The following is a 72,089-nucleotide window of genomic DNA, read 5'->3' as shown; positions in this document are numbered from 1 at the left end:
ATGAGGTTCATGCATTTTGGCATGAGTTTGCACACAGTTTTGGACATTAAGTAAAGTTCTCAGCCAGAGGGACACAAAAAAGGTAGGCAAAGTTAGATGTTCATCTAATCTTGGCATGCGATAACAATAAATGCTGCTAAAAGATGAGCCGAGGGTGAAGGTGTACCTAATGTTGTGACCGGATGAATCTATATAATGTTTATGAAGTTTATTTTCGACAGTGTCTACAAAAATTGCAGTGACGACTTCAAGATACTGTATATTTTCAAAGAGTGTACATTTTCAATAGATAGATTATGACAATTTAGGAGAGGTTTGGGGCGTGGTTTCATTTGCAGTCTGGGAACGCCTCCAGAATCGAAAATCTTGCAGACACACTCAAAAAATGGGCTATAAAAGTGACTGTGTAGCAAAAATGTACACTAAAGCATATCCAATCCATATTATCCAGACCACAAGAAAGTGGTTAAAATGTAGATTAAAATCATCATAGATGTCCTTTGAATTGAATATGCGGACATAGTTTCGGTACAGCTGCTGCAATAGCGCTCACATGTGGCAATTATCAGTAGAACGTTTTTTTTCATTGTATTATTGTACAATTGTTAAAAGTGCAATTTCAATGGAGATAAAAAAAAGAATTAAGGTTATGGCAAGTAGGAACAATTACTAAATTTAGGCTATAAACATTTGACAACCAAACAATTACACAAGGTGACTTGGTAAAGAATCTGGGTATTATCTTCGACCCAACTCTCCCATTTGAGTCACACATTAAGAGTGTTGCTAAAACAGCCTTCTTTCATCTCCGTAATATCGCTAAAATGTGTTCCATTTTGTCCACCAGCGACGCTGAGATCATTATTCATGCGTTCGTTACGTCTCGTCTCGATCACTGTAACATATTATCTGCAGGTCTCCCTATGTTTAGCATTAAAAGATTACAGTTGGTACAAAATGCGGCTGCTAGAGTTTTGACAAGAACAAGAAAGTTTGATCATATTACGCCTATACTGTATATACCTTTATATACATATATACCTATACTGGCTCACCTGCACTGGCTTCCTGTGCACTTAAGATGCGACTTTAAGGTTTTACTACTTACGTATAAAATACTAAAGGGTCTAGCTCCATCCTATCTTGCTGATTGTACTGTATCATATGTCCCGGAAAGAAACCTTTGTTTTATAAACTCCGGCTTATTAGTGATTCCCAGAGCCCAAAAAAAGTCTGCGGGCTATAGAGCGTTTTCTATTCGGGCTCCAGTACTATGGAATGCCCTCCCGGTAACAGTTAGAGATGCTACCTCAGTAGAAGCATTTAAGTCCCATCTCATTTGTATACTTTAGCCTTTAAATAGACCCCCTATAACAGGGGTGTCCAAAGTGCGGCCCGGGGGCCATTTGTGGCCCGCAGGTAATTTTTTAACGGCCCCACAGCACATTTTAAAAATACGATTGAAAAAAATGAAAAACATGATAAGTGGTATAAAAGAGCAAACAGGTGAAATGTAACAAGAAAATGTCGCAATGTTTACTCTAATAACACAAAGCGAGTTTCTTTCTTTAAAAAATAATAATGAATCAAAATCAATGTTATTATGAATTATTGACCTATTCAAGGCTCCAATTCGATCACATTTGGGGAAAATGTTGCATATTTTGTTTTTGCCATATAAAAAACTGAGCTGTTTTTTTAAAGGGCCTAAAACGAACAAACGAAAAACATAAACAATAAAACGTATAATTGACGGATAGATCTGGAGTTGATCTCGAGATTATTGTGTTAAAAGTAAACAGTAAAAAAAAAAAAAGAATTTATTTTTTAACACTATAATTATTTGGATCCCCAATAATTTTAGTGTGATTTGTTTTTAAGTGTCATTGCTCAAAAAATAATAATGAATTAAAATCAATGTTGTTATGAATTATTGACCTTTTTAAGGCTCCAATCATTATATAATCTCAAATATTCCACTTAAAAATTTTATTGTGTGAAAATATTGCATATTTTGTATTTTTTCCATAAAAAAACAGGGTTTTCTTTGACAACAAGAGCATACAACTTAAATCTTTAAAACCGTTATATTGACAGATAGACCTAATGTTGATCTAGAGATTTAAAACTTGAATAATAACACAAATAATAATACTGAATAATGACACCATTTTTTATATTTTTTTTACCAAAACCCTTTGGGGTCCCCGGGATCAAGCCTGAGTGGAGGCCTAAATGTATATTTTTTTATGCATATATTGTATTGGTTTTTAAAATAAAAAATAATTTAATAATGGCCCCCGCTTGCTTTGATTTTTCAGAATGCGGCCCTCAGTGGAAAAAGTTTGGACACCCCTGCCCTATAAGATCAGTTGATCTGCCGTCTCTTTTTCTGCTCTGTCCCCCTTTCCTGCGTGAAGAGTTTATTAAGTGACCACAGATGGCGCGCTAGCTGTTCAAAGTCAGGACCCGGGGTGGACCACTCATCTGTACATCAGTTGGGGACGTCTCTGCCCTGCTGACTTGTCCCCACTCAAGATGATCCCCTGCTGGCCCCACTATGGACTGAACTCTCACACTATTAACTAGATCCACTCGACGTCCATTGCACCGGTCGCCCAGGGGTGGGGGTCCCCACATCTGCGGTCCTCTCCAAGGTTTCTCATTGTATCCCATTGATTGATTGATTGAAAGTGTTTTATCCGATTACTCGATTAGTGGAACAAACTAACTGATAGATTACTGGATTACTAAATAATTGATAGCTGAAGGCCTTTTGATGATTCATGTACGCAGTGACACCAACCTACTGTATACCGTACAAATACCGCAAATTTAAATTTTGAGTGTAGAAGTGTGTGTGATAATGTCACAGACTGCATGAAAATGGGTGACCAAGATTAGGAACATGTCCTAAACTCCACTGATGGACCACCTACTCACCACTGTCTTCTGCGTGACCTGCATACGGTCAACATTTGTCATTTCCATTAAGTGACTCCTTCCAATGCGCTGACCCCACGTTTCTTTGATATCTGATCTCCATCCACACAAAGTGCGTTGTGGTCTCCTTCTGTGTTTGTCTATAAATAACACAGGTGGAAACATGTGGGCGAGCCATGTGTATGTCAGATGGTTCCACTTGTGCGCGCCATCACTGAAAACAGATGTTGATGCGAAGTGTATCTTCGTATTAGGATGTACTACAATCACAGCAGTATAGCCATGCTAACCATATCAGAGTTTATTGTTGTATGGAACAAAAACATCAGTCAATGGGAACCATTCAGCCACCGTTCTTAAGAACAAATTTTTGTTTTTAGACCCACTTACGAAGTTTTTAAGGAGATTTTTGTATTCGCCAATGTTTTCTTAGCTGGGATTTGTTCATAGGTAAGAAGAAAATCTACAAGTGCTACAGAGCACTCTTAGGGTGGCCTATTTGTTCTTAAGTGTGACAAGTTCCCTTACTTCTACTGTCTAATGTTGAATTAATATCATAGATAGATAGATAGATAGATAGATAGATAGATAGATAGATAGATAGATAGATAGATAGATAGATAGATAGATAGATAGATAGATAGATAGATAGATAGATAGATAGATAGATAGATAGATAGATAGATAGATAGATAGATAGATAGATAGATGGATGGATGGATGGATGGATGGATGGATGGATGGATGGATGGATGGATGGATGGATGGATGGATGGATGGATGGATGGATGGATGGATGGATGGATGGATGGATGGATGGATGGATGGATGGATGGATGGATGGATGGATGGATGGATGGATGGATGGATGGAGGGAGGGAGGGAGGGAGGGAGGGAGGGAGGGAGGGAGGGAGGGAGGGAGGGATGGATGGATGGATGGATGGATGGATGGATGGATGGATGGATGGATGGATGGATGGATGGATGGATGGATGGATGGATGGATGGATGGATGGATGGATGGATGGATGGATGGATGGATGGATGGATGGATGGATGGATGGATGGATGGATGGATGGATGGATGGATGGATGGATAGATAGATAGATAGATAGATAGATAGATAGATAGATAGATAGATAGATAGATAGATAGATAGATAGATAGATAGATAGATAGATAGATAGATAGATAGATAGATAGATAGATAAGACAGATAGACAGACAGACAGACATATAGCAAAATTAGCAATATATAGACATTTCAAAATACCGTGTGCGTGCAGGCACGCACACACACACAGACACACACACACACACACACACACACACACACACACACACACACACACACACACACACACGCACGCACGCACGCACACACACACTGCAAGATGGCAAGATGCCGCAGATCGTGCCCTGGGGAGGGAGAGCATGTTTCACGACCATGTACAAAGTGACGAATATTTATTTGAACGCTTTAAGCTACCTCAGCAGTCCCCCCTTTCTTAAACTTACGTTTTGACATTATGTATTTCCCCCGCGGGATAATACGAATTTCTCCTCTGTAATCTGTTTGTGTTTTCTCCGTGTGTCTGATGTTCGGCTTTTCCGCCGGAATTGTGCCCTTATATGGGGAATTAAGGGCGTTTACCTATGCAAATTACGGAATTAAGGGTGTTTAAATATGCATATTGGGGAAATAAGGGCGTGTTTATATGCAAATTATGATAACTAACTATTTGGCATTCAGCAAATTAAGAACAGCAGGTGGGAACAATTTGGTCGTTTAAGAACACGTCATTAATTTGAATAGACTCCTCTTAGGAAATCACTTAGGAAGAAAGATAAGAGGAAAAGTTAGGAACTTATTGCTGTATGGGGCCCAATGTTCTTAGAAACACTCTTCTATTACCTATTGTTGTTTCAGCAGAAGTACCAAGAGGTTTGCACCTGCAGGAGGAGTGAGCAAGACCTCTGTGTGCCAGGGTCATGACCTCAACTCCTTGCCAGAAGGATCTCTTTAAGACAACGCCAGCAGTGGACATCCCGTGCATGTGGGTGGTGTTTAAAGAAAAGTTATGTGTGAGTGCACCAAGGCCAGCAGATTTGCTGTTGATGAGCCAGACGTCCAGCCCATTACGGCCTCAAAGCCCATAAGAAATTTACATCCCAAAGACAGTGTCCATTCTGATGGGCCTGTGCAGGTTTTACATACTTGAATTCCTCCCGAACAGTGGAAGACGTGTGAGAGCCAATTCAGCTTTAATTTGCCAGCGCTGAATAGCTCGGCAGAGGGAGATGTTCTTTAAAACGCCGCCATGTAACCTGGTGTTTTCAACTCCCACTTCTTTTTTCCCCCTCTCTCCCTCCCAGCCCTTTCTTGGCCTCCTTCACGTTGGCTTTTGGCAGAGGAATTAAACCTGTCAATTTTAAAGCGCCCCTCAATCGCCCGTCGCCGTGGGACCGTCAGAGTGGGAGGGGCCAACAGCATCTGTCCGCCTCTTGTGTCTTTCCACCAACAATCTCGGAGGTGAATTAAACTGTCACGTTCAAATGAAGACTTCTCGTGACACAAACTGACATCCTGCCAAACTTTTCATTGGTGATCATGTGTACTTTTTTTTGTTGTCACAATCACATTTTACAGTAAAGCTTTATCAAATTTGCCTGGCTTGCAAACGGTGCTTCAGTCAGTCAGCTCTTGGCGCCAAACATTTGGACTGGGGAGCATAAGTTTTCTGATTCAAGACCCAGATAGAGAAGATTTACTATGGACTTCATGCCCGGTCAAAGTGCCCTTGAGCAAGACATCAAAGAATTCTTGGATGCAAAACTATTTATGCAGTGCCGTCATTCTGCATTTGTTTGTTAATGTGTGGTTTTCCGCTTTCCCCTTAAAGGCCTACTGAAAGCCACTACTACCGACCACGCAGTCTGATAGTTTATATATCAATGACGAAATCTTAATATTGCAACACATGCCAATACGGCCGGGTTAACTTATAAAGTGCAATTTCCCGCTAAACTTCCGGTTGAAAACGTCTATGTATGATGACGTATGCGCGTGACGTCAATGGTTGAAACGGAAGTATTCGGACCCCATTGGATCCAATACAAATAGCTCTGTTTTGATCGCAAAATTCCACAGTATTCTGGACATCTGTGTTGGTGAATCTTTTGCAATTTGTTTAATGAACAATGAAGACCGCAAAGAAGAAAGCTGTAGGTGGGATCGGTGTATTAGCGACGGACTACAGCAACACAACCAGGAGGACTTTGAGATGGATAGCAGACGCGCTATCCGATGCTAGCCGCCAACCGCATCTATGATCGGGTGAAGTCCTTCTTCGCTCCGTCGATCGCTGGAACGCAGGTGAGCACGGGTGTTGATGAGCAGATGAGGGCTGGCATAGGTGGAGCGCTAATGTTTTTATCATAGCTTTGATGAGGTCCCGTAGCTAAGTTAGCTTCAATGGCGTCGTTAGCAACAGCATTGTTAAGCTTCGCCAGGCTGGAAAGCATTAACCGTGTAGTTACAGGTCCATGGTTTAATAGTATTGTTGATTTTATGTATATCCTTCCAGTCAGGGGTTTATTTCTTTTGTTTCTATCTGCAGTTAAGCCCGATGCTATCTTGTTAGCTCCGTAGCTAAAGTGCTTCGCCGATGTATTGTTGTGGAGATAAAAGTCACTGTGAATGTCCATTTCGCGTTCTCGACTCTCATTTTCTTTTTTCTTTTTTTTTTTTTTCTTTTTTTTTTTTATGTCCTGCCCAGCTTCTCGGGCAAATCATATAGTAGATGTAGATGCCCATATCGGCTGTTCAGATTTACTTTACAAAAGAGAAGTGTAGGATACTTCTCTTGTTGCCTTATTTGTATTTTGACTTTATTAAATGTATTTATATTATCATTTGGTGCAGCCGGGCCAGAGCAGGAGGGGATAGAAAGAGAAAAAAAGGAAGACAGAGGGGGGAATTGTGGGGACAAGAGGGGGATTAGACAGAGACAAAAACAACAGCAAACACAACAACAACAACAACAACAACAGAGCAACATCAGCAAATACGACATGTACAAATATGATGGTAAAAGTAATAGCAAATAAGCAGTTAGCGAAAATAAAAAATAATACAGAAATGACAATGAGCATTATTACACTAAAAATTGAGCAATATGAATACCAATAGAAATAGTGCTATTGATAATAAACAATACCAATACTTTACCTTTATTATCAACAATACAATTGTTCAAATGCAACAATACATATACGTAATGATAACTTGAGATACGAAAGAATGCAGAAAAATGGAGGGGAAGAAAGAGAAGCAACCTACACTAACCTTGTAGATTGTTATAGTAACAATGGGTTAAGCTTTGTCAGTGTGCCATGTGTTATACCCAGTTTACCCTAGGGCAACAACGTTAATATATGTTTGATGAAACGTGATTATGTGCATGAGTGTATGTGTGCATATGTACTTGTATATGTACAGTATGTGTATATGTGTGCTTGTACAGTGAATGTATATGTACAGTATGTGTATATGTGTGTTTGTACAGTGAATGTATATGTACAGTATGTGTATATGTGTGTTTGTACAGTGAATGTATATGTACAGTATGTGTATGTGTGTGTTTGTACAGTGAATGTATATGTATAGAATGTGTATGTGTGTGTTTGTACAGTGAATGTATATGTACAGTATGTGTATACAGTATGTGTGTTTGTACAGTGAATGTATATGTACAGTATGTGTATATGTGTGTTTGTACAGTGAATGTATATGTACAGTATATGTATGTGTGTGTTTGTACAGTGAATGTATATGTACAGTATGTGTATGTGTGTGTTTGTACAGTGAGTGTACTCTCATTTTCAAGAGGATATAGTATCCGAGGTGGTTTAAAATACAAATCCGTGATCCACAATAGAAAAAGTAGAGAGTGTGGAATCCAATGAGCCCTTGTACCTAAGTTACGGTCAGAGCGAAAAAAGATACGTCCTGCACTGCACTCTAATCCTTCACTCTCACGATCCTCATCCACGAATCTTTCATCCTCGCTCAAATTAATGGGGTAATCGTCGCTTTCTCGGTCCGAATCGCTCTCGCTGCTGGTGTAAACAATGGGGAAATGTGAGGAGCCTTTCAACCTGTGACGTCACGCTACTTCCGGTACAGGCAAGGCTTTTTTTTATCAGCGACCAAAAGTTGCGAACTTTATCGTCGATGTTCTCTACTAAATCCTTTCAGCAAAAATATGGCAATATCGCGAAATGATCAAGTATGACACATAGAATGGATCTGCTATTCCGTTTAAATAAAAACGTGTCATTTCAGTAGGCCTTTAAACCCTGTAGGCTACTACAGCGAGTCAACCCAAGAATGGGTTTGGCTCAGTTTGTACGCCTTTCCTGACACAAATACGGCCGGAAATCGATTAGTTACAAATTGTCTTAGTTTTTTTTACTTTTTCATACAGACTGGGAACCTAATCAATTAAAGGTGTGTGTATTAAAACATGTGCAAACTTGATAGCGGACGCAAAGGTGATGTACTACGATTGCGTCTCTTAAAGTACCAGTAGCATGTAAAAACAAATTGCCTCTATATTGAAGCTATTATCATATACAGATGTGGTCAAAAGTTTACGTACACTTGTAAAGAACATAATGTCATGGCTGTCTTGAGTTTCCAATCATTTCTACAACTCTTATTTTATTGTGATAGAGTGATTCGAGCACATATTTGTTTTGTCACAAAAAACATTCATGAAGTTTGGTTCTTTTATGAATTTATTATGGGTCTACTGAAAATGTGACCAAATCTGCTGGGTCAAAAGTATACATATTTTTGTTTCATCTGACATCACATGAACAAAGATAAGACCTTCTGGAAGAAAATTCTGTTGTCAGATGAAACCAAAATTGAGCTGTTTGGCCACAATACCCAGCAATATGTTTGGAGGAGAAAAGGTGAGGCCTTTAATCCCAGGAACACCACACCTACCGTCAAGCATGGTGGTGGTAGTATTATGCTCTGGGCCTGTTTTGCTGCCAATGGATCTGGTGCTTTATAGAGAGTAAATGGGACAATGAAAAAGGAGGATTACCTCCAAATTCTTCAGGACAACCTAAAATCAACAGCCCGGAGGTTGGCTCTTGGGCGCAGTTGGGTGTTCCAACAGGACAATGACCACAAACACACGTCAAAAGTGGTAAAGGAATGGCTAAATCAGGCTAGAATGAAGGTTTTAGAATGGCCTTCTCAAAGTCCTGACTTAAACGTGTGGACAATGCTTAAGTAACAAGTCCATGTCAGAAAACCAACAAATTTAGCTGAACTGCACCCATTTTTTCAAGAGGAGTGCTCAAAAATTCAAGCAGAAGCTTGTGGATGGCTACCAAAAGCGCCTTATTGCAGTGAAACTTGCCAAGGGACATGTAACCAAATATTAACATTGCTGTATGTATACTTTTGACCCAGCAGATTTGGTCATATTTTCAGTTGACCCAAAATAAATTCATAAAAGAACCAAACTTCATGAATGTTTTTTGTAACAATCAAGTATGTGCTCCAATCACTATCACAAAAAAATAAGAGATGTCGAACTTATTGGAAACTCAAGACAGCCATGACATTATGTTCTTTACAAGTGTATATAAACTTTTGACCACGACTGTATCTGCTGCTAATAGTCCGATGCGGCTTACACATGTAAACATATTTATTTATTCTCAAAATGGTGGGTGCGGCTTTAATACCGGTGTGCCAAATAACCTGGAAAATACAGTAGATGGTGTAGGTGTGTCTAACTAAAGTTGTGAGTAGTGACTGTTTTATATCTCTGATAGGCTTTTAACAAAGCACACATTCACTTGGCGTACATTGTGCATCTCATCCAATTAGAGAACAAGTTCTGATGACGATTCCCCGGTCTGGTATGGCCTCCTGTGAGAAAAGAACAGTGAGCTCCTTGCCTGAACAGACGCAGTCTCACACCCTTGAACGTGCCACCAAAAAAGCCGACAAGCGCGCCAGACAACCCTCTCTTTTCTCAGCATCCTCCAACGTATACAGTAAACACATGTCCTGCCCTTTACAGGTCCCGAAACCATGGCGACGAGGTCAAATGCGAACCGTGCTCTTGACAAATATATGAAAAACAGACTGGATTCAATGCGCTCGTCAAGCCGAGTACGAGGAGGGGAGAGGAGGACGGCCATTTTTGCTTTTGTTCCGAAAAGCATCCATTGAGTTTCGTTTGGTGGGATGCCAGATCCTCTCCTCTACAGGCAGGCACCATCTAAACTGGATTAGCCATTGAGAGGCCTTCGCTACCATAAGCGACAAGCCAGGAAAGCCTAAGACTATAAACACTTTCAGGATGTTTTACCTGAAGTTGAAATTGTTATTGAGATGGAAATGTCTTTATCATCCACTCTGATGGCTTTCATGGCTTTTAAACTGCATGTGATGTCCAACGTCTCCATCTGCCCCACATATTGCCTCTATTGTAGTAGAAATAATGAACTTATAGTAAGTATACTATAGTGATTCTTAGGCCTAGTCTACATTTAGCTGGATAACTCCTTAACTCTTGTGTGGTGTTCGGGTCTGTGGGACCTGTTTTCATTTTTTATTAAAAGAAAAATTATACAATTATTAAATTTTTCAAACTGAGACTCACTAACTTTGGCTCATTTTCTGTGAAGAACATACATCAGGAAACATATTTAATGACCACACACCATACACCCCCCCTACACATTTCTATTACATATAAGATGTCTGGGTCCACTGGACTCCAGGCTAATAGAAGTGTGGAAATTGATGTTCTGTGTACCACATCCACCCACCCACCCACCCACCCACACACACACACACACACACACACACACACACACACACACACACACACACACACACACACACACACACACACACACACACACACACACACAGCAGGCCTAGACAGGAGGAGGACAGAGTGTAGGTACACAGAACATCAGAGGGTCAAATGTGCGAGAAAATGAGAGCAGACAGTGTTGACAAACAATGTTGCAACCTTGTGTGGGAACTGTAGGTGCAGAAACACAAAAGAAGAATCCCTGTGGGATGCAGAAACTGGCAGAGAAATTTTCCGTGCAACGTTCATATTGTTGTTACTCAGCCAGCGTTTGTGGCTCTGATGGACCCGTTGCATTTTTGGGCTTTTAATGCCTCACAATCAAACACTTTTATGGTAAAATACTGAACAGATGTTTACCTTATCCCAATAAACAGATGTTTACCTTATCCCAATAAACATCTGTTCAGTATTTTAACATAAAAGTGTTTGATTGTGAGGCATTAAAAGCCACAAAATGCAACGGGTCCATCAGACCCACAAACGCTGGCTGAGTAACAACAATATGAACAATACACAAGGGTTAAACAAATAATTATTTAGCCTAAACCTCGTGTCAGTCACACTAAACCATCATTTAAGGTTGCCCTCCTTGGATAATTTTTACACGGCTAAGTACGCCGTGTATTTCTGGAATCTCCGGCTCTTAGCTTTGTATGGATTCATTGATCGTTTACAAACTGAGTTCGGAGAGGAAGCGACGCCAGAAAGACAGCGCCCCACACAGGAAGTGACGTCAGAAAGAATGTGCCATAGCCAGGTTCATAACAGACGCTTGTGGAAATCACACATGAATACCTCAAAAAGAAGGAAACGGGCGATTGCAGCTATTTCAGATACAACACATCTCAGGCGGCAACATAGCAATGTTGAGGGACGGTTTTGGAGAAGCCCTGTAATTATTTTTGTTTACTTTCACACGTCCATTAAAGATATGATTCATGTATGATGGCTCAGGTGTGATTCACTACAATAGTCTAACAGCTGCTGATGGTGTGAGGCAAGCAAGGTTTACTGTTAAAAGAAATGTGGCAGTAGTCTACATTGAAACACAGGGTAAGGATACACTTCCAGGTCAGAGGTGACTATGACGCGCGCATTTTTTTTCACGCATGCTTAATAGGTCACGTTGCACCGGCGGACGGAGGGGGGAAGGGGGTCTTAAACGGTGGCATTGTGTGTGTGTGTGGACAAGGATAAGGTTAGGTGGAATATAGCCTGGATAACCTTAGCCGGCTTAGTGTAGAAGGGGCCTTAGGGCGTATTATTATTATTATTATTACTTTAAATATTTCCTGTCCAACCACTCAGGCAAATCATATTGTTGATGTAGATGCCCATATCTGTTGTACAGATTTACTTCACAAAAGAGAAATAAATGTGTAGCTCTATTTATATGTATATATTTAATCAACTTTGATTGATTGAATTGAATTTATATATTTCTCTGGTCAAATTGACTCACGCAAAATTGGGCAGGCCAAGTGAGAGGACTGTAATTTGCAACAAACATTTTAATGATTTTGACTCAGAAAAAGAAGTGTTTCGGTCGGAGTTTGGATGGAAAAAACGTATAAGACTCAAGCCAAATACAATCTTGAAAATCAGGGGCACCCTCACGGGATGAAAGCCTGAATTAAAACCTGTGGAAAAACGGACAACGATGCCCGTATCTGATTTACTTCACAAAAGAGAAGTGTGTGATATTTCTCTTGTTTTCCTATTTAATAATATATATATATATATATATATACAGTATATACACTACCGTTCAAAAGTTTGGGGTCACCCAAACAATTTTGTGGAATAGCCTTCAGTTCTAAGAACAAGAATAGACTGTCGAGTTTCAGATGAGCATTTAATTGACCCCACAAATGTGATGCTCCAGAAACTCAATCTGCTCAAAGGAAGGTCAGTTTTGTAGCTTCTGTAACGAGCTAAACTGTTTTCAGATGTGTGAACATGATTGCACAAGGGTTTTCTAATCATCAATTAGCCTTCTGAGCCAATGAGCAAACACATTGTACCATTAGAACACTGGAGTGATAGTTGCTGGAATTGGGCCTCTATACACCTATGTAGATATTGCACCAAAAACCAGACATTTGCAGCTAGAATAGTCATTTACCACATTAGCAATGTATAGAGTGTATTTCTTTAAAGTTAAGACTAGTTTAAAGTTATCTTCATTGAAAATAAGGACATTTCAATGTGACCCCAAACTTTTGAACGGTAGTGTATACATGTGTATAATAATAATATGATTATATAACAAATATAACGGCATTCTATTTGTATATGACTTTATTAAATGGATAGTGGCCTAGTGGTTAGAGTGTCCGCCCTGAGATCGGTAGGTTGTGAGTTCAAACCCCGGCCGAGTCATACCAAAGACTATAAAAATGGGACCCATTACCTCCCTGCTTGGCACTCAGCATCAAGGGTTGGAATTGGGGGTTAAATCATCAAAAATGATTCCCGGGCGCGGCCACCGCTGCTGCCCACTGCTCCCCTCACCTCCCAGGGGGTGAACAAGGGGATGGGTCAAATGCAGAGGACAAATTTCACCATACCTAGTGTGTGTGTGACAATCATTGGTACTTTAACTTTAACTATAGTATGTTGGTATGGCGCAGCCAGACCGCAGCAGGGGGGATAGAAAGAAGAAGAAAAAAGACAGGGAAATTTGCTGGGACAACAGGGGCATAAGACATAGAGAGATAACAACAACAACAACAACGACAACAGAACTACATCAGCAAATAGAATATATACAAATATGATACCAAAAATAATAAAGAAGAAGCAGTTTGTGAAGTAAATAGTAATAACACAGAAATGACATTGAACATTATTGCACTTCAAATGGAACAACACAAATACCAATAGAAATAACAATATTGATATTGAATAATAATAATAATGACCTCTATTATCAGCAGTACAATCACTTCAAATGCAACAATTAATGCGGTATATGTAATGAATACATGAATTACAAACAAAAGCAGATAAAGATGGGGCAAAATAAAGAGGAGCAGACTATATTAACCTTTTACATCGTTAAAGTAAAACTAGGTTAAGGGCGTATTATAACACTCTGCCATTTGTACCATGCTAGACTTGGGCACCGTTCTCCCTCCCTCTCCTGGCCCCTGCTGGGCTGCACTCACTCTGAGCATTCGCGCCTTGTCCTGCTTACTTGTCCTGCTTACTTGTCCTGCTTACTTGTCCTGTCACTTCATTTCCCTGACTTTGAGGATTACTTCCAGCCTTATTTCAAGACGCTCAGTTTGCACTGCCGAAGAGAGGAGCGTTCACATTAATTAAATGCCTTTGTCTTTATTCAGACACAAATATTAGTGCGTTAGTTTTGACTTTAGGCCCTTTTCTACAGCATGAAAGTTTGCAGGAACCTTCTGAATTCACCCTTTTGAGATTGCGATAAAGATGATTTATGTATTTAATATTTGTTTACTTACTATGGTATATGATTTATTTATTCACTGTTCTGTTACAGAGAACAAGGAAATTGGATAAAATTGCTATGGTATGAAAAGGGGTAGGATTAAATAAGCTCTGCTTCTTCCTACTTCTTTTCGAAACAACTGGAAATATGTGATGCATTACATTGTATCGTATGCGTGTTACAAATAAACTGAAAATGAACTGAATTGAACCCTGATAAATGAAATACCCACCTGCGTTTCCACCAAAAACTACCCAGGTAAATAAAGTTCTACCAGAAACTAATTTGGCCTGAAGTCACCGGGTGCAACTTTTAAGAAGGATGATTGTTTGAACACAGTGGGCCTTGTTTCTTAAACTTCTTATTTGAAATGTAATCCAACATTACAGTATACAGCAGACCTGGGCAAATTAAGGCCCGGGGGCCACATGCGGCCCGTTAAGCTTTTCAATCTGGCCCGCCGGACATTCCCAAATAATTTTTGTAGATCTTTAAGATGGAAAGTGTAGCTGCCATTATGATGCGCAGTGATGTTTTCTAATGACCGTAAGTCTTCAACTATACAAAGTATTTCAATGGTTGGAATCTGCGCTTTGGGATGATATACCAGTTATTATGGTAATCTAATTAGTTACAATGGTAATCTAATTAGTTACTATGGTCATCTAATTAGTTGCTATGGTAATCTACGTCACAGCAGCTCAGACGAGGCACCAAGCAGTGTGGGCGGGAAGTGTTTCCACACGCGGAAGGAGATTTTCACAACAAAGTTCTAAAGTTTAGTGATATATCAGATGTATCAGATTGTAGGTGGGTTTATTTTGTACCCTTCGCATTCATATTGCACTGTTAGTTGCATTTTTGTTGCGTTTCACTTGATTGTAAAACATGTCGATTCATATGTTGTCAATATTCAGTGTTTTATCGTTCATAGAAAAATTTTAAATTCCATTACGTTTTTTAAGGCGTAAAAACTTTACGCCTTAAAGGTGTTGTCATGTTTTTTGCATTCAATCAGACATTATTGTGAGGTTTTGTATTAATGTTCCTAAAAATAGATATACCGGCCCAAAGACACATTTTTTTTCTCTAAATGTGGCCCCCGAGTCAAAATAATTGCCCAGGCCTGGTATACGGTAACACCTTGTTTATTTCTTATTTCTCGTGTATTTCTATGACAAAGGAGAGGAAAGAAATCGCTTAGAACTTTTGAGTTGCAGGAACTTTTGTGTGTTGAAAAAATGCTGATTGGTGGAACAGTCATGCAGGTTTTTTTTTACCGAGCCGTAATATTTAAAGTAGTTTGCAGTTTAATGTTTTTGATTGATTTTTACAACTTTCATTTTGATACGAGAAGTGGACGGACTCTTTCAGACGTATTTATAAGTGAATACGCAGTATTCAGAAGGACTTCGAAGCAATGGGAATCGACAATCGTGTGGTTAGACGATAAAATGTGAAATAAAGCCGGTACTAAACGAGTGGAATGTGGGTAAATCATACCAACTAATTACTACTAATTTTATCACGTGCTGTAACAGTAGTCAGCAAGACGCCATTTGTGTTACTAGCTTCAACCCAAGCCTATAATATACCTACTCAGTGGCCTAGTGGTTAGAGTGTCCGCCCTGAGATCGGTAGGTCGTGAGTCCAAACCCCGGCCGAGTCATACCAAACACTATAAAAATGGGACCCATTACCTCCCTGCTTGGCACTCAGCATCAAGGGTTGGAATTGGGGTTTAAATCACCAAAAATGATTGCCGGGCGCGGCCACCGCTGCTGCCCACTGCTCCCCTCACCTCCCAGGGGGTGATCAAGGGTGATGGGTCAAATGCAGAGAATAATTTTGCCACACCTAGTGTGTGTGTGACTATCATTGGTACTTCAACTTTAACTTTATAAATCCCTTAAAAAAAGAAAACACCTCCATTAAGGTAATACATGATATATGTAATGTAGAAACGGGCACAATTATATTAACATTTAATATTTACATATTTTGTTCGTATTAATTTCAAAAACGCATCGCAACATTTGCTTTTTTTAATTCTTCATCACTGATTATTACTCACTGCAGACTTCATAAGAGCCAACAAACCTAATAAAACATCACTTACTGTGCAATGTCTGCTGTCATTAGGATGCAGACTGCTAGGATGTTCATATATTCCCATTTAAATTAAAAATATCTCATAATCCTCGCGAAGAAAAGGTGAGGGTGAGAGGGGGACAAGCGTCTTTTCGTGTCCTCCCCGCCAGTTTCGGGTCCTAAATGGCTGTTAAAGTGTACCAACTTGTCAGAATACCTACTTAGACGTCTCATGTCCAGGTGAGAGGCATGATTTATGACTTGGAATAAACGTACAGGGAACAAGGAAGCTAGAAAGCCGAAGACCAGTCGATGATGTAAACATAGGGAAATGATTACGTCGCCGCTATAAATAGTTTGTCTGTGTTAGCGCTTGTAATAACAATATCACTAATACTTGATTGATATTCATGTCACGAAATGTAAACGGATGATGTATTGTTGTTGCTTTTTGCAGTAATATTTTGATATTTTGCAATTATTTATTGGATTTTATGGGCAAAATAAAGGAGCTCCCATTGGCAAGCAAACTTTTATTTACTTTTATTTACAAGTTAGAATGCATTAAAAAAAAATCCATCCGACGTCATGTCTTTCATGATGATTGTGAACAATAGGCAAAATTCCAAAAATCCCATAATAGAGTAATATTTGTGAAAATTAAAATTATTTTGTATCACACCTTATCTACCAGTGATTGTTTCCTTCATTAAAGAAATCAAAAGATAATAACAAGCCAAACTTTTAAGAAGTGGCTCTCTTCAAAGAGCAATAAATCCCACCTCTACATTTTCTTCCGTCCTGCTTAAGACGATGTAAAGATTCTGCACAGAATATTTCACTCATAAGTGGAAAATATATCAAAGTGTTTTTTTTCTCCACCGCAGTAAGCTAATTTTTTTTTGTGTGTGTGTGTGTGTTCTTGTATTTCTACCCTTCTTGAGACATCAACAAGGAAAAGTACCTTCCATATGAGGACCGGTGAACAAGTTAGGACATAAATCATGGTCCCAATACGGAAAAGCATTGCATCTAATAGAGAATGTCTCATTTGCACCCCTGGTGGTGAACTCTATCAAAATTAGGGTGGTCCCAAAAAGGAGGGATTTTTCAAATTGACTGTGTGTCGGTTTTAAAAGTGCTCCCCCTCTGGTCAACATATGTAATTACAAGTGTGTGCAAGAAATTGAAATGCGCGACCTTTGGCCAAAATTAATTAAAACAATTAAATTACTATGTATACAGAGACATGCTGTAATAACCTGGAGTAAATAATGAGGATTAAAAACCAATTACAAACAAAAAATAAAAAATAAAAAAATTAACTCAAAGCAGTCTTTTTTTCACAATGTGTCGACGTTTTTCATATAAAATCGGGAACAATTTCTCATATTATTTCTGCTTCTGTAATATTGCAACATTTTATCCTAAAATGATTACTTTAATGTAAAATTATTACATTTTAATGTAAAATGATTACATTTTAATGTAAAATGATTACTTTTTAATGTAAAATTATTACTTTTTAATGTAAAATTATTACTTTTTAATGCAAAATGGTGACAATTGTCATATAAAATTCTGACTTTTATCACAATATTGCCATTTTTTTTGTTGTTCATGTAAAATAGTGACATGTTTTTAGTAAAATTATGACTTTTGTCATCATTTTGCCAAGTGAAATTCCGATTATTACTATAATATGGCCAAGATTTTGCCGTTTTCTTACAAAATTGTGACTTTTGTTGTGTAAAATGACGACTCTTTTCATAAATTTGCCTTAACATTAAGCTTTTCTTGGAAAATTGCGACTGTTATTGAGTAAAATTCCAACTTTTATCAAAATATTGCACAAATGTTCACTTTTCTTGCAAAATGTTGACTTGCGTTGAGTAAAATGACGAATTTTATTATAATACGGACAAAATTCTACATTTTTATTGTGAAACTGTGACCTTTTTCTTGTGAAATTCCAATTCATTTTTCACAACAAGCTTTTTTTATATTTGCATGGTATGTACATATTATTAATGTTGTAAATACAAATATTTATATATCTAGAAAGGGTGGCCCTAAAGAGGTAGGCTTTTTTCGGAGGTCTCAAGAAGGTAATAGATACAAGTGCGTGTATGTGTGTGTGCGTGTGTGTGTGGGTGTGTGTCCTGAGAAGCCAGCTGCTGAGGATCTTGGGGGAGAAGTGCTAACTGATAACAAAGACCCCCACCCAAAAACACATCGCACATCCAACCCCCTTTCTACACCCACAAACATTATACCTTTAAATCAACTGAAACCTGCTGTAACACACACATGCTATCGACACACTTACCTTTTTATATAGATTGTATGTATTCCCCGTATACATAGTCAATGTATTGCAACTGACCAAAACTTTTAATCAAAACTTTTAATCAAGACTAAATCTTTTTAAAATGTTCAAGAAAAGAGAATTTCTCCACACGTTGATTAATGTGTGTTTACATGCGCCCCTATACAGACCCGACTGTGATAGTGAACTACTGTTTATCCAAGCCCAGTGGAGGGAAAGCCTTCATGTGCCCCGCCAAAATAAAATCCAACACAATAAACTGTGGACCACATATATCATTACATACATCCCAACAGGAAAGTCGGGGATCTGCAGTTGTTAGCAAGATGACCGAAAAGATTAGTCTGTGTTTGTTTTGCTTCATTTTAACATGCAAGGCTACTAATATTGTGTTTGTGTTAGTTATAGCTTTAAGTGCCGTTTCATACACGGTGATGAAAGATGGTCACTGAAGTCTGCAGTATGTCTTTATCTCAGAATCTTGGGCTGAAAAAGACAGATTTTTTGAATCTGTACTTATGTTATGTTAGTGGATTTGAGTTTATTCCACCAAGCAGGAGTAATAATCCTTCAAGCATGGCAGGAAAACCGCACATGCGCCCACAAAAAAGACACATAATGGTGATGATAAGAAAAAACCCAACTGTTTCTTTGTGATTGCATGTCACTTGTGACACTTTTAATGGGAAAGAAGCCATATTATATTCACTACCTCCAACGTAGTATATACAGTAGAACCAAAAAATAATGAAAAAAAAGACCATTATGATTATTAGTCAAAGCCTTACTTCATGTTTTCTAAGTTTAGGTTTAGTCCAGACTAATGTTGTAACGATACCAATATTTTGGTACCGGTACTAAAATTATTTCGGTACTTTTTGGTACTTTTTTAAATAAAGAGGACCACAAAAAAATTGCATTATTGGCTTTATTTTAACAAAAAATGTTAGGGTCCATTAAACATATGTTTCTTATTGCAGTTAAGTCCTTAAATAAAATAGTGAACATACAAGACAACTTGTCTTTTAGTAGTAAGTAAACAAACAAAGGCTCCTAATTTAGCTGCTGACATATGCAGTAACATATTGTGTCATTTATCATTCTATTATTTTGTCAACATTATTAAGGACAAGTGGTAGAAAATGAATTATTAATCTACTTGTTCATTCACGGTTAATATCTGCTTACTTTCTCTTTTAACATGTTCTATCTAGACTTCTGTTAAAATGTAATAATCACTTATTCTTCTGTTGTTTGATACTTTACATTAGTTTTGGATGATACCACAAATTTGGGTATCAATCCGATACCAAGTAGTTACAGGATCATACTGTACGTTGGTCATATTCAAAGTCCTCATGTGTCCAGGGACATATTTCCTGAGTTTATAAACATAATATACATTTAAAAAAACACAAAAGAAGATGTTGTGATGCCAAAAAATGTCGACGTAATCATAGTAGTATCATTTTTATATATGTATATAGGCCGGCCAAATTAATTTAACCCAATGTGGCCCTTGAGTCAAAAAGTTTGGGGACCCCTCATATAAATTATATTAACTTCCATTAAGTACGCACATGTGCACCACCAATTAGTTATATAAAAATAAGGTATATGCAAGAATTTTTCATTTGTTTTCTACCACTACTCATAGGTGAGCTTTAGTTTATTCCAGCTGACTTTGGGCCATGGTACAGGCTGGATGGACTGGGATCAGAATACAGAAACCCTTCAGTTAAATTAAATACCACTAATATCTATATTAGTGGTATTATATAAATAAAAAAGACAATATAACATACATCCATAAACGTGGACGCATGTGTAAAAGTGCAATATATTTATCTGTACAGTAATCTATTTATTTATTTATATATATTTATTTATTTTGTATGTATATTTATATATTATTTATATATATTTATTTATTTATATATGCACCTTATTGCTTTTTTATCCTGCACTACCATGAGCTTATGTAACGAAATGTCGTTCTTATCTGTGCTGTAAAGTTCAAATTTGAATGACAATAAAAAGGAAGTCTGAGTCTAAGTCTATCTGCTTTAAAACCGTCTCAATATTTGAACTGCAGCATGACATTGAGTTACAACTCTTTTAACCAGAAACTTGTCTTTAAAAAGTTGTACAATATCACCAATCAAAGACAGAAATCAACAAGAATTGTAACAATATCACAATGCAAACAAACATATTTTTATGGTGATTTATAATCTGAAAAGAAAGAGAAATAAGGCACGGAAAATTAGCGCTGTGGATTAATCTGACCAGTTTCTCAAATAATCTGAGTTAGTGTCTGATGATTACAGTAGGGAAGGGATTCATGTGGTCCCACTCATGGGTGGATCTTTATTTATGAAATTCAACGATTTGGTGCATTTGCAAACAGCTAAAATGATGTATAAAGCAAACTATAACCTGCTAGCCAAGAATGTACAACAATTCTTCTCAACAAAAGAGGAAAATCTAATTTAAAACATTTGTATGATCATACAACACTTAAAACTTTTAGCATATCAGTATGTGGAATTCAATTATGGAATGGATTAACCAAAGAAATCCAACAAAGCACCAATATGATTCACTTTAAGAGACTGTTCAAACTACAAGTGTTCACAAAGTACACAGAAGAACAATTATGATGAAAATCTTGAACCCTTTTTTTTTTATAGAGACCAATATTATTTATGTACTTAATATTTGTTTACTTATGGTATATTATTTGTTTATTATAAATTTGTTCACTGTTCTGTTACAGAGAACAAAGAAATAGGATAAAATTGCTACGGTATGAAAAGGGGTAGGATTAAATAAACTCTGCTTCTTCCTACTCCTTTTCGGACATGCTCTAATGGAAAAAAAACTGGAAATATGTGATGCATTACATTGTATCGTATGCATGTTCCAAATAAACTGAAACTGAACTGAACTGATCTTGCGTGAGAGGAAGTGGAGGTTGTTGTTGTTATTGTTGTTGTTTTATGCACACATGCAAAAAGTGCAATTTCCATGTTTAAGATGTTAATTTATTGGGGGAAAAAATGACATTTATTTTTTTAATTTCAACTGTTTTCCCTAAACTATGCATTGAGGTTATAAAGAGTGTTTTACCAATTACTCGATTAATCCAAGTAATTTATCGATAGATTACTCGATTACTCAATTAATGCATCCCTAACACACACACACACACACACACACACACACACACACACACACACACACTCACACTCCGGGATGGAGATGCTAAATGTCCATTGCACTGTGATGGAGGCCTGTAGAGTTAATGACTAAATGCTGTGTTGTTTCTACAGGCTTATTTAGTCAGGCCCTAAAACACTAAAAACATGTTGTTTGTGTCATTAGAGGAAGTCCATTCCAGACCGCTCATTTACATTTTACCTCCTGGAAGCTCAGTTTGATCTTCCCACTCATGGTGGCAGTTTTACAAGGCGACTCTGCGGCCAACTGTAAACACCCTCTCAGGTTTAGGGTTTACAGCAGGACCTGCCACGAGTCCTTCACCGCCACACAGCAGCATGGGCCCGTAAAGGATTCAAGCGTTTGTGGCGAGGGTTTGGTGGATGTCTCGACCGCAGATCTTGAGCAGTGGTATGGTTTTATTGCCCGAGGTGCTGGCGGCGGCGGTGAGGGGGGGGGGGGGGGGTGTTGGGGGGGGGCAGGGTTGCGTAAGGGGAGCAATGACAGGGGGAGGCGCCGAGTTCTGACATGAAGACTGGTTTCAGTTTCAGCTGAGAACAGCGAGGGGTGACACAAATGAATGGTAATGTGCATGATAATGGACACATAGTCGTGTAGAGACATCACACACACACACACACACACACACACACACACACACACACACATTCTTGAATTTATCACATTATTGAGACCTCTGAAAAATGCCTACCTCTTTAGGACCACCCTTTCTAGATATATAAAGATTTGTATTTACAACATTAATAATATATACATACTATGCAAACATTTAAAAAAAAGAAGCTTTTAGTTATTTTTATTTTTTTGTTTGTTTGTAATAGGTTTTTAATCTTCATTATTTACTTCAAGTTATTCCAGTATGTCTTTATATAAAAAACATTTTTTTTAATTAATTTTGGCCAAAGGGGGCGCATTTCAATTTCTTGCACACACTTGTTATTACATATGTTGACCAGAGGGGGAACACTTTTAAAAATGACACACAGTCAAGTTGAAAAATCCCTCCTTTTAGGGACCACCCTAATTTTGATAGATTTCACCACCAGGGGTGCAAATGAGACATTCTCTATTAGATGCAATGGCTTTCCGTATTGGGACCATGATTTATGTCCTAACTTGTTCACCGGTCCTCATTTGGAAGCTACTTTTCCTTGTTGATGTCTCAAGGAGAGCAGAAATACAAGACACACACACATTTCAATTTCTTACACACACTTGTTATTACATATGTTGGCCAGAGGGGGGAGCACTTTTAAAAACGACACACAGTAAAGTTGAAAAATCCCTGCTTTTTGGGACCATGAATTGATTTACGTGGACCCCCGACTTAAACAAGTTGAAAAACTTATTCGGGTGTTACTATATAGTGGTCAATTGTACGGAATATGTACTGTACTGTGCAATCTACTAATAAAAGCTTCAATGAATTAATCAAAAACCACCCTAATTTTGATAGATTTCACCATCAGGGGTACAAATGAGACATTCTCTATTAGATGCAATGGCTTTCCGTATTGGGACCATGATTTATGTCCTAACTTGTTCACCGGTCCTCATATGGAAGGTACTTTTCCTTGTTGATGTCTAAAGAAGGGCAGAAATACAAGAATACACACACAAACACACACACACACACACACACACACATTCTTGTATTTGTCACCTTCTCGAGACCACCGAAAAATGCCTACCTCTTTAGGACCACCCTTTCTAGAAGTATAAAGATTTGTATTTATAACATTAATAATATATACATACTATGCAAATGTAAAAAAAAAAGAAGCTTTTAGTAATTTGTCTTGTTTCTTTGTTTGTAATAGGTTTTTAATCTTCAATATTTACTTCAAGTTATTACAGTATGTCTCTATATACACTACCGTTCAAAAGTTTGGGGTCACCCAAACAATTTTGTGCTTGAGCCTTCATTTCTAAGAACAAGAATAGACTGTCGAGTTTCAGATGAAAGTTCTCTTTTTCTGGCCATTTTGAGCGTTTAATTGACCCCACAAATGTGATGCTCCAGAAACTCAATCTGCTCAAAGGAAGGTCAGTTTTGTAGCTTCTGTAACGAGCTAAACTGTTTTCAGATGTGTGAACATGATTGCACAAGGGTTTTCTAATCATCAATTAGCCTTCTGAGCCAATGAGCAAACACATTGTACCATTAGAACACTGGAGTGATAGTTGCTGGAAATGGGCCTCTATACACCTATGTAGATATTGCACCAAAAACCAGACATTTGCAGCTAGAATAGTCATTTACCACATTAGCAATGTATAGAGTGTTTTTCTTTAAAGTTAAGACTAGTTTAAAGTTATCTTCATTGAAAATAAGGACATTTCAATGTGACCCCAAACTTTTGAACGGTAGTGTACATATTTATTTTATTTTTGTTAATTTTGGCCAAAAGGGTGTACTTCAATTTCTTACACACACTTGTTATTACATCTTGGCCAGAGGGGGAGCACTTAAAATTTTTACACACACTTGTTATTTCATATGTTGACCAGAGGGGGAACACTTTTAAAAACGACACACAGACAAGTTGAAAAATCCCTCCTTTTTGGGACCCACCTAATTTTGATAGATTTCACCACCAGGGGTGCAAATGAGACATTCTCTATTAGATGCAATGCTTTTCCGTATTGGGACCATGATTTATGTCCTAACTTGTTCACCGGTCCTCATATGGAAGGTACTTTTCCTTGTTGATGTCTCAAGAAGGGCAGAAATACAAGAACACACACACACACACACACACACAGGACTGTATCATATTGCCAAGTGTTTTAGTCTCTCCCACTTCCAGATGTAGTATGAAGTGTTTTACGGACCATTTAAGCTCCATCTTCCCACCTGCTGGGGCATCATCTCACTTACGGGTAATTCCACCGCATCGGCGCCATTTGTGTTGCCTGGAAATAAAATGTATAAAAATACAGGATCAAATTAACTGTAGAATACACTTGTTTTCTTAAAGTGTCCTGCACATTGATCTGGTTGCATATTTGTTGGGTGAATTTACCCTACCTGAAAATAGAATGTGTTCCCTGTCCCTGCTTCTACTTCACCATGAAATATCATAATTACAATCCTTTGGAAATGTTCTATTTTTAGCACATTTGTGTCATTCCTTATCCCGTCGATGCTTTAATTTAATTGTATTTAATGAAAACAACAATTGATTCAAAATTCACACTTGGGGGTTCACTTCGGCCCCTTCTAAGGTTATCCAGGGTAAATCCCACACACACACAAGGTCGTTTAAGACCCCCTGCACCCCTCCATCCGCCGGCGCAACACGACCTAGTACGCATGCGCGAAAAAAATTAGTGCGTCATAGTCACCTCTGACCTGGAAGTGTATCCTTACCCTGTGTTTCAATGTAGACCAGGGGTCGGCAACCCGCGGCTCTAGAGCCGCATGCGGCTCTTTAGCGCCGCCCTAGTGGCTCTCTGGAGATTTTTCAAAAATGTATGAAGAATGGAAAAAGATGAGGGGGAAAAAATCAATTTTTTGTTTTAGTATGGTTTCTGTAGGAGGACAAACACGACACAAACCTCCCTAAATGTTATAAATCACACTGTTTATATTAAACATGCTTCACTGATTCGAGTATTTGGCGAGCGCCGTTTTGTCCTACTAATTTTGGCGGTCCTTGAACTCACCGTCTAGTTTGTTTACATGTATAACTTTCTCCGACTTTCTAGGACGTGTTTTATGCCACTTCTTTTTCTGTCTCATTTTGTCCACCACACTTTTAACGTTGTGCATGAGTGCACAAAGGTGAGTTTTGTTGATGTTATTGACTTGTGTGGAGTGCTAATCAGACATATTTGGTCACTGCATGACTGCGAGCTAATCGATGCTAACATGCTATTTAGGCTAGCTATATGTACGTATTGCATCATCATGCCTCATTTGTAGGTATATTTGAGGTCATTTAGTTTCCTTTAAGTCCTCTTAATTAAATGTATATCTCATGACACATGTAATATGGCTTTTAATTTTTTGCGGCTCCAGACAGATTTGTTTTTGTATTTTTGGTCCAATGTGGCTCTTTCAACAATTTGGGTTGCCGACCCCTGACCTAGTGGCTCTCTGGAGATTTTTCAAAAATGTATGAAGAAAGGAAAAAGATGAGGGGGGAAAAAATCAATTTTTTTGTTTTAGTATGGTTTCTGTAGGAGGACAAACATGACACAAACCTCCCCAATTGTTATAAATCACACTGTTTATATTAAAAATGCTTCACTGATTCGAGTATTTGGCGAGCGCCGTTTTGTCCTACTAATTTTGGCGGTCCTTGAACTCACCGTCTAGTTTGTTTACAACTTTCTCCGACTTTCTAGGACATGTTTTATGCCACTTCTTTTTCTGTGTCATTTTGTCCACCACACTTTTAACGTTGTGCGTGAGTGCACAAAGGTGAGTTTTGTTGATGTTATCGACTTGTGTGGAGTGCTAATCAGACATATTTGGTCACTGCATGACTGCGAGCTAATCGATGCTAACATGCTATTTAGGCTAGCGATGTGTACACTAATATTGCATCATTATGCCTCATTTGTAGCTATATTTGAGGTCATTTAGTTTCCTTTAAGTCCTCTTAATTAAATGTATATCTCATGACACATGTAATATGGCTTTTAATTTTTTGCGGCTCCAGACAGATTTGTTTTTGTATTTTTGGTCCAATATGGCTCTTTCAACATTTTGGGTTGCCGACCCCTGATGTAGACTATTGCCACATTTCTTTTACCAGTAAACCTTGCTTGCCTCACCATCAGCAGCTGTTAGACTATTGTAGTGAATCACACCCATCATACATGAATCATATCTTAAATGGACGTGTGAAAGTAAACAATGTGATAAAGAACATTTTTACGACAATCATAGACTCATTAGTTTTGGATGACACCACAAATGGTAAATGGGTTATATTTGTATAGCGCTTTTCTACCTTCAAGGTACTCAAAGCGCTTTGACACTATTTCCACATTCACCCATTCACACACTGATGGCGGGAGCTGCCATGCAAGGCCCTAACCACGACCCGTCCGTTGCTCAAGGACACAACGGACGTGACGAGGTTGGTAGAAGGTGGGGATCGAACCAGGAACCCTCAGGTTGCTGGCACGGCCACTCTCCCCACTGCGCCACGCCGTCCCCAAATTTGGGTTACAATCCGATACCAAGTCGTTACAGGACCATATATTGGTCATATTCAAAGTCCTCATGTGTCCAGGGAAGGGTTGTACGGTATACCGGTACTAGTATAGTACCACGATACTAATGAAGCATTTTCGGTACTATACCGCCTCTGAAACGTACCGGTCCCGTAAGCCCCCGCACCTTCGGCGAAGTCACGTCGTGTCATTGCTGGTTTACGAGCAGAGGAGCATGTTCGGCAGCGCACAATCACAGAGTACTTACAAGCAGACAATGTGTGTAGACAGAAAAGGGAGAACGGACGCATTTTGGCTTAAAAACTAACGATAAAGGTGAAGTTATAACACTGAAACACCCTCAGAAAGAGATGATTTAAGACATGGCTAGCTAGCTAGCGGCTAAAGTCCATCCGCCGTCGGCAGTGTTTTAGCTACTTCTAAATCACTAATCCTGGTCTCCATGGTGACAAATAAAGAAAGTTTCTTACAAGTATCATCCCTGCAGGTCGAGGAATAGCTAAACATGCTTCACTGCACACCGTAGCTCACCGGCATCAAAATGTAAACAAACGCCATTGGTGGATCTACTCCTAACATCCACTGTAATGATATCAAGTACAGTAGCGTATCTAGTCGATACTACTATGATTACGTCGATATTTTTTGGCATAACAACGTCATCTTTCGTTTTTTTAAAATGTATATTATGTTTATAAACTCAGGAAATATGTCCCTGGACACATGAGGACTTTAAATATGACCAATGTACGATCCTGTAACGACTTGGTATCGGATTGATACCCAAATTTGTGGTATCATCTAAAACTAATGTAAAGCATCCAAACAACAGAAGAAAAGTGATTATTACATTTTAACAGAAGTGTCGATAGAACATGTTAAAAGAGAAAGTAAGCAGGTATTAACAGTAAATGAACAAGTAGATTAAAAATTAATTTTCTACCACTTGTCCTTAATAACGTTGACAAAATATTAGAATGATAAATGACACAGTATGTTACTGCATACGTCAGCAGACTAATTAGGAGTCTTTGTTTGTTTACTTACTACTAAAAGACAAGTTGTTTTGTATGTTGACTATTTTATTTAAGGACTTAACTGGAATAAGAAACATATGTTTAATTTACCTTAAGATTTGTTGTTAAAATAAAGCCAATAATGCAATTTTTTTGTGGTCCCCTTTATTTAGAAAAAGTTACCGAAAAGTATCGAAAAGTACCGAAAAGTACAGAAAAGTATCAAAATAATTTTAGTACCGGTACCAAAATATTGGTATTGTTACAACACTAGTCCAGTGACATATTTCATGAGTTTATAAACATAATATGAATTGGAAAAATAAACGAAAGAAGATGTGATGCCAAAAAATATCTACATAATATTAGTAGTATCGATTGGATACGCTCCTGTACTTGGTATCATTACAGTGGATGTTAGCTGTACGGACCGGTACTTTTCAGAGATGGTGTAGTACCGAATATGATTCATTAGTATCGCGGTACTATACTAAAACCGGTATACCGTACAACCCTAATTATTATTAGTAGTAGCATTTTCCATCCAGCGACCAAACTAGTTTACCAAACTTTAAGTAATAAAAGCCAGAGCTGCATATTTTACATTACAGCGTGCATGCGTCCTATTGAGAGAGAGACAATAGTCACACTTGGCTGATACATGCGGAATACAACAATAATATTAGTTAACAGCAGGGAGCTCTGCTGGGAGGTCACCCAAACTTCCATGCGTGTGTGACAGATGTTTTGGAAGGTGAAAGATGCTCCGCAACATCAAAGGAGGGACACATTGATATAAATCAATGTTACACTGGAAAAGGTAACTCCATCGAGCCTTTGACAAATAGAACAAAGGAGGAAAAAATATCCTCCAGACTTTCCCTTTTTGACTCCCTGCCAACTCTTTTTTTTACGAGCAAGGAAGTCTCTCCTGGCTCTCCGCAGTTCTCTCCTCCTCCCTCTCACCTCCTCATGCTGGGACCCCTCTCCTCCACCCTCCCCCTTCTGAGAAAGTGGGACTCCCTCCTTCCCCTCGATCTCTCGCTCTCCCTCTCCCGTGTGAGGATTTAACACAATGCAACGCTGGCGGCCTCAGTTGAGCCCGGGACTGTAGCAGAGAGTCACAGCCACAGCATGGATGTCAAACTGCTGCCACTGATGCTTCTGTTGGCCGTGATCACACATGGACCGATCAGCACCGGTGAGTCACTCCGTCTTAAATGGTTATGAATGTCATGGTTTTTTTTTTAATATTACATTATTTTAATTTATTTCAAGTACTTCTTCCAAACTGCAGGTTGAATTAATTTGGATGCTGAAGTCTTCATTACCATACTCTTCTCTCTCTTAAAAACATATATTCTTAAGAAATTGCTAACCCAATTTTTTATAATTTACAACATATATGGTTTATTTTCCAATTTCAAAGCTCAATTTATCACAATCTAAGTCCATCCATCCATCCATTTTCTACCGCTTATTCCCAAATCATTGTTTTTTATTCAAATTTGAGGAACTTGGAAAATGCATGCATTTAGGTGTGAATAAAACACGGTTTTATCTTGGCTTTTGTTAATAAAATAAAAAAATCTAAATAAATATAAATGATGAAGAAAATGGTTAAATGGACATTTAATATCAATTTAATTTTTTTTTCTACTTTATTTATTAAAATCACACAGAATATTAACCAGTGCAACAAATCAATACATAACAATACAATAATAACGCATAATAGTAAAATTCCAAACCAATCCAAGCCACGCAACACCCAAACACAACACCAAAAAAAAAAAAAAACAATATCAACAGTATCAACGATAATAATACCAACATAACAGTGATCAAAAACATGAAACAACAACAAACAAACCAATCACTGTTATTATCGCCTCATCATTTCCATCGCCATGACAAGCATTAATAAAAAAAAACAATAACGTGTCACATTGGCTTACACTTGCACTGCATTTCGAAACATATTGTATCCATTACTAACCACAAAAATAAAAAAGTCATATTTTAAGTTCATTTAATAGTTAAAACAATTGCATAAAATGGATCCCATTAATTCTAAGTTTTAGTTTTATTAAAGACTCTTGTTTGCGCCATCTTTGCACTTTGCTTGACCATGTATTTCTTCAAATCAATGGTGTTGCACATTATTTATTGGGAAACCCAATCATGCATGGAGCAAGTGTAACAATTAAAAGTTAATTAAAATCACATACAATTTTGCTGCTTTTTTTAAAATTCTGTACAAGAATCGACAAAAATGACTGTTTTGGAAGGGGGTCTGGGCAGCGAACTGCCCCCCTTATGTTCTTTACCAGGCGAGCAGCCAAGGTTGGCCTGCATGATGCTAAGCTTGTTGTTTCTGCCCCGCTAGGACCCCCTGATCGCATATTAAAGACATGTGTGCATTGGGCTCTTCTCTGTGCTTTCTTTTAATTAGTTTCTAATTAGGGATAAACAATGCGCTGGTGATAGCGGCGGATGCTCACTTGTGGCCCCGGCGCTGCATGCTGCATAATGATCCTCCGCTTTGCATTAGAATGGGCCCCGAAAAGGGTGCGCGTCATTAGGCTGATATTATTTGGGCCTCAGCCATTTGTCGTGGCACATTTGGTGCTGATTTATAAACATGTGTCAGGAACAATATGCGGAACCGCTGAAGAACACTTTGTTAACTACATTGGGTACAAAATGTTTATTTATTTAAAAAAAGGGATATTGTGGATTAATTATTGTCTCAACATTGCTTTTTAATGGAAAAAAAACAACCACATTTAACACATTTTGCTATAACATAGGGCATTTGATAAGCATCAACATATTTGGGCCATCTGCAAGCTCTATTTTGGAATGTGAATATTATACTTTCATGTTTGATGTTATCAGCGTGCATCTGCAGTGCTGCACGGGGCCTCGCCAGCCTCCATGCTGGTGGCACAGGGGCCATTTGTAATCATTTTAAGAATGTACTTAGGGTGATTTCCACTGAGACCGCAGATGCGGTGTGTGAGCCACAGAGGGCCCTTTTATGAAAGAGGGCAACGTTAGAAATTGAATGTTGAGGACCCTTTAGTGGGAGAATGGTCCGGCTGAATGCTGTCCGAGTGAAAGGCTAAAATTCTGCGAGCGTCTGTGTGTGCATGTGAAAGAGAGAAAGTGGTTCCAAAAAAAAAGGGACTAATCTCTTTTTAATGAACACGTTGTGGAGAGCAATAGCAGGTAAACTCATATGTTCCCGTGCTTTGGAAAGACATGTTACAGTGGATTAAACACGGTTTTAGGGAGGGATGACAAAGACATAAGGGAGCCAACAATTCATTATTGCATTTATCTTCAACTGCACCGTCTTGTTGATTGGTCATTTGGCATTTAATTGGTTGGTTGTCACACTCTTTGCTCTTTAGTACGAATAACTCATCAAAACATCTTTCAATAAACATTCCTACATTAAATTAAAGTTTAAGGCGTTGGCTTGAAAGCTGCATCCCTCTCATTGTACAACTCAACAAAGAGGTAATAAACTATCAGACTCACTGTCAAACTCATTTAAAATCGGGGGCCACGTGGAGAAAAATCGTCTCCCAAGTGGGCAGGACTGGTAAAATCACAGCACGATAACTTAAAAATAAAGACAACTTCAGATTGTTGGTTTTTTTTTTGTTTAAAAATAGAACAAGCACATTCTGAAAATGTACAAATCATAATGTTGTTTGTTTTTTTCCACTTACATGTTGTGGTTAATAGTATTATATCTTTATTTCTCGTTATTTATACTTTCTGAATAAATTATGTGCTAATTTAGTCAACTCGTTGGTGTTAATTTTCAATCCATCAAGATGTGGATGTTATTTATGTAGTTTGCTCATTTTCCTCGACTGGTGCATGTGCATGTGGTTTATTTATTTTTTTACATATGTAGCATCATCTACAGATACAAAGAATTGCTTTTGCGGGGGTTGGGGGGGGGGCATACCGGTACTTTTCAGAGGCGGTATAGTACCGAATATGATTCATTAGTATCGCGGTACTATACTAATACCGGTATACCGTACAACCCTAATATATGTATATACACACACACATATATATATATATATATATATATATATATATATATATATATATATATATATATATATATATATATATATATATATACACTACTGTTCAAAAGTTTGGGGTCACCCAAACAATTTTGTGGAATAGCCTTCATTTCTAAGAATAAGAATAGACTGTCCAGTTTCAGATGAAAGTTCTCTTTTTCTGGCCATTTTGAGCGTTTAATTGACCCCACAAATGTGATGCTCCAGAAACTCAATCTGCTCAAAGGAAGGTCAGTTTTGTAGCTTCTGTAACGAGCTAAACTGTTTTCAGATGTGTGAACATGATTGCACAAGGGTTTTCTAATCACCAATTAGCCTTCTGAGCCAATGAGCAAACACATTGTACCATTAGAACACTGGAGTGATAGTTGCTGGAAATGGGCCTCTATACACCTATGTAGATATTGCACCAAAAACCAGACATTTGCAGCTAGAATAGTCATTTACCACATTAGCAATGTATAGAGTGTATTTCTTTAAAGTTAAGACTAGTTTAAAGTTATCTTCATTGAAAAATAAGGACATTTCAATGTGACCCCAAACTTTTGAACGGTAGTGTATATATATATATATATATATATATATATATATATATATATATATATATATATATATATATGTATATGTACAAATTCTGTACGTTTCCATACCACAATTTGAGAGACAACGAACCCATTTTCCCCTGCCTGTATCTTTATGCAAGCATTGCATGACACATACATCATTGTTTTATTTTAATTGTAGGTATTAAACGATATAGTGCAGTCAATACAAAATTCTTATTAGGTTTTTTTTAAAGTTTTTGTCAAGATTAACTCTTTTTCCCCAAGTTTTCGTTCCAGCTTAATCATTTAAATGTTTTTGATATTGTTCATTAATAATATTGGTTCTTGTATTTTGCGGTGTGTTTACAGCAAAGCCTATCAGTCTGGTGGAGCGGTGCTGGTGTCGTTCCACTCTCAACACGGTTCCTCAGCGCTCCATCAAAGAGCTCAAGTTCCTGCACACGCCCAACTGCCCCTTCCAAGTCATGTGAGTACAGGACTTAAAGATTAGGACGCTAAGTAAATGAAAGCTCAGTTTGTCTGATGTGAGTTATTCAGGCAGACAACTGACATCCCCAGATATTGTTAAGCATAGTTAAATGATGTACATGTTGTCAGCTCTATTCTCAAGTGTAGTGTTTGCCTTACTTCCTTGCAAAGAGCCAAGGTTGAGGCAGCTCGGCAACAACAAACACAAAACAGTTTGTATTCTTTGCTTTGATTCGATTTTCACGTGTGAACATAAAATAGTTGGCCAGTTTCTTACAACATGATGTAAAAGTTATCTATCCTGCAGGACAAGCTGGAATATATCAATTGCAATACATTGCACACAGCAGGAACTCCCAGGTTGCCTTTTTTTAGTATGTGAAGTTTGATTACATTTCTGTTTTTATGGACTTTTTATGCATGAAAATGCTTTGGTTTGGACTGATGGAAAAAAGTACCTAATTCAAGTACAAAATTCCGGGCCCACTCTTTAAGGGCCCCCCCCCCCCCCCATCCCACCCTAAACCAAACTTTGCCGCCCCATACACATACTTGGTATATTTACGTGCACTACAATACTAATTATTGCATTGATTTGGTTGAAACCAGCTTATGAAAACACATGTGAAAAACGTAATTTGTTTTCTTACTTTTTGAAGAAAATATATTTTTACAAAAAAGTCCCAACAATTTCAATATAAAGTGACCGGAATATGAATTTAAATAATCATTATTCACTTAAATATGATTGTAACTCAAGTTTTCCTTTACTTCAGAGTGTAAAGTAGAGATTATTTGATTCACATAGGATTATTATCACTGAATAATACGAATCACAGCAACAAATTATTATTATGATTATATTATTTTTAGGACATCACCCGGAGTTAAGTCTCCCTCTGTCTTTCAAAACTTGTGACACATCTGCTTCTAACTCTAATCAAGGCTCCTTGAACTCACCCCAGTTATGCGCAATGAGTTGTAAAAGTGAAACGTATACATACCATTCTCCTATGCTGCCACAAATAGATGCATTGTATATTTATCTTTCTTCTATCACTTCACCCTTGTTACAAAAATGTTGGTGCTGTGTGTGAATGCTTAAAGGTGAACTTTGACGATGTTATGACGTCTGTGATTTGTGAAATGTTCGAAGTTAGGTTTGCCGCTATCCAGGTGGAACCATTTAGTATTTGTATTAAGAAGGTGTAGGTAGTAGTCTTAGACATTCTAAATTTGATTCAAGCAACCTTATTATTAGGGATGTATACCCTGTAGGGATGTCCGATAATGGCTTTTTGCCGATATCCGATATTCCGATATTGTCCAACTTTTTACTCTTTTAGAAACACAGTGATGGATCTGTGTGGTCTTAACAAGATGATGACATAACTGCATTGCACCTTGCACTGTTAACATAGTCGCCTTGTTTAAGACCTAAAAAGCGAGTGTTTACAAAACACTTCCCTGATTTGAGATGTTAAATCATGATGTTGCTGGTGCACAAACTAGTGTGCTAATAAAATGGTGATGACATGTTTTTATTATTTTTCGCATCTTTATTTAAAATAATTACACATAGTACCGATAAGCGTGACGATGAATACCAGTATTGATAAGACATATCGATATTGGTATTGGTATAGATAAAATCCCAACAATACACATGCCTACTTACTGTGTTATTGAACTTTCATAGCTACATTATTAATATATTAACAATTATGATATATGTATTATTAACTTGCATACTTAAATGGAAGAAAACAAATCATCAAATTTTACAAAAGTTGCTTGGAGTAAAAGTATGACTTCCCTACTTATTAAACATACATCCCCCTTATATACATGTAACGGCAAAAAAAAATCAAATGATTGTTAAGTAAAGTACTATTTCTCATAAATTCAAGCAACTAAAATACTTTCTCAGGAATACTTCAGAGATTAAGTTAGAAGTACTCAAGATTAGGTACAGGCTACAAAAATGTAAATTCACATAACTCAATTATTTCAAGTGTAGTAATTAAATCAGACAGGAACATGAAAATGAATATTACAGGGCAAAAACATTACATTATGTACACTACCGTTCAAAAGTTTGGGGTCACCCAAACAATTTTGTGGAATAGCCTTCATTTCTAAGAACAAGAATAAACTGTCGAGTTTCAGATGAAAGTTCTCTTTTTCTGGCCATTTTGAGCGTTTAATTGACCCCACAAATGTGATGCTCCAGAAACTCAATCTGCTCAAAGGAAGGTCAGTTTTGTAGCTTCTGTAACGAGCTAAACTGTTTTCAGATGTGTGAACATGATTGTACAAGGGTTTTGTAATCATCAATTAGCCTTCTGAGCCAATGAGCAAACACGTTGTACCATTAGAACACTGGAGTGATAGTTGCTGGAAATGGGCCTCTATACACCTATGTAGATATTGCACCAAAAACCAGACATTTGCAGCTAGAATAGTCATTTACCACATTAGCAATGTATAGAGTGTATTTCTTTAAAGTTAAGACTAGTTTAAAGTTATCTTCATTGAAAAGTACAGTGCTTTTCCTTCAAAAATAAGGACATTTCAATGTGACCCCAAACTTTTGAACGGTAGTCTATACTTTCAATTTTAGCTATCCCAATCAATGTAATTAAATGCTAGGAATAAACAAATACAGTTTAAGATTATTCATTGATTTCGTATCTATACATAATTGTATTTATATATATAATAGTTGTATTTTAATTATGTATGAATATCTTATTTATATATTATTCAATGTTGCAAAAGTTATTCATGTTTAATATAATGTTTTTATTGTCTAGAGGGTCATATAACATGTTTTCATATTTAGTAGGAAATCCCACAAATTCCAAAGACATGCACCTGGGGATAGGTTGATTGGCAACACTAAATTGGCCCTAGTGTGTGAATGTGAGTGTGAATGTTGTCTGTCTGTCTGTGTTGGCCCTGTGATGAGGTGGTGACTTGTCCAGGGTGTACCCCGCCTTCTGCCCGAATGCAGCTGAGATAGGCTCCAGCACCCCCCGCGACCCCAAAAGGGACAAGCGGTAGAAAATGGATGAATGGATCGCACAAATGTATATTATATACTGTATAACACTGAGGTAATGTAGTTCACCTTGACTTATTTCCAGAACTATTGTTGCATTGCTTGCGTTGGCTCTGTATGCTTTTGTAAAATGTTGCGAAATATTCAAAGAGACTAAGTTACTTTGATAAATACATTAATCGATAAGTGTGTTGAATTAGTGTCCTGATGCAATTGAGTGCACTACCTAACTGCAACCTGCAGAGGTGCTATTGATTCAGTCCCAACTAGTCGAAAGAAGTGCAACGCAATACCAACTTATGGCAGTGCCTCTCCATTACTTTCTGTTATTTTTCCTCTTATCTTTCTTCCTAAGTGATTTCCTAAGAGGAGTCCATTCAAATTCATTACGTGTTTTTAAAAGGCCAAATTGTTCCCACCTGCTGTTCTTAAATTGCTGAATGCCAAATGGTTAGCGCGTGCGTGTCTATCATAATTTGCATATAAACACGCCCTTATTTCCCCAATATGCATATGTAAACACCCTTAATTCCGTAATTTGCATAGGTAAACGCCCTTAATTCCCCATATAAGGGCACAATTCCGGCGGAAAAGCCGAACATCAAACACACAGAGAAAACACAAACAGATTACAGAAGAGAAATTTGTATTATCCCGCAGGGGAAATACATAATGTCAAAACGTAAGTTTAAGAAAGGGGGGACGGCTGAGGTAGCCCCGAAGCGGAAGAAAAACTGGTCGAGTTCAGAAATGGAGGTTCTACTGCAAGAAGTGGAGAAAAACAAAGTAGTGATCCTCAGCAGTGTGTGTGTGTGTGTGTGTGTGTGTGTGTGTGTGTGTGTGTGTGTGTGTGTGTGTGTGTGTGTGTGTGTGTGTGTGTGTGTGTGTGTGTGTGTGTGTGTGTGTGTGTGTGTGTGTACGTGCGTGCACGCACACAGTATTTTGAAATATCTTTGTATTGCTCATTTTGCTATATGTCTGTCTGTCTGTCTGTCTGTCTTATCTATCTCTATCTATGTATGATATTAATTTAAACATTAGACAATAGAAGTAAGGGAACTTGTCACACTTAAGAACAAATAGGCCACCCTAAGAGTGCTCTGGAGCACTCTTAGATTTTGTTCTTACCTACGAACAAATCCCAGTTTAGAAAAGATTGGTGAATACAAAAATATCCTTAAAAACTTCGAAAGTGGGCCTAAGAACAAAATGTGTTCTTAAGAACGGTTGCTGAATGGTTCCCATTGTGTTTTTGAAGCTGCACCAATTTCGTCAGAATTTTCACCAAACTTGAAGCGTTTTGTCCAGAGGATTATTTGTGATTTGTACGTTTTCAGAATGTGACTGTTCTATTTTTGGCCAAAGTAAAACAAAGAAAACAACCTGGAGTTGTCTTTATTTTTAAGTTATCACGCCATGATTTCACCATTAAGGCCCACTTGGGAATAGATTTTCAACCATGCGGCCCCTGAGCTAAAATGACTTTCTATCAATCATTCAATCAAAGTTTATTTATACAGCCCTAAATCACGAGTGTCTCAAAGGGCTGCACAAGCCACAACGACATCCTCGGCTCAGATCCCACATCAGGGCAAGAAAAAACTCAACCCAATGGGATGACAATGAGAAACCTTGGAGGGGACCGCAGATGTGGGGACCCCCTCTGGGCGATTGGTGCAATGGACTTTGAGTGTATCTAGTGAATAGTGTGAGAGTCCAGTCCATAGTGGATCTAGCATAATAGTGAGAGTCCAGTCCATAGTGGATCTAGTTAATAGTGTGAGAGTCCAGTCCATAGTGGATCTAACATAATAGTGAGAGTCCAGTCCATAGTGGATCTAGTTAATAGTGTGAGAGTCCAGTCCATAGTGGATCTAACATAATAGTGAGAGTCCAGTCCATAGTGGATCTAGTTAATAGTGTGAGAGTCCAGTCCATAGTGGGGTCAGCAGGAGATCATCTTGAGTGGAGACAAGTCAGCAGCGCAGAGACGTCCCCAACTGATGCACAGATGAGTGGTGCACCATGGGTCCCGACTTTAGACAGCTAGCACCTCATCTGTGGTCACCAAATCTGTGCCCCCCCCCCCCCCCCCTCCACAAAGGAGAAACGGCAGATCAACTGGTCTAAAAGGGGGGTCTATTTAAAGGCTAGAGTATACAAATGAGTTTTAAGATGGGACTTAAATGCTTCTACTGAGGTAGCATCTCTAACTGTTACTGGGAGGGCATTCCAGAGTACTGGAGCCGGAATAGAAAACGCTCTATAGCCCACAAAACCTAGGGGAACACTAATAAGCCGGAGTTCTTTGAACGCAGATTTCTTGCCGGGACATATGGTACAATACAATCAGCAAGATAGGATGGAGCTAGACCGTGTAGTATTTTATACGTAAGTAGTAAAACCTTAAAGTCGCATCTTAAGTGCACAGGAAGCCAGTGCAGGTGAGCCAGTATAGGTATAAATGTATATAAAGGTATATACAGTATAGGCGTAATATGATCAAACTTTCTTGTTCTTGTCAAAAGTCTAGCAGCCGCATTTTGTACCAACTGTAATCTTTTAATGCTAGACATAGGGAGACCCGAAAATAATACGTTACAGTAATCGAGACGAGACGTAACGAACGCATGAATATTGATCTCAGCGTCGCTGGTGGACAAAATGGAGCAAATTTTAGCGATATTACGGAGATGAAAGAAGGCTGTTTTAGTAACACTCTTAATGTGTGACTCAAACGAGAGAGTTGGGTCGAACATAATACCCAGATTTTTTACAGAGTCGCCTTGTGTAATTGTTTGGTTGTCAAATGTTAAGGTGGTGTTATTAAATAGGTGTCGGTGTCTAGCAGGACCGATAATCAGCATTTCCATTTTCTTAGCGTTAGCGGACATCCATTGTTTAGTTCGACACCCCTGATGTAGAGTCGTGGTGCTGATCATGAATATTAACGTGGGCCTGAAGTGAGGTGCGTGATGTTAATGTCCTGCTAAAACAAGAGGCTCCAGTTGAAAGAAAGAGAGGAAATAAAGTGATGACGGCCACAGCTCGAGGGTGCTATTTATGTTTTGCCAAGGAAGCAATAATTAAGGGTCAAAGTGATTACCTTTGTGTTTGCTGACCCCCCCCCCCTCCGAGTCCCTTATCCACTGTTGTTGTTTTGGTTTTTTTATTTGCCGCCAATGTCATTGGTCTGGAACACATTAACTCAAAGCCTCATTCATTTGTTTGCTATAGAAAATGGCAGAAGCCTCACAGCCAAAAGGCGAAACGGCTGCCAAATGAGGAGGGGGGGGGAGTGACTTGTGAGCGTTGGAAGCGAGAATGAATAGCGAAAGGTCGCAGAGGACATGGAGAGCTCTGACCAGGCATGGAAAAACTGCGCTGCCAGAGGAGTCAAGAAGTCATTTAGGCGAGGCGGGATGTATTCCGTGCTGCTCTGATATCTCTATTGAGGCACATGAAAGGCGGCTAGTAACACTAGACTCTTCTACCGCCCCCCCCGCCCAGCAGCGTCCCACCGTGCACCCGTGCCAAGCCATCCCAGCATGCTGTTGGTATTACCTTGCTGTGAAGTAATTACTACCTGCTGCTTGTGGAACTTTAGCCGAGTCACTTCGAGGTGAAGCTGCGAGTCGACGAGGAGACAGATAAACAGGATGAGGAAGGACACCTCCAAAACAGGACCGAGCTCCCCAGCGGGATGGGCCGGCCACCCCTAATAAAAAAAAGAAGGCAGAGAAAGTAAGCACAGATCCAATTACGGGTGTTGTTGACATGTTCGCTTGAGGGATGGGGATTGGAGGCCGAAGCCCGCGATGCTGCGCTTTAAAGTGGGGACGCCATTTGCTCACACAGGAGGCGGCAGGTTGAAGTGGCCGCAGTGACGAGGGGGCGCCTACACGGGATGTGGGGGGTGTTTCATTTGTGGAGCGGTGTGATGGAGATATGGAAGGAGGAAAGGTTGTTAACTCTCACGCGCGACCTTTTGCCACGGAGGTGTGAGACCCACATGTTGAGAGGCAGCTACAAATCCTCTCTTAAATATTTGGCCCAGGGTTCCATCACTCACAGGAACACACACACACAGACACACACACAGACACACGCACACACACACACACACACACACACACACACACACACACACACACACACACACACACACACACACACACACACACACACACACACTTCGACCGCGACAATGTTAATCATATAGTGGCTTGAACGCGCTAATATCCCAGAAGACGCGTCTCACACTGCAAAAATGATCCATTCACACCTGGTAATACGTTGAGGGTTTATAAATATTATTCTACTTTAACAAATCGTGTTCATTGAAAATAACATTTAGATTTTTTATTTGTGGCAAGAACATGCATTCACAAAATAAATGACGTCAACACTACAAACCATTTGCCACTTGCCAGGTTTTTTTTTTTTTATTCTTGAAATTTCCCTATTTTTAAGAGCTATTTACTTATTTTTAGTCATTAACTATAATCCCAATTTTAGCAAGAATAATTATATATTGTCCATTCTAGTTTAGAAATATTAAAATTGAGAAAATAACTATTCAAATAAGACATTTGTGTTTTCCCGACATAGAAAATAATGCTTGTTTTCAGAATAAAATACTTATTTGTATCTTAAAAGTCCTGCTAATTTCTAGATATAGAAATTTTAATTTAGAATGTCTTATCAAGTAAAATTAACGAGCTGCATGCATGGATAATTTCCCTAGTTTTTTTTTTTTAAAAATCCTAAAATCTTGTATTTTTATTTTATATTTTGTCAGCTCTTTTTGCAGTGTATAATATTATTTAAAGTAGACCGATTGTATGATGTATTCAAACATACTCAAGATAACATGTATGAGATATGCTTTGGTTGAATTTTTTCTCCACAACTTTTGCTCCACAGTTACATTTATAAACCATTTTCTGAGTCTGTCTGCAAATTTAGATGGCAAATGAAACCCACCACGTTCCACCCTCTCCCAAAGAATATATATTTTCAAACACAGTTGAAAATAAACGTCATAAACAGCATACAAATTCACCGCTTACAACATTAGGTACGCAAAAAACTGCATTTTCAGCATTTATCTCACCGCATGGCACAGGTCATTATTGTGCACATGCCACAATTAGATGAAAATAATAATAATATATATATTTTTTTTTGTCCTGTTCAGCTTCTCAGGCAAATCATATAGTTCAGGGGTGTCCAAACTTTTTCCACTGAGGGCCGTACACAGAAAAATTTAAGCATGGGGGGCCATTTTGATATTTTTCATTTTCAAACCTTAACAAAATATATGTATTTTTTTTAATTTTTTTTTAACCTTTAGGGCTCCCGGGGACTATAAAGGGTCTCAGTCATTAAACTGTTAAAAATAAGTCAAATTGTTATTATTATTTTTTATTTAACGCTTACAGTAAATCTCTATATCAACTTGAGGTTGATATAAAGTAAAAAAAAAAAAAAAAGGTTTTCTGTCAAAGACAACTTTGTTTTTTATAGTAAAACTGAAATATGCAGTATTTAGGAATTAGAGCCTTAAAGGATCAATAATGCAGGACACCATTGATTTTAATTCTTTAATATTTTTGAGTAATCACCGTGAAAAGTTAAATAAAATCCTACTAAATATATTTGGGATCCAAAAGGTCCCCCACTCATAAAGTGATACATTTGTATTAGTTTCTTTTTACTTTTAACACTTAAATTACGAGATCAACTTCAGATATAAATCTGTCGATTTTACGTTTTAAACTATTATTTTGTTTGTTTTATGCTCTTTTGTCGAATACAACTTTGATGTTTTCATATGGCAACCACACAATATATGCAATATTTTTTCCACATAAAACATTTTAAAGTGATATTTTTTAACTAATAATTCATTATAACATAGATTTTTAGTCTTTTTTTTTTTTTTTAGCAATGGCAAAAAAAGGAAATATAAACAAAGACAAAAGAAAAAAAACAGCCTGTATCGCAGCTTTGTGTCAACAGTGCAACTTTTTCTTGTTAGATTTCACCTCATTCCACTTTTTTAAAAGGTTTTTTTTAATTTTTGCAATATCATAAATTTTGCAATTTTTGTAGAATGTGTGGCGAGCCGGTAAACAATTAGCTGCGGGCCGCAAATGGCCCCCGGGCCGCACTTTGGACACCCCTGATATAGCTGATGTAGATGCCCGTATCGGCTGTTCGGATTTACTTTACAAAAGAGAAGTGTAGGATACTTCTCTTGTTGCCTTATTTGTATTTGACTTTATAAAAATGTATTTATATTATCATTTGGTGCAGCCGGGCCGGAGCAGGAGGGGATAGAAAGAGAAAAAAAGAAGCCAGCTATATTAACCTTGTAGATTGTTATAGTAACAATAGGTTAAGCTTTGTCAGTGTGCCATGTGTTACCCAGTTTTCCCTAGAGTAACAAAGTTGATATATGTTTGATGAAATGTGATTATATGCATGAGTGTATGTATGTATATGTACTTGTATATGTACAGTATGTGTATATGTATGTCTGTACAGTGAATATATATGTACAGTATGTGTATATGTATGTTTGTACAGTGCAGTCTTTTTCGTCGGCGCGGCTAATCCAACTTTGTTCCTGTCCATGCTGACTGAACAGTCCTGTGTAAAATATGTGGACAAATTAATTTCATTATAATCATTTTGTAGATATAATAGCAGGCGGGAGGGCATGAAACAAGAATAAGCAATCTCAACAGAGGAGGAGGCTGGCCGACAGCAGATACTACTAGATTGTCAATCTGTGACATCACAAATGGCCCACGGTTAAAAAAAAAGACCACAAAGCACAGCGTTCAGACGCATCCAAAACTGCGTACAAGCTCACGCCCAAATACATGAACCTTATAATTTGACGCTTAATAGCCATTATTTATTATTTATATCATATTAACATTAGAAAAGAGGAAAATCATTAGGTCTCCTTCAAATCAATCTGTTATCACAATCCTTTAAAAAAAACTATAAAACAAACAACATATTGCATAGCATGATGATAACACTAGGATAGTACTACAATTATATTTTACCATAAATGGTTGGGAGTTGCAGAGGATAATATTGGAACACTTTTTGCAAAAAAATAAGTCACCAAAAAATAATTTTCATATAAAATTCTCATATACTATCATAGGAATTGGTTCTTTGGATAGATTAAATTATAAAATTGTATATTTTCAGGGTCTAAGAAGCGAACAAATAAGCACAAATGATCATTCATTAAAATCAAAAGACAGACTTAAAATACTTAAATTTAAAAACAATATTTATGGTAATGCAGATCTCAAATTTACCTAATTTGTGTGGGGTTTTTTGGTTTTTTTTTTTGGTGTATAAAGAAAAGTCTGTCCAAATAGAGATTTGTCAGACAAAGTGCATTAGTGTTCAAAGTGACCCTAATTGTGTATCCGGTGATCATTTAGTTCAATCAGAGTTAAATTGAACCACCGGTCAGATCAAAAGGACTCACCAAAAAGACAAAGTTTACATCAAACCCTGTGCACAGATGTCGTTGAGTCTGTGGAATATCACACAAACACGCAGGCCATTAGGCTAAAAACACTACAATGTCACAGATCTCAGGGAGTTTGCAGTCTGCTTGCACACATCTGAGTATTAGCAAAAATATGATATGTTTTAAAATGTATGTGTAGGTTTGAAATGTGAAATGTTACTAAGCAGTTCAATATCAAAATCACTCGCCATACAGCAATAGATTATATGTGTCTATTACCTGACCGCTTCTATGTTAGCTACCTCTCTTTGTAATGTATATTTTATGTTGTATCTACTCTTTATTTTATGCTCCCTTTTTTTTTTTGCTACAGCTGTTACATATACTGTAAAATTGTCCATGGAAATTGGGATTTGTTATATATTGTATATATTATATAATAATATAATATAATATAATAATATATCAGTATATATACTGTATATATAATATGTAAATATTACATATATGTTATGTTTTATATTGCTACTGTGGTACATTTTTAGTCTACTTTATACCTTTTGTTTTCGCCCTCTTTTTGTGCCCTTGTGTGCATTATCCTTTCCATCCTTATCCTTTCCTTCCTTTGTAACTGAGCTACTGTGTGGAAGAATTTCCCTTGTGGATCATTACAGTTTGTCTAATATCTAATAAGTGTCCCCTTAGTGCTTTATTAGCTTTATTGAAGTACAGACGTCACTCTAAATTCTAGCGCCTTAAAGGTTGTACTTTTGGAAATTATCAGACGTTTTAAGTATATTTTATATAATGTGTTGACAACTCTGCAGATCTAGTACTAGTGTAGGCTAGTAGTAATGTAGTCTTGCTGCTGTACACGTTATCACTGGTGATCAACTTCTTTTTACACTTGTCTATTATTCATGTAAAAAAATACGATGCGTAAGGTTTATCTTTGAAACGTTATCACGCCTGTGTGCCCTCCTGTATCGGATTTGTTCATGTCAGCGTGAACAGTACAATTCTGAATGTTTCAAATCTGACCCAAGGCTCTTTCGTCTGTGGATATCAGTCAGATATGTATTCGATGCCACTGCAGTCCGAACAATTGCAGTCATCCGACCTATACCACAACAAAAAATATTCGCCAAAATAAACGGTTACAAATTAAATTATTGACAAATGAGCTGAAAAAAAGTGAAAATAACGTTTTAGAAACGTACGTCAATGTTCCACCACACCTCTCTAGGACTGCTTGCCCACTCGTTCTTCGGAGAAGACGTTGAAGCAAATGTCCTACGAACTTGCCCTCTTCCTTTTTAGACTTCTATGCGTGATAATTCCTTTCCGAAAATGTCGACTTTGATTGCACAAAATCCTTTAAATTACCACAATGCGCCGGGATGTAGAAATGTGACCGACTAAATAAAAAGATCGCTTTTGACAAAAAAATAAATACATTCTAGGAGACCTGTGATGATTTTCTTTTTTTCTGATACATAAATGTTGTTACAATGTTGTATAATCCTGTTAAACAATGCCAAAGCATCAAATTATAAGGTTCAATAATTTCGGCGTGGGCTTGCACGCAGTTTTGGATGCCTCTCTTCATGGATTTTTGCAGTTTGGCTCTGGTGTGACGTCACAACGAGGTGGACGTACTTATTTGGACATTAAGTCAAGCTCTTAGCTAGAGTGGTAAGGTCCTCCCCCTCTGCTTCAAGTTATGAGGAAACACAAAACAAAGGTAAGATAACGTGTTATTTTTATCTAATCTAATGCACATAATAACATAGACGTGCATAAATGCTGCTACAAGCAGCTGTTTTCAATGCAGAGTCTGAATCAATCGGAAAGTGCGCAGTTGTATCTAATGTGACCAGGTGAATCTTTATAAAATGTTAGCTAAGTTTTTTTTACTTTGAACAGTGAACTTAAAGATAAATTACGACACTTTTAGGGAGGGTGGGGCGAGGTATAATGCAAATCTGAAGGAATGAGACAGACTCAACAAATCTAGTCCAGTTATATATACTACCGTTCAAAAGTTTGGGGTCACATTGAAATGTCCTTGTTTTTGAAGGAAAAGCACTGTACTTTTCAATGAAGATAACTTTAAACTAGTCTTAACTTTAAAGAAATACACTCTATACATTGCTAATGTGGTAAATGACTATTCTAGCTGCAAATGTCTGGTTTTTGGTGCAATATCTACATAGGTGTATAGAGGCCCATTTCCAGCAACTATCACTCCAGTGTTCTAATGGTACAATGTGTTTGCTCATTGGCTCAGAAGGCTAATTGATGATTAGAAAACCCTTGTGCAATCATGTTCACACATCTGAAAACAGTTTAGCTCGTTACAGAAGCTACAAAACTGACCTTCCTTTGAGCAGATTGAGTTTCTGGAGCATCACATTTGTGGGGTCAATTAAACGCTCAAAATGGCCAGAAAAAGCGAACTTTCATCTGAAACTCGACAGTCTATTCTTGTTCTTAGAATTAAGGCTATTCCACGAAATTGTTTGGGTGACCCCAAACTTTTGAACGGTAGTGTATGTGGCTGTTGAGCAAAATTTACACTAAAGCATATCCAACACATATTAGCTAAATCACAATGAAGTGGTTTTAAATTAAATAAAAATAATCATAGGTTCCATTTAAGAGAGTGTTTGAATTGTATTTTATTGTTGAATAGCTACAGTAGTAGCTTTTACAGAAATGTTACCTAAAATATCACCTTTTCGGGTAATAAATATTGTATGATTGTGACAGTTTGACCTTGAGAAAGGTTAATTCAATTGCATTCAATTGATTGTTTATATTTTTAGCCAAATATTTTGGTGGTCAATATAATGGAAATGAAAATTCACATTTTCAACCCAACCCCAACATTTGTTTAAGTAAATCACACTGACATTTTCTGCTTTTAGTGTGTGAATATAGATACAGTATATCACATTTATTAAGCACCCTAATGTTATTTTATAGAGATATGAAAGATTATAGTACTACGGAGCGCCTAAAGGGACATGGATGTTTTGCGAGATCTCGAAAAGGTTTTTTTCCTATGTCAGTGAACCGGAAGTAAAACAGACACAGCGGTGGTGAACCGGAAGTGAAACAGACAAAGCGATGAAGGAGCCTACCCATCATCTGTCCTCTGTTGTGGGACCATAATACGATTTGATGTCTTTATATGTTAGGCCAATACTAAAATAGAAATCAATGATGGGTAGGCTCCTCCATCGCTTTGTCTGTTTCACTTCCGGTTCACCATCGCTGTGTCTGTTTTACTTCCGGTTCACTGACATAGGAAAAAAACCTTTTGCGACATCTCGCAAAGCATTTTTTTCCCTCCATGTCCCTTCTTGAACTCAAACGTATAATAAATAATTCACCCCTATGCAATATTCTACCTTAATACCCTACTGTGCAATATCCATTGAGTGCAATACATCCGACACTGATTGTTATTTATTACTCCGGTACTTTTGTCTTGTTCTGCATATTGTACAGTAATTTGTATAGTGTTTTGTATATTGTACAGGATTGCTTGTTATTTTTATTTGGTAGTAGTCTGTTTTTTTCAATTCTTATTTTTTATCTTTATTACTTCTTGTGTAATTTAATTTTATCCCATATTTGTTTCCACTACCGCACCTTGAGTTGGAGTCCGTAATCTTGTTATATGCAAAAATAATGACAATAAAGTCAATTCTTTTCTATTAGGGGCTCCGTATAGTATAGATCTTGTAACATCATAGTTTTTATTTAATGACTATGCAAAAGTACAGGTGTGCAAGGGCCATTTTAAACATCTACTTAGAATTTCATCTGAACGGTTGTTCGCAGCTATTCTAAAAAATTTTCCATGCATAATTTTAGCTCATTTCAATGAAATGCGCTAAATGCTAAATGCGGGCATCTCTCGCAGCTGTTCTCCAGTGGAAACAGAAGAGTGTTAATTTTCCTCAGCTGGCTGCTGGTTGACTGCCTGTCATACTCAGGCAGCCTCACATCTGCAGCTCACGTGTGTTAGTTAGTTAGAGGACGTGCTGAGCTTTGTAGGACTTCTGAGCTCAGGTGTTTCTGGCCTGCCATTTCATGAACTGTGCCTAAATACCAGGATGGATAACGATTACTTTCGTTCCTTTTTGTGCTAAAAATGAGATTCCGAAAGATAAATAGGATAAATTGAAGATTTCTTGTTTGAGATTTTTCCCTCCAGAGAGATTGAGGTTGTAATCATGTGGCTTTAAACTGTGATGTGTTTTGAGAAGTTTACAAAGATGAACTCTTGCTTCCATAAATACCGAAATGGTTTATTAGCTAGTGATAAAATAAATATGTTTGGAAACCGCGCATGATCCTTTAAGTGTTTCCGCAGTGTTTACCTTTTATCACCTCCCCAGATGATATTTAGACTACTGTAGGGACTCATTAATGTTGCTCGTGGTTCATTCTGTGGTTTATATTTCCACAAAGAGAAACGTATTGTACTTTTATGTATGTTTGTCGTTGCATCACTGGATCTCAGTGATCCGATTCTTACAGCTTATCTTGCCAAATAAACTTTTAAAATGTTTCTAAGCAACTTTATAGGCGGAGGATGCGCCCATTGACAATGAAGCTGATATATGTATGACACTTAAATAGATAAACTAATGCCCAATCTTCCTTTTGGAGAATCAAGCATTCGCACAGTTTACACAATAATGTCGAAAGTACAGTTATAAATGAACTGTTAACAAAATGGAGTGCCATGTTTATCCATCAATTATGTCAGTTGGCAGGCTCCTTCCTGGTAATGGAAGATAAAACAAAAGGAACATATCATTTTTGATTCTAGGATGGCGGGAAGCCATAGTTTGACTCAAATGGCTTTGAACTGTAAATAAAATCCTCTAACAAAAAATGAAAAGGTTGTCTGTTTGGTTGCTAGCAAGCTAGGCTACACCTAGTTCAAGACAACAGGAACATACCCTTAAAAACCATTCTGGGGAAATATAGTTGTAAAAGGTTAAACAAGAGAGAAGAAATGCTAGAAATAAAATTGACATCAAGGTTTTAATTAGTACGATAACGTGACCGCACGAGGCTGAGTTTTTTATTCCCCCGCCATCACCGGCATTTGAGTGACAACCATGTTGACAGTCTAAAAATAACATGCCTTCCTTCACTCGTTATTTTCACAGTTTTATGCATTTATATGTATACAATATAAAAGTCGCAAATGGAATCGTAAACTAAATTTAGATGCGAAAAATTGCAATTACATTTTTGCTCAAAATCGTGCTATGTCTATTTGTTGGCTAGCAGGCCACTTCCTGGTTCATAGAAAATGACGTACGAGAGTAGCAATACTTTCTACTGTAGATGAATGATGTCTCCACCTTTTCTATTTACATTATTTTCACAGAGAGAAGGAACAGTTATATTGTCACTGAAATGCCAAAAATAATTCATTCATTTAAAAAAAAGTGTTTGTTTGTCTGCATGTTAGCTAGCAGGTCACTTCCTGATTCGTGGAGAATGACGTACAAGATTAAAAACACTGTAGATGAATGGGTCACTCTGTACCATTTCTATTTGCGGAAATTTTTACAGTGAGTTGGGACGGTAATTTGTAAATGTAATGTTGAAAAGACATACCTAATATTTACAAAAAAATGTGCTTATTTGTTTACATGTTAGCTAGCAGGTCACTTCCTGGTGGATGGAGAATGACGTACGAGATTAACAATACTGTAGATGAACGGGTGTCTACTATTTCTATTTACATTATTTTACAGATGGCGTTGGGACAGGTATCTTGTAAATAGAATGCAGAAAAGAGATAATTATTATGGGGAGATGTTTGATTGTCTGTAGGTTAACCAACAGGCCACTTCCTGGTTCATGAAGAATAACGTTTGAGATTTTAAAAATAATGTAGCTAAACGGGCTCCACCATCTATATTTACATTATTTTACAGATGGAGCTGGAACGGTTAATCTGTAACTGTAGTGTCGAAAAGACATACTTAATATTTAAAAAAATATATTTGTTTGTTTGCATTTTAGCTAGCAAATCACTACCTTGTTCATGGAGGTTTTTTTTTGATTGATTGAGACTTTTATTAGTTGGTTGCACAGTGAAGTACATATTCCGTACAATTGACCACTAAATGGTAACACCCGGATAAGTTTTTCAACTTGTTTAAGTCGGGGTCCAGTCGGAGAATGACGTACAAGATTTTAAAATATTTTAGATTAATGTTTCTCTACCATTTCTAGTTCTATTATTTTTCACAGGGCCTTAGGATGGTACATTTGTAACCGTAATTCCAAAAAGAGATCATTAATATTGAAAAAAAGTCTGCCTTTCTTTGTTTATCTGTATGTTAGTTAGCATGTCACTTCCTGGTTCACGCTGGTAAACACATGGTTTCCAACCATTCCCTTTAAAAAAAACGTAATCGTCCAGTATTTAGAAGCAAAAGTATGCGTGTTGTATAGACTTACTTTGTCGCAAATTAAGGTGAGAATGTAAATGGCAAACATGCATCTTATAAATTCAGGTCCCAGCCAAATAGTGTAACACAAATAATTAAGGCAAAAAAAAATCCACCAACCAGGTAGAGGAAGTTGCAACCTTAACCTGGTAAGTGAATTTTTGCGAAATAGGAACACTATTTATTGCATGATTTTTATGAATATTACATGCATCTTTATAAGCCTTTATAACAGTGGTTCTTAACCTGGGTTCGATCGAACCCTAGGGGTTCGGTGAGTCGGCCGCAGAGGTTCGGCGGGGGTCAAAACACACCTGATTCATCGTGTAAATACAAACTTCTCCCTATCGGCGAATTACGGATACGGCAAAAGCTGACTGGTTTGTAGGTGTGTAATTTGTTGTGAGTTTATGCACTGTGTTGGTTTTGTTGTTTGAACAAGGTGATGTTCATGCACGGTTCATTTTATGCACCAGTAAAAAAATATCAATCAATCAATCAATCAATCAATGTTTATTTATATAGCCCTAAATCACAAGTGTCTCAAAGGGCTGTACAAGCCACAACGACATCCTCGGTACAGAGCCCACATACGGGCAAGGAAAAACTCACCCCAGTGGGACGTCGGTGAATGACTATGAGAAACCTTGGAGAGGACCGCATATGTGGGTAACCCCCCCCCCCCCCCCCCCCCCCCCCCTCTAGGGGAGACCGAAAGCAACGGATGTCGAGTGGGTCTGACATAACATTGTGAAAGTCCAGTCCATATGATAACACTTTAGTATGGGGAACATATTCACCATTAATTAGTTGCTTATTAACATGCAAATTTGTAACATATTGGCTCTTATCTAGTCATTATTAAGTACTTATTAATGCCTTATTTGGCATGGCCTTATTATAACCCTAACCCTCTAACCCTGACCCTAACCCTAACCAAATAACTCTAAATTAAGTCTTTATTACTTAGAATATGTTCCACTAGTGTCCAAATAACTCTAAAGTAAGTCTTTGTTACTTAGAATATGTTCCCCATACTAAAGTGTTGCCAAAAACCTATAACTTTGTCTTGAATTTGAAAAAAAACAACATTTTATTTTTCACTAAAGAAGGGTTCGGTGAATGCGCATATGAAACTGGTGTGGTTCGGTACCTCCAACAAGGTTAAGAACCTCTGCTTTATAAGCTTATATCCGAGTTCTTTCTCTGCACACAATTACATGTATTTGGAGTTTTGTTAGCCGTGTTATCTAATTCCCCAGCAAACCAGGTCTCATTTGCACACATTGGATTTAAAAATCCCTAACTGTATCCCAGCTCAGAAAATCTAATATTCAAATTGTGTCATGTTTTTTTTTCCCCACACAGTGCCAAGCTGAAGAACAACCGGGAAGTTTGCATCAACCCTGAAACCAAGTGGCTGCAACAGTACTTGAAGAACGCCATTAACAAGTGAGAGTAATTCTCACTTTCTTCTGCATCCTTGACAAAGACAGACACGAATAATTCGAATTTGGAGCCTGGAGAGTACAAATAAACCACAGTTACAAATTGCCGGTTGACCGTCTAGCTGGTACTTACTCAGCGAAAGCGTTGACGCATGCAGCTGAGTTATCATCTGTGAAATGATCTGCATTAAGTTGAGGAAAGTGATAAATCTTCTTGCGGTGCGACGGCTTCCTCCTTTCTCATAACCTTCTGCCTGAGAATCACAGGCGTCATCACAGAGTTTATCATCATCAGTTCGCTCTTAAGCACGCAAGTATGTCAACTGGCTTTTTAAAGGCATTCATTGCATAATTATCGCCACTAATTGCACATTAACAGCGGCCCAGCCTTAGCCGTAGGGCAACACTGGGGGAGGAAAGCGTAAAAAGTCCAACAATAGCAGAAGCGCGTTCAGATTTTAACAAGCAATGTAGTTAAAATCAACACATTCCTCATAAACAAAATGTGTCTGGTAGTGATTATTGCCAGGCTGCGTGCCTGCTTCTTTGAAACATGGTGAACACTCAAAGCGCACAATATAAAGATACACAATAAATGAATTTACTGGTGTTGTTTACTGTGTTTGTGCAGGGTCAATCTTTGTTGATTGGCTGGGCAACGTCAAAAGTTTATACTGCCCTATGGCAGTCACATTACGGTATGTTTCGGACTATAAGCCTCTACTTTTTTCCCAAGCTTTGAATACTGCGGCTTTTACAGAGGTGCCGCCAATTAATGGATATTTCTTCGCTAATGGCTAAATTATGGAATGGATGAGGCAAAGAAATCAGACAATGTCCTAAAATGAACCACTTGAAGAAACTGTTCAAACCTAAAGTGTTTAAAAAAAGTACAAGGAATAAGAATCCAGATAAACATTTTGAACCTTTTAAAAAAAATTGGAAAATCATATTTATCTCATTTTGACGTTTTGTTTGATTAGGGCAGGGGTGTCAACGGTTTTATCCGGCCCGTGGGAGGAGTTTGCTAAGTTTAAAAATGAGCCAACATTTTTGAATAAAAGAAACAGCTGTTCTAAATGTGTCCACTAGATGTCGCAATAGCAATTCTTTGTATCTTTGTAGATGATGCTACATAAGTTAAAAAAAAATAAACCACATGATGTTAGTGCACTAGTCGAGGAAAATGAGCAAACTACAAAAATACCATCCTGTAATTTGATTTTGATATCATTTTTTTATCTTAATAGATTGAAAATGAATACCAATTAGTTGACTGATGAACATTATCACTTAATTTATTCAGAAAGTATAAATAACGACAAATAAAGGTAGAACCACTAGGCCACCTACTCAGTGGACTAGTGATTAGAGTGCCCTGAGATCAGTAGGTTGTGAGTTCAAACCCCGGCCGAGTCATACCATAGACTATAAAAATGGGACCCATTACCTCCCGAGCTCGGCACTCAGCATCAAGGGTTGGAATTGGGGGTTAAATCAGCAAAAATGATTCCCGGGCGTGGCCACTGCTGCTGCCCACTGCTCCCTTCACCTCCCAGGGGGTGAACTAGGGGATGGGTCGAATGCAGAGGACAAATTTCACTACACCTAGTGTGTGTGACAATCATTAGCTCGGTTGGTAGAGTGGCCGTGCCAGCAACTTAAGGGTTGCAGGTTCGATCCCCGCTTCCGCCATCCTAGTCACTGCCGTTGTGTCCTTAGGCAAGACACTTTACCCACCTGCTCCCAGTGCCACCCACACTGGTTTAAATGTAACTTGGATGTTGGGTTTCACAATGTAAAGCGCTTTGAGTCACTTGAGAAAAAGCGCTATATAAATGTAATTCACTTCACTAACTTTAACTTTTAAAATACTATTAACCGCAACATGTAAGTGCAAAAAAACAACAACAACATTATGATTTATACATTTTCAGAATGTGCTTGCTTGTTCTAATTTTAAATAAAGAAAACAACCTGTAGTTGTCTTTATTTTTAAGTTATCGTGCCGTGATTTTACCAGTCCGGCCCACTTGGGAGTAGATTTTTCTCCATGTGGCGCCCCGATCTGAAATGAGTTTGACACCCCTGGATTAGGGGTTTTACTGCCGTGTTACAGGCACTGTTTGGAAACAATTAATGTATGTAAATAAACATTTGATAAATATTTCTATGTAAATATCTAATTTCAGTGTATATCTGCAGTTTATAGTCCGTCTAAAATTTAGTGGGTGTGGCTTGTAGTCCGGAAAATACAGTGTATTGCTTGTCATATGCTCGCTCCTTATAAAAGAATAAGGGGCAGCAACTCCACTTCATACTGATTTAAATGCGAAAAACTAATTATGTTGGTCAATTAGGACAGGTGAGTGGTTTTGGCTGGGCAACAGCGCACATATTTTTGAGGATATGAAAAAGGCGAGTCGTTTCCTGCTGCTGCCCACTACAAATGTTTCCACCTGTTTTGAATAACACATTGAGACTGACGACCAAACACAACATTTCACACCACGGCGCGTCAGATGGGAAGCAGCGCCACTTTGAACACTTCAAAGTTAGTTGTGGTTCATTCGGCATGGGAACGGACATACGTTTATTAGTGCGCTTCACGTGATACAAGTCCCGTATAAAGAAGTTCTACCTCTACCTGGTGGCCCAAGTGTATCACATGCCAACAATGTTTTTACAGCTACGAGAGGTGGACTCAAACATGAAATGTGATATGAAGCGTTACAGACTAAAAACTGGGCACGTGGGAAATGTTGCTCTTACAAGAATGAAAGCTGTAGATTAAAATCTGAAACCTTTGTTCTGGTAGGAAGCGAGCATGTCTGCCCTTTGTCACCATCGCCCTTTTAAATTGTGAAAATGCCTCCACTGTATATTGCCTGTAAAAACAAACATTGTGCACATCATAAACATCAATGAATGCTTGTTTAAAGCTGAACAACATTAGGATCAAGTCTGCTAACATGTCTCAACATTATGTATATATGATAACACAGGGGGTCCGTATAGCGGCGGTTTTCAACAGGGGGTCCATAGAAGGGTAGTGAAATTTCTGGTTGATTAGTCCAGTGTTTTTCAACCACTGTGCCGCGGCACACTAGTGTGCCGTGAGATACTGTCTGGTGTGCCGTGGGAGATTATCTAATTTCACCTATTTGGGTTAAAAATATTTTTTGCAAACCAGTAATTATAGTCTGCAAATAATGTGCCGTTGTTGAGTGTCTGTGCTGTCTGGAGCTCGGAAGTATACCCATGTTATACTCTTCCATATCAGTAGGTGGCAGCAAGTAGCTAATGTCGTAGATGTAGATGTCGGGAACATGGTTTGTCGTGATCACAATATGCAGATGACAGCGGGAGGCAGTGTGCAGGTAAAAAGGTATCTAATGCTTAAACCAAAAATAAACCAAAGACGAGTGCCCCTAAGAAAAGGCATTGAAGCTTAGGGAAGGCTATGCAAAATGAAACTAAAATTGAACTGGCTGCAAAATAAACAAAAACAGAATTCTGGACGACAGCAAAGACTTACAGCGTGTGGGGCAGAGACGGCGTCCACAAAGTACATCCGGACATGACATGACGATCAACGATGTCCCCACAAAGAAGGATAGCATTCGCACAACTTAAATGGTCTTGATTGCTAAAACAAAGCAGGTGCGGGTAATAGCGCTCAAAGGAAGACATGAAGCTGCTACAGGAAAATACCAACAAAAAAAGAAAAAGTCACCAAAATAGGTGCGCAAGACAACAACTAAAACAGTACACATAGGAAAACACCAAACAACTCAAAATAAGTCATTGCTTAGAAATAACAGCCAAATTGATGGAGAGATACTTATATATCCTGTATAAAAATGTATTTTAAGTTAAAGTGGTCCTAATAAAAGTATAGCGCTACTAATCGCTAGCAGCCAAATAGAGCACTAATTGTGAGCTATCCTAAATGCTAACATGAATTTAATAATATAATTATTCATGTTTTCATTTCAAACTTGCAAGGTACAGTGAGTAGGGTGGGAATACTGCTGCCATTTATAAACTACTGTACAGTGTGTTGGATTAAAGTTAATGTTTGTATAAAGACATTTAAATTTGTGGAAAAATTGTCAGAGGAATAATATATAAAGAAGACTAATCCAGTGTTTTTCAACCTTTTTTGAGCCAAGGCACATTTTATTCATTGAAAAAATCCAGAGGCACACCACCAGCAGAAAACAAAAAAATTAAACTCAGCAGCCGATATTGACAGTAAAAAGTCATCCTCGCAATTGTTGGATATAAATTCAAACCATAACTAACCATGCATCACTATAGCTCTTGTCTCAAAGTAGGTGTACTGTCACCACCTGTCACATCACGCCGTGACGTATTTGGAGTTGTTTGATGTTTTCCTGTGTGTAGTGTTTTAGTTTTTGTCTTGCGCTCCTATTTTGTTGTTGATTGTCATGTCATGTACGGATGGATGTACTTTGTGGACGCCGTCTGCTCCACGCGCTGTAAGTCTTTGCTGTCGTCCAGCATTCCGTTTTTGTTTACTTTGCAGCCATTTTAGTTTTAGTTTCGTTTTGCATAGCCATCCCTAAGCTTTAATGCCTTTTGTTTATTTTTGGTTTAAGCATTAGATACCTTTTTACCTGCACGCTGCCTCCCGCTGTCGTCTGCATATTGTGATCACGACAAACCATGTTCCCGACATCAAAGCATCTGCTGCCACCTACTGATATGGAAGAGCATTACACAGTTACTCTGCCGAGCTCTTGACGGTACAGACAATAATTACTGGTTTGCAAAAAATATTTTTAACCCAATTAGGTGAATTTACACAATTTCCCACGGCACACCATAACAATATCTCACAGTACACTAGTGTGCCGCGGCACAGTGGTTGAAAAACACTGCCTTACGGGATCGCGGGGAGTGCTGTATACCAGTAAATACAAAAATGATTGTCAGTATAGACCAGGGGTCACCAACGCGGTGCCCGCGGGCACCAGGTAGCCCGTTAGGACCAGATGAGTCGCCTGCTGGCCTGTTCTAAAAATAGCTCAAATAGCAGCACTTGCAAGTGAGCTGCCTCTATTTTTTAAATTTTATTTATTTACTAGCAAGCTGGTCTCGTTTTGCCCGACATTTTTAATTCTAAGAGAGACAAAACTCAAATAGAATTAGAAAATCCAAGAAAATATTTTAAAGACTTGGTCTTCACTTGTTTAAATAAATTCATACATTTTTTTACTTTGCTTCTTATAACTTTCAGAAAGACAATTTTAGAGAAAAAAAAATACAACCTTAAAAATTATTTTAGGATTTTTAAACACATATACCTTTTTACCTTTTGAATTACTTCCTCTTCTTTCCTGACAATTTAAATCAATGTTCAAGTATTTTTATTTTTTTTTATTGTAAAGAATAATAAATACATTTTAATTTAATTCTTCATTTTAGCTTCTGTTTTTTTTGACGAAGAATATTTGTGAAATATTTCTTCAAACTTATTATGATTAAAATTCAAAAAAATTATTCTGGCAAATCTAGAAAATCTGTAGAATCAAATTTAAATCTTATTTCAAGGTCTTTTGAATTTTTTTTTAAATTTTTGTTCGGGAAGAAATAATGATTTGTCTTTGTTATAAATATAGCTTGGTCCAATTTGTTATATATTCTAACAAAGTGCAGATTGGATTTTAACCTATTCAAAACATGTCATCAAAATTCTAAAATTAATCTTAATCAGGAAAAATTACTAATGATGTTCCATAAATTCTTTTTTTAACTTTTTCAAAAAGATTCGAATTAGCTAGTTTTTGCCTTCTTTTTTTCGGTTGAATTTTGAATTTTAAAGAGTCGAAATTGAAGATAAACTATGTTTCAAAATTTAATCTTCATTTTTTTCGTGTTTTCTCCTCTTTTAAACCGTTCAATTAAGTGTAAATATCATTGATCATTAATAATAACATAGAGTTAAAGGTAAATTGAGCAAATTGGCTATTTCTGGCAATTTATTTAAGTGTGTATCAAACTGGTAGCCCTTCGCATTAATCACTACCCAAGAAGTAGCTCTTGCTTTCAAAAAGGTTGGTGACCCCTGGTATAGACACACACAAAAAAATGAATGAATTTCCTCGTTAATAAGAGGACATGGTTTGACCATCCACTGTGTTTCTGAACGTGTGTGCAGGGTGAAGAAGTCCAGAAGGCGTAACAACAAGAAGAACTAAGTCCGAGGGATGTTTTCTACCAGGTCGAGCATCCTGGGGTCCAACCTGTGTACCTCTCTACCACTGCTATGGATGTATGTAAACACGCTGTATGTACCCGTCCACTTCTCTGGACCGCTTGCACAACCAGCACTTCGACGCCAATCTGTGCCGCCACCCGACATGGGCCCCTCTGGACTTCCACTGACTCGTCCCCCACGCTCCATGGTGGCACCAAGTGCAATTAAAGCCTAGCTTGGGATAACGGACGCATCATGATGTTTATTGTGTCTTAGTGAGCGCTAGGTCAACGTGTGTGTGTGTGTGTGTGTGTGTGTGTGTGTGTGTGTGTGTGTGTGTGTGTGTGTGTGTGTGTGTGTGTGTGTGTGTGTGTGTGTGTGTGTGTGTGTGTGTGTGTGTGTGTGTGTGTGTGTGTAGAAAAAAGAGCATGTGGAGCTTTCTTTCCTATTGGCAAGTGCTTATGGGGAAGGAATCAAGTCAGATGTCCTATAAACAATAGGCCCTTTTCCATCAAACTTTTGCTTCCTGCTGGATCTATAGCTTACTGTAGAAGTGGGTGGTTTGTGTTTCCACCGCATTTCACAGTTCAGGTTAGTATATACAATATCAGGCTGATGGCGTATGGCCGTGCGTTTCCCACCTAGGCCTTCAGTGATGTCCGACTTCAATGATTACCTCTCAAAATACCATCATTGATGTCATTTCTGGAGAAATACTATACAGGAACACATTTACGCACTACTGTGCATTGTACAAAACGGCTTATTTTCTGGCGCATTTAAAAATCAATAAACCCGCATCAGCAATATGTGGTGAGAACTCCGAAAGGTTCCTCAAGAACTAAATCTACCCGGGTAGTTTTTGGTGGGAACACACGGGGGAACTTTAAGTGGGGAAGTTCCTAAAAAAAAAAAAAAAAAGTTCCTGCGGTGGAAAAGGGCCGATTCAATATTCTTTGTTGGCAGGTAACAATAACAAATCTCCCAATGTCTTTTAAATAAGCAAATATTTACCGCTGGATCAAATGTGTGTTAAGTATATATGAAAGTGGCACTCTTTTTTTAAAGTCTTGTGACAAGCACTGATCATGTGGTGCAACAACTATAAAAGGCATTTTTTATATTTTCATGTAAAGATTAGAGGTAGCGATGTGTTCATATTCACTAGCTTGCAAACTTATGGCAATCAAATGTGAATTACAACATGTTAATGTCATCTCCTGCAGACAAACGCGATAAAGAGGATTGAATAAGTGGAGTATTGTTAAAGTTAAAGTACCAATGATTGTCACACACACACACGAGGTGTGGCCTAATTATTCTCTGCATTTGACCCATCACCCTTGATCACCCCCTGGGAGGTGAGGGGAGCAGTGAGCAGAAGCGGTGGCCGCGCCCGGGAATCATTTTTGGTGATTTAACCCCCAATTCCAAGCCTTGATGCTGAGTGCCAAGCAGGGAGGTAATGGGTCCCATTGGTGTATATGTATTGTTTATTAATGCAGATTTTGCTGACTGGACATATCGCTATAGAGACCAAATATTTATTCAGTGTCACAAGTACAAACCTCAGCAAAACAATCGCAATTCCGAACCTGTTTTTTACCATTTTTACACAGCAGCGGAGACTGAATTGTTGACAATTTGAACAAATATTGTCAAAAAGAGAACGTCCATGACGGCAAAAAGAAAGTTTGGATGATTTTTTTATACATAGAAATATATATTTTTGAGCCACTTTATTACTGTTATTTCTTGGGAATGTTACTGTTTTATTTGTATATTGTATGTGTTCTCACTGAATTGCTTTTTTTTTTTAATGCAACATACTGGTCAATACTACAGTAAATGAAGGCTAGAATATTTTAAACTTCCAGCAGTATTAAGCTACTGTGCATTACGTTTTGAATTCAATTTCCAGTTATTGGTTCCAAAACAATATGCAACGCAGAAATCGAAAGATTTATTTTTATTTTTACAATGTTGCTGCTCAAACGCAAGTTAATTAAATACTGTCCTCCTATTGTTTTTGTTCCCTGTATTCATTCATTCAACATTCTATATTAGTATATCTTGTTTGAGGATAGAAGTCATCATTATTGAGTAATATTTGGAAACATATTTCAGCCCAGCTACACCTAACACCTGATTGGCTTTTTACACTTTTGCCCAATGTTTGTATTTAGTGTCAGTAAAGCGATTGAGCCAAAGCAGAACAAAAGCTGCAGTTTTAGATCTAAGCGAACAACATGTGCTTTCTATTAACACACTGCCAGCGCCCTGTATACTATTCTCTGCAGAACTGTCCTTTTATCCATAAAACGTTATGGAGGTGTTGCTTGTGGTCTTTGCTAACATCTTTGTTTTGTTTGACAAATGGCAGCTTGCTTGCTAACAGGCGATAATATTATTGAGCCAACAATGCAACAATTCATACTAATCAGCCTTCATTAATTTAAAGCCATACTACCGTATTTTTCGGAGTATAAGTCGCACCGGAGTATAAGTCGCACCTGCCGAAAATGCATAATAAAGAAATAAAAAAACATATATAAGTCGCACTGGAGTACAAGTCGCATTTTTTGGGGAAATGTATTTGATAAAACCCAACACCAAGAATAGACATTTGAAAGGCAATTTAAAATGAATAAAGAATATTGAACAACAGGCTGAATAAGTGCACGTTATATGAGGCATAAATAACCAACTGAGAACGTGCCTGGTATGTTAACGTAACATATTATGGTAAGAGTCATTCAAATAACTATAACATATAGAACATGCTATACGTTTACCAAACAATCTGTCACTCCTAATCGCTAAATCCCATGAAATCTTATACGTCTAGTCTCTTACGTGAATGAGCTAAATAATATTATTTGATATTTTACGGTAATGTGTTAATAATTTCACATATAAGTCGCTCCTGAGTATAGGTCGCACCCCCGGCCAAACTATGAAAAAAAAATGCGACTTATAGTCCGAAAAATACGGTAATTATTCGATACAGCACTGAGTATGCAAAAACAAATGCAAGATTATTATTATTATATACAGAAAAATATGATGATCACACAATGCTACTCCATTTATCGACTTCTAAATTCCATTAACACAGTGGTTCTCAAACTTTTTTCACCAAGTACCACCTCAGAAAAAACGTGTCTCCAAGTACCACCGTAATGACCAAGATTAAAATACAGTAGCATAAAATGTATTAGTATTAGTTAAAAACAAGGAACACACATATTTCATATTTTTGGCCACTGCTACATTACACACAGTTTGAACAGTAACAATGTAAACACTGTACTTTAATTATGTGATTCTTTGGCATATCACTAGATGTAACCTGTGTACGGCTAGTGGTACACATACCACAGTTTCAGAATCACTGCATTCGCATAACAATAAAAATACGTCATGCATTGAATAAATATGGGTATAAATGTGCACAGGACTTTAAAGACATTTTTCTAGCAATACTAAAAATATTTACTAATATTGTACTCCACACAGACGAATGAATGCATTTTCTTTTTGTCACAGTTTGTGTCACGATTGTATCACTTGTGTACAATGCATACTTGTCTGTTGCAGATGTGATTAATTCAAAGCCATTTATCATTTTAAAAATCACATTATCAATTAACTTTACTCTCCATTAGAGGGGAGTATGATTATTTAACAACATGGGGTGTGCGGTCCATTTGGACTCCCAAAATGTGAAACATGTTATTCTTAATTATGTTAGCCTTTGCATTTTGTATGTAAGCCAAGATGTATTTTAGCTATGATACTCAAAGCCTTTTCAATAAAGTCACATTAAAAATAAACCAGATAAGTCTTTTTGTATTATCATTTTATTTACACCAATTGTTTTGTTTTTTGTTCACTCACTTTAAAATTACAGCTTGTATTACTAAAAAAATCATCATGAATCAAAAATATCTATGTCGCACCAGTGACTAAACTAACAATCCAAACTAACTATTCTTGCACATTTATATAAGAGCAACTTTTTTTGATTGATTGATTGAGACTTTTATTAGTAGATTGCACAGTACAGTACATATTCCGTACAATTGACCACTAAATGGCAACACCCGAATACATTTTTCAACTTGTTTAAGTCGGGGTCCACGTTAATCAATTCATGGTAGTGATAACTGATTTTTTTTTTTAACTTACAGCTTTGTTAACATCTCTTTGTTTCTTACATATGTGTTTATTTTTATTTTGGTTCTACTGTTTTCAAAGATTTGGTGTCAAACTGAATTTTCAAGTGCTTTTTCATTGTATTCCCTTCACATTGGTCAACTAATGCTCTAAACACAGAAATGATCATTACCCAAAGCACAAAAATAACGAATGCAACAGCAAAATACTGCAGAGTAAAATTGCTGCAATTACATAATTGCTTCAGAAATACATTTCGAAAGCAAACACAAAAGAAACATGCTGCAAATGTCAGAACATACACAAGCATGAAGAGAAATGCTGCACTTTTACAGAACAAAAGATAAGGGTGTCCAAACCACAAGATGCCTCGTCTGCAATTTCAATTTGGCCCGCAAAACAACGTCACAAGGTCAATTTCAATAAGCAACCTGGCCATGTGAGGTGTTTTTATTATACATATGAACACCCAGGGTCTGAAATGTAAATACCCAGGGGTCTGACCGATAGCAATCTGTCACCATCTTGTGAGCACTGTTAGAAACTCAGGTCAGTGACCATGATGTAAGCTTTCTTGGTTTTACCGGCACATCATTAACTTATATGACCCAAACCAAAGAACCTTTCCTAGTCCTGGTGCAGAAATTAAAAATTCAACCAGCACAAAAAATCAACACACAATGTCACACACAACACGACCTGCTCACTGAAATTTGTGGATATTATAAAAAAAAAAACGTCCCATCACAATAAAAAATTATAAATTACACCCATTAATTTATAAATCCATTGCATGGCATGATGTACTGTGTGATGACTGTATTATGAAAATAGTATATATCTGTATCATGAATCAATTTAAGTGGACCCCGACTTAAACAAGTTGAAAAACTTATTCGGGTGTTACCATTTAGTGGTCAATTGTACGGAATATGTACTTCACTGTGCAAACTACTAATAAAAGTTTCAATCCATCCATCCATCCATCCATCTTCTTCCGCTTATCCGAATAAAAAAAAGTTTCAATCAATCAATCAAAATGGGAAAAATGCTAAACAATCTCTCCACACTTATCCATGTTGGACTTTTAGCTGCTTGGTATTTCTAAATGAATACAAAGTTTTAAAGAAGTCGTCACGGAAGTAAACACGGTAGGAGTTGAACTTTCACATACTCTTTTACATAGAATAATTATTAATTATATTTATATATATACATATATATATTATATATATATTACATTATTATATATATAATGGATATATAATTAATAATTATTCTAATTTAATTTTAAGAGTATGTGAAAGTTCAACTCCTACCGTGTTTACTTCCGTGACGACTTCTTTAAAACTTTGTATTCATTTAGAAATACCAAGCCGCTAAAAGTCAAACATGGATGTGTGTGTGTTGGCTGGAGGGCAGAAGAAACGATATAAAGACCAGCTGAAGACTGCACTAAGGAAGTGTAAAACCAGACCTGAGGCCCTGGAGGGTGTGGCTGCTGATCGTAACACCTGGCGTCAGCTGGAGGAGGATAGGACAGCCAGGAAACAGGAGAGAAGACTCAGAAGGAATACACCTACGGTTGCCGTTTCCTCCACCACCACCACCACATTTACATGCCCTACCTGCAGTAGGGTTTATTTATCCAGGATAGGGCTAGTCAGCCACCAACGAACTCACCGATAGAAGTGGTTATCGGACTCGATGGACAACCATAAGCAAGCAAGTAAGCAATAATAATACAATAGATATATAATAAATATATATATTATAGCTCGGTTGGTAGAATGGCCGTTCCAGCAACTTTAGGGTTCCAGGTTCAATCCCCGCTTCTGCCAACCTAGTCACTGCTGTTGTGTCCTTGGGCAAGACACTTTACCCACCTGCTCCCAGTGCCACCAACACTGGTTTAAAAATGTAACTTAGATATTGGGTTTCACTATGTAAAGTGCTTTGAGTCACAAGAGAAAAAGCGTTATATAAATATAATTCACTTCACTTCATTATATATTAATATATAATATATATATATATATATATATATATAAATATATATATATATATAAATATATATATATATATATATATATATATATATATATATATATATATATATATATATATATATATATATATATATATATATATATGTCTTAATTAGATTATCCAAAAAATAGTGCTCGATACCGTGGTAGAGCGTAATATGTATGTGTGGGAAAAAAATCACAAGACTATTTCATCTCTACAGGCCTGTTTCATGAGGGGTTTTCCTCAATCCTCAGGAGATTTTTTTTTTTTAATCTCCTGAGGATTGAGGAAAACCCCTCATGAAACAGGCCTGTAGAGATGAAATAGTCTTGTGATTTTTTTCCCACACATACATATATATATATATATATATATATATATATATATATATATATATATATATATATATATATATATATATATATATATATATATATATATATATATATATATATATATATATATACAGTATATATATAACACACCTCATTCAATGTGTTTTCTTTATTTTCATGACTATTTACGTTGTAGATTGTCACTGAAGGCATCACAACTATGAATGAACACATGTGGAGTTATGTACTTAACATAAAAAGGTGAAATAACTGAAAACATGTTTTATTTTCTAGTTTCTTCAAAATAGCCACCCTTTGCTCTGATTACTGCTTTGCACACTCTGGGCATTCTCTTGATGAGCTTCAAGCACACCTGTGAATTGAAAACCATTTCAGGTGACTACCTTTTGAAGCTCATCGAGAGAATGCCAAGAGTGTGCAAAGCAGAAACTTGAACGGAAATAAAAGACGTTAAAATGCTTAAAAAGAGCAAAATAGGTCAATATTACATGTTATTATGAATGTGCCTGTTACTACTTTACAAGACACAATTTACAATTAAAGTGTGTACCGTAGGGAAGGGATTCATGTGGCCCTATTCCTGGGTGGATTTCACGAGAGGAAGAGGGGGGTTAATCATTATGCATTGCACTCGCCTGATAATGATGGAAAGTGCCACTCTGCATAGCAACTGACGCTGTGGTCAAAGTTGGAATTAGATATTAGATAATGCCTCCTCACCCAATTCGTCACATTTCATGTGTCAGGTAAACCATGACAAATGGGTCTTCCTACTGTATATAAAACCTAGATGGAAGTGTTTTGATGTTTTCTAAGCACTTTGTAGGCAGAATAGATCGACTCCCGCGGGCTTCGTTGTAAGATGACTTTTGCTTGCATTTATTTACTAGTTAGAATGCATCAAAAAAGAAAAACATATGTGTGCGTGTCTTATATAAGGATTGTGAATGATTGACAAAATAAAATAAAAAAAGTAAAAAGACTGGTCAAACTTGTCCAAAGATGTATTGCACCAATAAATGTAAGGATTTTTGCAATATTATAACATTTTATGTATGGCACAAAAATCACAAACTCCACACACAAATAAGTGTAAAATGTAAAAAACTGAATTTAAAAAAAATTAAACAGTGACAGGTGGCAATTTTTCACCAACTTGTGAGGGCTGTTAGAAACTTAGGTTAGCGACCATAATGTGAACTGTATTGGTTATGCCAGCACGTCATTTACTTTTTTGACCCAATCCAAACAAACTTTCCTAGTCATGGTGTAGAAAAAAAAATTCAACCAGCACAAAAAGTCAACACACAATGTCACACGTAACACAACCTGCTCACTGAACTTTGTGGATATTATTTTTAAAAAATTAAATTAAAAAAAAAACGTCCCATCACCATAAAAAATTATAAATTACACCCATTTAATAATAATAATACCTGGGATTTATATAGCGCTTTTCTAAGTACCCAAAGTCGCTTTACATGTTAAAAACCCATCATTCATTCACACCTGGTGGTGGTAAGCTACTTTCGTAGCCACAGCTGCCCTGGGGTAGACTGACGGAAGCGTGGCTGCCAATTTGCGCCTACGGCCCCTCCGACCACCACCTATCATTCATTCAACATTCATTCACCGGTGTGAGCGGCACCGGGGGCATGGGTGAAGTGTCCTGCCCAAGGACACAACGGCATGGTAAGAGGCGGGGAGCGAACCTGCAACCCTCAGGTTTCTGACACGGGCGCTCTACCCACTACGCCATGCCGCTAACATTTTAAAAAATGTGTTTTGCTACCATTTCCCATTGCAAGGCATGATGTGAAAAATTCAAAACACTCTCTCCACACTTACCTATGATTGACTTTTAGCTTCTTGATATTTACAAATGATTACAAAATTTAAAAGAAGTCCTCACGGAAGTAAACACGGTAGGAGTTGAACAAATAAATGTAAGGATTTTTGCAATATTATTACATTTTATGTATGGCACACAAATCCCAAACTCCACACACAAATAAGTATAAAATGTAAAAAACTGAATTAAAACAAATTAAACGGCAACATTTATTTTGTTTTATCATATTGTTATTGTTGTTACTTTTTTATTATTTTACTTGTTTATTCACTCCTAATTAATATCCGTTGTTCTTTTAAATTATATTTAAAGTTGAGTTTTGGTGGTACAATAAATACTCATGTTTTTCAAATTAATGAACAATCGTGTTATTAATCGTGATTTCAATATCAATGAAAATAATCATGATTATTTTTTTTATTTTTATTTTTTTTATTTTTTAACTTAAAAAAATCATTTTTGATTATTGTTAACACTGCAGAGGACACAAGTTATCAGAAAGGATCTATCGTGCCCATTATACTGGTCGGACACATTAACAGCGAGTGTTTCAGATGTGTTCGTTGGTGCTGCTTCATTAATCCGGTGGAGCGACGCGGCGCCCCGAAGTGTCGGCTCTAATCAAGCGGAGCCACACTGAGCGGATTCATTTCACGACGCCGCGCTCTCCTCTGACCTGCGGCCAGTCATATGAGCAACATGAGACACTTTTTGGATCTGCTCCAACTGCTCTCCAAGGTCAAGGTTGCATGTTTGGGCCTTTTGGGCCCACTCACAAATGATTATTGGATTTCTATACCGTGCTTACTCAGCTGACACCCAGCCGTGATGGAGGTGGCTGACATATGTATGTATGGCATGTTTAGGAATATATGGCACACGCAAATTAAGCACGAGTGAGGAATTCTGGGGCTTTTACAAAGTTATAAATGTTCTGAACAAAGTTCGGTAAAACAAGGCAAATCAGTTGTGAGTCATAAAATGTATCCGTGGAGTGTTTGCACATGCTCAGTGCGACTGAGCGCAATAAAAGTAGAGCCTGATGAAGAGACGGCAGCAGGTGACCCGACAGTAATAATAATAGGAAGTTAGCAAAACAAGAAGCACACGCTCGCACACAAATACACCTTTTTTTAACTAGAAATTGTCCATGGAAAGCACCTGTTGACAGATTCTCCACAGATTTTCCTTAGGCTGTAGGTCTGAGGTATGAGTCAAAAATATTGAAGTTTGATGATTTGGTGAAATTGCAAACAGGTAAAAGTATGTACAAAGCAAACTATAACCTGCTACCAAAGAATGTACAACAATTATTCTCTACTAAAGAGGAGAAAAAACTTTAGAAGAAAATCTAATTTAAAACATTTGTATGCACGTACAACACTTAGAACCTTCAGCATGTCAGTATGTGGAATTAAATAATGGAATGGATTCAGTAAAGAAGTTTAACAATGTACTGATATGATCCAGTTTAAGAGGTTGTTCAAATTAATACCGTATTTTTCGGAGTATAAGTCGCTCCGGAGTATAAGTCGCACCGGCCGAAAATGCATAATAAAGAAGGAAAAAAACATATATAAGTCGCATTTTTGGGGGAAATTTATTTGATAAAAGCCAACACCAAGAATAGACATTTGAAAGGCAATTTAAAATAAATAAAGAATAGTGAACAACAGGCTGAATAAGTGTACGTTATATGAGGCATAAATAACCAACTGAGAACGTGCCTGGTATGTTAACGTAACATATTATGGTAAGAGTCATTCAAATAACTATAACATATAGAACATGCTATACGTTTACCAAACAATCTGTCACTCCTAATCGCTAAATCCCATGAAATCTTATACGTCTAGTCTCTTACGTGAATGAGCTAAATAATATTATTTGATATTTTACGGTAATGCGTTAATAATTTCACACATAAGTCGCTCCTGAGTATAAGTCGCACCCCCGGCCAAACTGTGAAAAAAACTGCGACCTATAGTCCGTAAAATACGGTAGTGCTTACAAAGTACAAAGAATAATAATTATGGGAAACACTTTCAACCTTATTGAAAATAATATATTCTTCATCTCAGTATGTGTATCATAACTGACTCAATTATCTATTACAAAAAGTGAAGTGAATTATATTTATATAGCGCTTTTCTCTAGTGACTCAAAGCGCTTTTACATAGTGAAACCCAATATCTAAGTTACATTTAAACCAGTGTGGGTGGCACTGGGAGGAGGTGGGTAAAGTGTCTTGCCCAAGAACTCAACAGCAGTGACTAGGATGGCGGAAGCGGGGATCAAACCTGGAACCCTCAAGTAGCTGGCACGGCCACTCTACCAACCGAGCTATACCGCCCCACAAAACTGCTGTATTAATCATTCACGGATGTCATTGGGCTACAAAAAGAAGTCAGTAAATGAACGTATATATTTGTAAACGCTGTAAAAGTGCGAAAGGGGTAGGATTAAATAAGCTTTGCTTCTTCCTACTCCTTTTCGGACATGATGTAAAGTGAAATGATATGAAATTGTGTGATGTATTATGTTGTAAGTGCGTTCATGTTCGAAATAAACTAAAAAAAGAACAAAAGAAAGAATGAAAGGTCTGGGTTCTATCTCAGGTTTAATCAGAGGCGGGCCGTGCGTTTTCCACCTAGGCCTTTAATGGTTAAAGTTAAAAAGGTTAAAGTCCCAATGATAGTCACACACACACACACACACACACACGCACACAAACACACACACACACACACACGCACACACTACCTCTCAAAATACCTTAATTGATTTCACCACATGACCATTGCTGGAGAAATACTATACAGAAACACATTTACGCACTACTGGGTAAATCGTAAGTGGTACTGTCAAAATTAAAATTGCAAAAAACATATTAAAAGTGAAAAAATAAAATATTTGAACTCACTATTCTCCGCCGTATAAGCCAGTGATACTCCTTGTCGTCGGCTGATAAGAGTGGAAATGGCAAGCACTTCCCCATGTGATCGCCAGAACAACTGAGCTAGCTACCGGAGTTGGCCGACATGGTCTCACAAGATGAAGTTTCCCTTTAAATATCCTTCTTGAAAATGGCCTCGCAAATATATTCTAGCCTTTGATGGGTCAATCGTGGACTGTAGTTGATGTCAAGATAAGATTTCCCTCTGTCCGATCATTGGCATTTTTAATGATTCTGTTACTTTTGAACACACATGTTCATACCAAAGACTATAAAAATGGGACCCGTTTCCCTCCCTGCTTGGCATTCAGCATCAAGGGTTGGAGTTGGGGGTTAAATCACCAAAATGATTCCCGGGCGCGGCGCCGCTGCTGCCCACTGCTCCCCAAGGTGATGGGTCAAATGCAGAGGACAAATTTCACCACATCTAGTGTGTGTGTGTGTGAAGATCATTGGTACTTTAATCTTTACTTTAATCTTTAATGAAGGGCATACTTAGTCAACAGCCATACATGTCACACTAAGGGTGGCCGTATATACAACGCCAACACTGTCATAAACCTGTGTCATATAGTGAAACCACACTAAACAACAGTGACAAAACACATTTCGGGAGGATATTTGCACGCAAAACAACATAAACACAACAGAACAAATTCCCAGAATTCCCTGCAGCACCAACTCTACAATATATCTGCCACCTAATCAACGTTTTGTTTTCCTTCTCTGCTATCCCGGTCTGGCTACGGCGCAACACTTCCCGCTTCCTGCTAAATTGCAACTTGTGAATGGATACTCACTTTGGAATGACAAGTGGGTATCCAATCACAGTCTCGTTAACATCAGGCTACCTAGATAGGCTACTGTCAACAACTTGTGATCTGATTGGCTATCGCAACTGTCTCTCAACTGTATGTGGTCTCACATTCATCCGCCAACGGTCCCGATGACACATCCGATCACAGGACGCGTAAATGTCACGTTCAACGTGAGACCAGCTAGAAGGCCTTACTGACAACAACTCGTGATCTGATTGGCTGTCGCAACTGTCTATCAACTGTATGTGTCCGTTCACTTACAGTGCACAGACGCCGGCATTGTTGATTCTGAAGACCTCGGGCAGATTTGGTACAGCATGGCAACATAAGCTAGCTGAATTCTGATTGGATACAGACTAAAACTAAAAACAACAGCTCTGGAAGGAGCATAATATGACATGAAGAGAATATGAATACTTTTAGATATTTAGGGAAAGTAAATTAAAAAATAATTGTATCTTTAATTATGATCATGATTTCCGGTTATGTTAGGCCAGCAGAGAAGGCCTCGCTGGCCCTGACGGCACACCACTGTGTTTAATCAATGATCATTTCACACGACTTTGAATGTCAGTGTTCTTACAGTACAATAAACATTAGAAAAGAGGTAGGAACTAGAAAAGCTAGGCCCTATTTCCCACGATGAGGTACTAAGCAAAGTTAGCGAGCCCGTCTGCAATGCTGAGTGCGATGAGGGGGCTACACACCGCCACACAAGGACAGCACCGTCAGGCACAATATGGCTACGCTGTAGGGCACAACTTGGTGAGAATGATCCAGATCCATACCAAAATCTAATGACCCGATCGTTATCCTTTTTCGGACATTTCCTGAAATATTCATCAAAATCCGCCACCAACTTTTTTAGATATGTTGCTAACTGAATAACTAACTAACAACCTGAAAGAGGTCATTAAAAAAGGATGTCATGATCTCACATGACACTTGTGACTATTGTTTACTATTTTATTGTTCATTTCCTATCCTGGTGCTGCTATTTTTGGAGTCCTTGTTTTGCTGCACCCTCATTTCTGTTATGTTTCCTGCCGGCACACCTGATTTCCATTAGTTATCTAGCCTAGCTTAGTTGACCGCTTGCTCTTTGCCGGTGCTGGATCGTTGTGCTTTGTACCTCGACCGTGTTCGTCTTCTGCACACTTCCATGCAGCGTTAGATAGATTTGTTCTGCACTACCTGTGTTTCCCCTAACTAAACTGACGTATTGCCTGTACATTGCCTTCCTTGCTCCGCATCCTGGGGTCCACGCCAGAGAATGTAACAAGAGGTTTGTAGACTAATACAAACAGTTAAATAAATGTGAATTGTTAATTTAATTGATCGTGTTTGTCATTTGAGTTATCCAAAAACAGTTCAAATATGTTTTAAACTATTGAGTACTTTTTAAATAAATATGATTTGATTTTATTAAAATGTATTTGATTTAAAAATTCAAATCTTGTATGTTAACTGAACAGGACAACGTTCATTTGGATTAAAATGAGTGCTGTCAAACGATACATTTCCTAAATCAGAATAATCACACTTTTTCATTTTAATTAATTGTGATTAATTTCAGTGTATTACTTTTTTGCATAACCTATACTAACTTGAAAAAAGGGCAGAACATATTGATTCAAATGCTATTTTATTGTCAGAATGTCATACAGGAACATTTTTATAATGTTTTACTTGAATGAATGTTGTTTATTCCGTCACAACTTGATAACAACAACAACTGATATTAACACGCATCACCTCTCAGGTAACATAAAGAAGAGTGTATGGTTCAAATAAATTGTGTGATT

General features: G+C 37.6%; 1 protein-coding gene across 1 annotated transcript; it reads left to right on the top strand.

Annotated features, from left to right (window-relative positions):
- Nucleotides 1–26,312: 26,312 nt before the first annotated feature.
- Nucleotides 26,313–61,918, top strand: LOC133639267 (stromal cell-derived factor 1-like). The gene is made up of 6 exons (XM_062032462.1): nt 26,313–26,421; nt 28,941–29,018; nt 29,120–29,399; nt 33,231–33,348; nt 51,787–51,870; nt 58,054–61,918. Exons 3-6 carry the CDS (start codon nt 29,333–29,335, stop codon nt 58,091–58,093), a joined length of 309 nt encoding a protein of 102 aa, XP_061888446.1. The 5' UTR covers nt 26,313–26,421; nt 28,941–29,018; nt 29,120–29,332; the 3' UTR covers nt 58,094–61,918.
- Nucleotides 61,919–72,089: the final 10,171 nt, after the last annotated feature.

The sequence above is a fragment of the Entelurus aequoreus genome, linkage group LG22 (assembly GCF_033978785.1).
Source record: "Entelurus aequoreus isolate RoL-2023_Sb linkage group LG22, RoL_Eaeq_v1.1, whole genome shotgun sequence".
NCBI classification, from domain to species: Eukaryota; Metazoa; Chordata; class Actinopteri; order Syngnathiformes; family Syngnathidae; genus Entelurus; species Entelurus aequoreus.
This window is presented reverse-complemented; position numbering and strand designations above follow the sequence as displayed.

What these genes read in the sequence shown, in the direction of transcription:
- LOC133639267 (XM_062032462.1), top strand. Translation starts at nt 29,333, where the DNA reads ATGGATGTCAAACTGCTGCCACTGATGCTTCTGTTGGCCGTGATCACA. An exon ending in AACTGCCCCTTCCAAGTCAT is followed by an intron (nt 33,349 to 51,786) that starts GTGAGTACAGGA and finishes TTCCCCACACAG; the next exon opens with TGCCAAGCTGAAGAACAACC. An exon ending in TTGAAGAACGCCATTAACAA is followed by an intron (nt 51,871 to 58,053) that starts GTGAGAGTAATT and finishes ACGTGTGTGCAG; the next exon opens with GGTGAAGAAGTCCAGAAGGC.